This window comes from Protopterus annectens, chromosome 8.part0 (assembly GCF_019279795.1).
Source record: "Protopterus annectens isolate FY-2018-M chromosome 8.part0, PAN1.0, whole genome shotgun sequence".
In the NCBI taxonomy this organism is placed as follows: Eukaryota; Metazoa; Chordata; order Ceratodontiformes; family Protopteridae; genus Protopterus; species Protopterus annectens.
Window position 1 is genome coordinate 445,105,726 of NC_056741.1, and position 72,089 is coordinate 445,177,814.

Here is a 72,089-nt window from a genome sequence, read left to right on the forward strand (position 1 = left end):
TATATATGAAACATTTCAGAAAACAAAAAATAAGATCACAAAATGGGATTGTAGAACATAAGATTAGTAAGGTAGAAGTTAAACAAATAGAAGCTGAAGTGATGGAATACCTGTAAGCACAAACACGCTCACCCTAAGGTTCTTGCACTTTGTTAATACAAATGGTCTGGAATAGATAGTATACACCCCCACAAAGGGCTCAAATGTCCTAGACTTAGCACTCACCAACATAGAGGTCTCTGTAGTACCCCTGTGTGTTGCCCTCCCTGGTAAAGTCTGATCATAAATCAGTCTCTTTCAAAGTAGCGATCATACCTGCCCCCCCAAGAGGAAAAAAGATGAAAAATTTCTCCAAAAGCAAACTATAGCCTCAAGCAATGGCATAAATAGTTTCAAACCCCCTGCTACCACTATCAACAATGACTCTTATACAAAGATGTACACAAATTCCCATATATAAATATCTTTTCAAATGTATAGACACGGCTGTATCCGAACAGATAAAAACAAGGTCATGACAAAAAAAAAAAAAAAAGACACCCTGGAGGACATCAAGCATAAATAGGTTATACAACAAGTGGAAGAAACTAATGTCTAAGAACAAGAGGGAACTAATTCAGCAGAGGAAGCACACCCTCCGTAGCTTGGACAAGCAAATTAGATATCCTGTAAAGTCCTCGAAAGCCAATTACAAAGCTAAACTGGCATACCTAGCTATGTATAATCACAAGGCATTCTTTAGCTATGTCAGAAATCTAAAAGGGAAGGCGTAGCTTTGTGCCAAACTAGTAGTGGACGGTACCACTCACACTGACCCCGAGGACATGGCCAACTTGCTAGCAGACAGATTTGGCACAAACTTCACCACCTTTTCCCCACCAGACATACCCCAAAATATTCCTGTCACCAGTCCTCTACCTAGTATCTCCAAAGAGCAGATCATAACCGTACTCTCCATGGCCAAAAACACAGCCTCTATGGGACTGGACAACATTTCAGACTGCCTACTAAATGGTCTAAAACAGGATCTAGTGGAACCACTTGGTACTCTCTTCAACCACAGTTTTTAAGTACTGGCGTTGTCCCAGCAGAGAGGAAAACAGTAACAGTAATTCCCTTACACAAAGGGGGCCCATCAACTGACCCTGGGAACTATAGATCAATAAGCTTAACCAGCCTTATCTGCAAGGTCATGGAGACAATCATAGTGAACCTTATCAGCAAAGACATAGGTGACCGTCACACTCTTGACCCAACTCAATTTGGCTTTGTTATGGATAGATCATGCTTATTAAACTGGGAAGACTTCTTTGAGAATGTCACTGAAGCCCTGAATGAAGGCAAAACAGTACATAAAGACTATGTTGACTTAGCCAAGGCTTTTGACACAATCTCCCACTCAAGTCTCATTGAAAAACTCACCCAGCTGGGAATTAGCTCATATGTCACTAGATGGTTAGCCAACTGGCTCACAGACAGAACACATACAGTCAAAGCTGGGGATTCCACCTCTAGCAGCAGACCAGTTACCAGTGGTGTACCACCAGGATCTGTGCTAGGCCCCCTACTGTTTGGAATCTGTTTCTCAGAAGTACAAGTGAAAATAGATGTCCTGCGGCTTACCAGATTTGCTGATGACTGTAAACTGGGTGCAGTCATCGAGTCCCCCAACAATGCTGACATGCTACAAAAAGGGCTTACACAGACAAATGAGTGGTGCCAAAGCCACAGACCTAAACTAAATGCAAAAAATGCATTATCATCCCTTTCAGCAAAGGGGAAGTCCCTACAAATTGCAATACTAACTGTAACCCCCTTAGCTCAAACCCTGTGGTGAGAAATTTGAGAACACAGGTTGATAGCAACCTTAACTTTGATCACCATTTGTCCACATTTGTAAGGAAGGCCTTCTATGTTGCACATCTCTTAAGTAAGGGCATTGTATCCAGAGCTAAGGATGTTATAACTCCCCCATACTCGGTTCCCTATTATATGATCGAAGATGCATTCTTTCGAATGCATCTTGATTGAACTTGAAAGCATGAAATGGCAAAATATCAAAACAGCATATAAGTGAATTATTTCCCAGGGAAAGAAATCGCTTGGCCGCCTTCATTATTTTGCCATTTTCATCACTGTAGTGCAATTTTGTAGTTGCTATATTTAAGTAGAGGGGGTGTGGGGGGGCAAAGCCCCCTCCCCCACTTTATGTAAAGTTTTAAAATTTTTTTGTTTCTTTTTTAGAACAATGATTTTTTTCCAGTGGGAAAAAAAAAATCGCTGTTCTAACTGTTCGGGATTGTAAGCTTTCACTTACATGGGGTCGATAAATCAGCGTTTGCTTTTTTAAGCATGTGCTGATTTAATATAGACCCCCGTACTCATCTCTCATCAGACCACTAATAGATGACAATGCTCCATTCTGTATGTACCTCACCAAACACATGCAGCAGCTGGAGAGACCTCAGAGGTTTCTCACCAAGAAAATTCAGGGCCTTCAATACATGACTTACATGGACAGACTGAAGGCCCTGTCACTGTACTCTGTATCTTATAGGCTGCTGAAAGGCAACTTGTGCCTGGCCTACGGAGTAGTCTCAGACCCTGCCCTAATGCAAATGCTGCACATCTGCAAGTCAAATTGAACAAGATTCCCTCACTCTAGGGATCTTAACCTAGCCTGTGACATTAACAGGACATGCTGGAGAAACAAATATGTCTCCCACATATTGCCACTCCTCTGGAACAAACTCCCAATTCACATAAAACAGACCTCCTCAATGACCCTATTTAAGAGTAACTTAGACAACTGGATGGGAGGCTGTAAATTTACCCCGGGGGTGTCACGTATGTCTCTTTTGGATAAGGCTAGTCAGTGCTGATCATAGACTTGTGCTGAGAATATGGACCACACAACTTGGTCAATAAGGAAACAAAGGTATAACATGGCCAGGCTTATAAAGACCCTAGGGCCAATAACCTAGTAACCACCTATGAACCTATTTAGTGTAAAAAGTCTAACACAGTCTATGTCACAACATGATGGAATAGTGAGCCCCAAAAGTAAGGAGAAACAGGAGGAGTGGGAGACATCTGGAGACGAAGAAATATGGACATGGGAAAGAAAAAGAGATTTAACATGGTGCAATAATTATGCAAAGGAGAAAGCAAAACTAATCAATACAAAAATGTAGCACCAAAGATATCTGAAGAGATAACAGGCAAAGGCATCCAGTTATGCAGTGGTAGTATTGTCACCTCACAGCAAGAGGTTCTCTGTTTTGATTCTTGGCTGGGGTACCTTCTGTGTGGAGGTGCATGCCCTCCCTGCATTTGTGTGGATTTCCTCTGGGTACTCCGGTTTCCTCACACGTTACAAAGACATGCATCTGAAGCATTTCTCCCTGGGCCTCCGCTGAAAATTGGCTTCTTTCCAAGTCAGACTTTCTCAGTAAACAAATGTTAAATAAATAAATAAAATATGGAAAATTTACAAAACAGAAAATAAGAAAACAAAGTAGGAAAGCAGAAAAAAGAAGATCAGTAATGGAGAAGTCAAAGAAATAGAAAATAAAGTTCGGGATTACTTGTAAACTGAAAGATTTAGTGTAGAAAATCCAACTGTGTTAACATCACACTACAGTAGAACAGTGAGTCCCCGTATTAAGGAGAAATCAGTGAAATGGGAAGCAGCTGATCAGTTGACATATGAAGATACTTTGGAGCCTTCAGTAAGAAACCAGTACAAAAGTTCAGTTGGAGTTGCACAGCAAGGGAAGGAGAAGTAAATTGTGGCAACTGTGATGCAGTCAATGATTTGGAGTGATAGGCCACTGAGTTCCCATATCAAAAGCAACAGATGACACAGGATAAAGCTGAAGAGAATATGTCACAGGAAGATGTTCTGGAACGTTCTGTAGAATGCCCGCAAGAAACAGAGAATAAAGGATGTACCCTCAGTTTAGAAGAAAAGGATCTAAGAAAAGAGTAGTTTGATTTAATAGAGATGGATAGACATATTAAGATAATTGAAAGAAATAGATTACTGAAACTCAATAAGACCTAAAATGTTAGGAGTCTGATAAAACAAATGAATACAATAATCAAGGTAATTAACAGAAATTCATGTGGTATAACAGAAGTAAATAGAATATATTGCTGTGCACCTAAATTAAGATCAGATAAAGTCTTGCCATAAAAATACAGAACAATAAGGGATAGGAGGGGAAGAAATCAAATGCCATCATGGAAGTATCAAATAGATAAAACTATAAAGCAATTGAGATAAGAAGTGCTAGTGTTAGAAGAGTATAGAAGAGAGAACAGATCAACAAAAATACTTAGAAAGATAGAGGCAATAAAAGCAGTGTGCAGTATTAGAACAGATCAGGATCTAAAGTACACAATTGCAAATAATAAACTAAAGATATCAGGCACAGGCAGAAAAATTTAGAAGATATGCAGATGAATATAAATGAAAAGCACAAAATAAGCAATTTATTGAAGACCCAAAAAATTTTTATAGAGAATTTGGAAACAATGTAAAAGGAATTGAAACGCCACCAAAAAAAAAAGAAGAAATAGACACATTTTAGAGAAATGTCTATGAAGAACCTGTGGAACTGAAGATGATGAATGGATAGAAGTAAAAAAAAAAAAAAAAAAAAAGAGTAAGAAGTTCAAATGTACAGGATATGAAATGGAATGAAGTAACGGACAGAGAAATTGAAACTAAAATAAGAAAAGCTCCTGAATGGAGAACCCCAAGCCAAGATGCCGTACCTAACTTCTAGCTAAAAGTGTTAACATCTTTACATGAAGATTCAGCCCTGAGTAAGAACTACTTCTATGTACCTCAAACAGACAACAGCCTGGTTAAAACAGGAACAATTATATTCCTTCTTAAAAGTGAGCCTGCAAGTCTGTCCTAAAACTATAGACCATTAACTTGCCGTCCAATGATTTATAAACCATATACTGAAATTGATGCTAACAGAGTTTATAGTCATTTAAAAGAAAACTTAATCATAGCCATAGAACAAAAGGGTAACAAAAGAATGTCATATTGAACAAAGGATGATCATTTGTTGTTAAATAAAGTCATAATGGAGAACTGTAAAAAGTGGAAGAATCTAAGTATGGCATGGATAGATTACAAAAAAGCATTTGACAGCATCCCACATTCTTGGATAAAGGAGTGCTTACAGATGTATAAGATATACCCTACATTTATCAATTACATTACACTGACCATCAAACAGTGGCAAACCACTTTTAAGCTAAGCCATGATAAAGGACAAATTATCCAAGGGATAAAAATTCAAAGAGGAATATCCCAGGCTGACTCTTTGTCATGCTGCTTTTTTGTTTTTCCCTTAACCCATTAAGCTGTCTATTTAACAGATTAGGTCATGGTTACAATTTGGCTTCCAGACAGCAACAAAGTATAAAATGTCTCATCTCCTTTTTGTGGATAATTTAAAATGGTATAGTTCATCAGATGAGAAGAAAGTACAACTGGAAGTGGTCAAACCTTTCTCAGATATACACATGTCATTTGACCTTGGGCTTCCAAGATGGCTGCACATTGAGGAACATCTTAATTCCAGATCTCCCAATGTGAAAACATAAACTTATCAGAGAAAGCCAGTGGACCTATACTTCTGAATAAATTTCAGTAATTGGCTAGCAAGTGCACTGGCTGGATGCCAGGAAGAAGAAATACAGGGAACCTGAAGGAAAATCAGCTTCAAAAGGTGAGGAAAAACACTGACTGGGAAAAGTACTGCAGCTGTTCAGCAAAAAGGAGTGCAAGCTTCAGACATGACTTCCAGTAACCTAGAGGAAATTATAAGACAACTGCACAATGGCCTGATTAAAATAAAACAATGATGGAGTATGTCAACTCAAACAACAAAAGGCTTGAAAAATGGAAGAAGATTTGAACAGATACTCAGGTGAGATGATAAAACTGCAAAACTCAGAGGTCAAAATGAAAAAAAAAAAGGCTGGCTGAATATGAGACTGCACAAGAAGAGATGTTTCATAAAATAATAGAATTAGAGGACAGAACATGTAGAGAAAACCTGAGATTTTCTGCTCTACCACTGAAGCTGGAAGGAACACACTATTTATTTTTCTGAAAGCACAAATAAGCAACTGGACTGCTATTCCACAACAGTAATTGTTAATTGAAAGGGCACATCATAGGTATGCCCCAAACCTGGCAATGAGAAAGCAACCTAGACCTTTAATAGTAAAGATGCAATCTTACCAGCAGAAGGAGTTGCTTCTGACAAAACTGTGGTAGAAGGACAAAGTACTAAAAGTGAGAGAGAGCAGAGTGTTTGTGGAGAATGACTACTCATTGTACATCAGACAGCAGAGGAATAAATGTATTCCATTATTCAAGGAATGTTGAGAAGCAGGAGTGATATTCAAACTGCTGTACACAGCCATCTTCAAAATATTTTTCCTGGGGGGACAAAATAATTTTTTATGAAGTACATGCTAAGGAGGAAATACAGAACTTTGTCCAACAAAAATAAGTTGTTAGAAAGAGATTCTGCTTCTTGTTCTTCTGCTAATACAGAACACAGAGAGACTGTGTCAGTGAAACCTTTTCCAGTGTTTCAATGGAAAATGCTTGAGAGAAGGAAAAAATACAAGAGTCAACTAGAAGAACTGAGAGTACATTTTAAATGAAGCAGGGGTAGGATTTGGGAGCTGGAGATGAACAGGAATTAAATGAGTAAGTTGGAAATTGACAAATGTGGGGTTTCAAAGCAATAATTATATTTGTGAAACATGTCAGAACAAGCAAATCTGGAAATATTGGACGTTTTTGTCTTTGTTAAACGTATAGGAGAGTCTAAAGCATATGCCCTGCTTCATATCATTAATGTTCAGAAAAATACTTAAGAAAGGGAAAGAGGAGGGAGAAAGTTAACTGTAAGTAAAACAATGACTGTTCTTAATGGTGCTATTTTAATAGCACATACTTTTCTTTGCATGCTATAAAGTAAAGTTTTATTAGTTATTTTAAGTGTAACGGGGAAACTAATGTAAATAGGTGCTCCTGTTTTTTCCCTTTTTTTTCTTTCTCCCTTCTGGTTCTCGTGTCTCTAGGAGACAATCTGACAAAGAGAAATCACTAGGAGATCATTTTCTCAGAAAGCATTCAAGCATTTTCCCAGCTGAGAGCTATAAAGATAAGACAAAACCAGGCAGCACTTAGTAGAAGCACAGGCTGCACTATGTGTCTTAGCATGAATAACATTTCCTTTAGGTTAAATCAAGTCTATGAGTGTGGCTGTCAGTTTGGAACATTTGTTCCTATTAGCAGGGTAAATATTTAGTATTTTGAAGATGTACTTAGTTTTGTGTATTAAGTTAATATGTTTTAGGGGGTATTGGGGGGGTGTGTTTTAGGGCTTTCAATAAATCAAAAAGTTCCGTAAGATGTGACATAGGGTCAAATGGATATGACAAGAAACAACTGCATAAATAATCAACCTGCCAAACAGTTTATGCATGTAACACAAAAGCTGGAACTAGGCATTTAACAAAAAAGCTGCTATAAATAAAAGGTGGGAATAATAACTTTTTAAGACAATTATGCTTTCTGTAATGTCTTTAAAAGTCAATGGTCTCCCAGACAAATGCAAAAAAGAAAGGGTAGTGAACTATATTAAAATGTAGAGTGCAAATAGTTATGCTACAGTAGACACACTTGGAAAGAACTGAACATGTGAATTTGATAAATAAAGGTTTTCAAGATAGTTATTCAGTGGAACACCTGGGGCAAAGGAAAACAGGACTACATGTATTAATTGCAAAAGGAGCTCCAATACTGATAGAAGAGGATAAAAAAGATAATAATAGTAGATTTGTAGTACTAAGGGGCAACCGACAAGGCAGGAGGATCACACTGGCATATATTTATATATCATCTAAAACTGTTATAATGGACCTTGAGAAAATTCTGGGAGAAAGGAAAATATAACAAAGGAGGGTAGATTTTTGAAGAAATTTATGAAAATATTTGCATGGTGATGTGAATTCAGTACTAGGAGTTCAGAGTGAATTTACATATTATTCCCCAAGATACAAAAACTGAGCTAGTCTAGACATAATTTACATTTCCCAGGAACTTGTGCATTTAATTGTGAAGGTCTTGATATGCACTCAATAAGTATTTCAGATCATGTGCCAATAATAACTAAAATAAAAATACAGGGTAATGAAATAAAATGAGGCTCTGGCGCTTTCCCACCTATCTGTTGAAAAAAGAGGAATTTAAGGAATGGGTAGTGGAAATTATTCAGGAGCTATTAGAGAAGATGGAACTTTCTTTTGAAAATATAGCTAGGAAGTGGGATATAATTAAAGTGAATTTTAAAAATAGGGTGTTAATAAAAGAAAGAATAAGGTTAAGAAGTAACAAGACTTATTTAGTGAGACTGACAAATGTTAAAGTATTGCAAAATAGAGGGAATCCCCCAGAGCAAGAAGTGGAGCAGGGCAACTACAGAATACTAAACAGAAAATAAGGGATTACCTTGATAATATGCATGAGTTTAGAAAGACTGCTGTTGAGCAACTGTTTTTGATAATAACTCTAGAGCACAAAAATGTTTAGCATAATGACTAAGGCAACAGAAAGTAGAAAGGGCTGTTGCAAAGCTTAAGGAGCCTATAACAAAGAAGATAATGAGATCCCGTAGAAGTATAAAAATATTTTGGAAATACTATGAAAGCCTGTCTAAAGCAGAGAAATATGGAAATCAAGAAAAGGTACAAATGGAAGTGCTTATGGAAGAATTAAATACACCAAGGTTAGAGGTAGATAAGGCTCAATTACTAACAGCGAATATAGGAGGAGATATGATAAAAATGGTGATGTATAACCAATCTGCATGAGAATCCCCAGGAATAGATGGTATTCCTGTGGAAGTTTGGAAGCTATCAGGGAAAAACTGATAAAGCTATGAAAGGTTTTGTTTAACAGAATTTTAAGAGGAGGAGAAGTACCAACATCCTGGAAGAAAGCGGTGGTAGCTGTAATAGCCAAAGAGGGTAAAGATCCATCAGATCCAGTTTCATATAGGACCCTTGAATTCTAAACCATGATTATGCTATAATGGCTAAAAGAATGGCAAAACTGATGTCAAAATTGATAGATATGGATCAATGTGGTTTTGTGGAGAGGAGTCCAACATTTGACAACATTAACAGAACACTGATGATCCAGCGGGAGCAGAATGTAATAAAATACCAATGTTGTTGGTGGGTCCTGATGCAGGGAAAGCATTTGACCAAGTAAGCTGGGACATTATGAGCAGAGCAATGGAAGTATTTGCATTCTCTGCTAAAATTATTAAAGGTGTCCTCTTTACCCTTTATTTGCATTATATTTAGAACCATTGGCAAAGAAAATAAGCGACTCAGAAATTCAGGGATATAATTTGTATGGTAGCCAAGAAAAGCTGTCTGTATTATGTAGATGATATTATTTTATATCCGATAAAAAACAGAAAATGACATTACAGTGCTGTGGAAAATGTTGAGACAGTTTCAGATCTTTTCATGATACAAAATTAATGAAGCTAAAACAAAGGCAATAGCTGTAAATTATGTACTCACACACAAATTGGTTCAGCAATATCTACATTTATGGAGACATGATAAAATTAAGTATTTAGGAGTATGGATTAAAATGGTTCTGGAATGGCAGCTAAGGATATGTGGGAAGAGACTAAACAAAAGATAATACAAAAACTGATAAATTGGAAGCTCTGTTATGTGGATATGGATAGTAAGATACAAGCAGTTAAAATGTTTTAGTCCCTTTAGTCTTATACACAGGTCAGGCATATTTTTATCAACCAGAGGAGAAGTTGTGGATAGCAATTAATAAAGAGCTGAAGAACTTTATCTGGGAGGGAAAGATGGCAAAAATCAAGTGGGATAAGCTGATTCTTTCAATAGAACAAGGCAGATTGGGATTGCTTCAGAGCTACAAATTTAAGTTCCTATACATAGCACAAGTAGAAACCTATAGTTCAAGGTGGAAAGGGAGGATGATGATGATGAGATGGGGAAAGCTCAAGAAACAAGGAGAGACTGGGATTTTGGATGCAGACCTTTAAGGAGAATAACAATAATCATACATAATATTATATGCATAAAGTAGTAGTAAGTATTCTAAGAACTAAGCCAACACGTTAATGGAGAAAGGATATTCTGCTGATAGGGGTGACTGCAGTTAGGGATACAGACACTAGGCAAGAGGGGGCTGGAATTTATTGGAGAAAACTGGCAAAGGAATCAAGGTATTGGGAGCAAACAACTAGAAAGGGAAAGGCAATAGAATGAGAAGATGCCAAGAATTTATTTGGACTGCAGGTTAGAGATTGCCTTCTATATCAAGGATTGCTATCAGAGTATTGGCAAAGAGAAAGAAATATGGGCCCTAAATGAAAGACCAGCACTGGTAGACTTTTTAGTAGAATCCAGAACAGAAACTGCTGTTAACAAGGAATAATAGTAGAACATACAAAATATTGCATGATAACTATAAGAATCAGTCAGAGGAGGTTAGAATGGCTTGGGAAGAGAGATTGGACAAGCAATTCACAAAAAATGGGGGATATATATTTGTCTCCCAAATATACAACAAAAATCTAGAAGATTTAGAATTATTACTTGGAAATGTTTACACAGATATTTTTATACCCCAGGTAGACTCCAGGGAATTTTTCCTCAGGTGGACAGCAACTGTTGGAGGTGTGAAGGGGAAGAAAGAGGTAATTGGGAACATATTTTCTGGGAGTGTAATGAGTTGGCAGACTTTAAATATTCCCTGTAGACTACTCTATCAGAGATACTGGGTGAGTAAATTGATGTAACTAGGAAAATTATTTTTCTGAGTTGTGATACAGCATCGGAATTGCCTAGACATAGTTAAGGCCTTGCTGAGTCTCATTATGGTGACTGCCAAAAAAGCAATTACTAAAAAATGGAAATCAAAGTGTAAACCAATTGTACTAGAAGTAGTGAATATAGTAACAGAGATAAAACAACTGGAATTGGGATCCTTAGAAAAGGGATGGAGCAGATTACATAGGAAAAAATGGAAACTGTGGGAACAATACATACAGGGGAGGAATGAGGTTTAAAAGAAGTTAGGATTTGAACGAGCTTTGTAATGTTTGACTGACAGTGATGGGATAGATTATAACTGATGTATAATGTTTGCAAGTAAAATTATGTCAATACAGTCTGTGATGTAAAATACTTGCAACTGGAACTATGTCAATATGGTTTGCTTTCATTTATATAAATCTACGATTGCCTATGTCATAACTGATAATTTAATAAAGATGTTTCTTGCTAAAAGAAGTTACACACACACACACACACACACACACACACACACACACACACACACACACACACACACACACACACACACACACAAACACAGTCTTCCAGTCCCAAGCATTTACTGTTTAAATTAGTACATTTTTGCTTTTACTTTCAGCATCTTCTCTATACTAATCACAGCTCTCACTATAACTGCCCAACACCCGTTTGTGTGCTTATAGTGATAATTATTTAAAATATTCCAGAGCTACTTAGATTAATCTTTTTGTTAGATACTGATATTTTAAGTTTATTACTCACCTTAAACTAATAGCTTTTCAGCACTTCTCCCTGTGGAGGCCAGGCCCACTCTGTTCACTATGCTCACTCCGCTCCCCACCCTGCAGAAAAACAAAGACCCCTCAACTCTACTGCAATACAAGCAACTACGTAACGAGGCAAAACGTCTAATAACCAGTGATAAAAATGCTCACTACCTCCACCTACAAAGCCAACATAAAAATAATCCCCAAAAATCCTGGTCCTCCATCAACCAACTATTACAACCAGGCTCTCAAAGCAACCCATATAAAACCCCTGCCGAATTTGCCACCTTCATCAATTCCTACTTCACTGATACCATATCTAACCTTACCACCACCTTTCCTGTAGCTAACACCACCAAGACAGCTGATGACCAAATCATCACAGAAAACGATCCTACCCTCGACTGCAACCTAAAATTCTTCTCCATACCCACTGCCACAATAAAAAAAAAAAAAAAAAAACGTTTACTTAAGCTAAAACCCTGTACTCTGGCCCCTGACAATCTACTCCCACACTTCCTGCAGCTAGTTGCAAACTCTATAGCTTATCCCATCAGCATACTCATTAACAGATCGATTAAAGAATCCCTTGTCCCAAACATCTGGAAAAAAGCATTCATCCTCCCCCTGCACAAAGGTGACACCAACAAAGACACCACAAACTTTTGACCCATAGCAATTCTCTCACCCCTTTCTAAAATACTGGAAAAATACATCCATGCCCAACTCCTCAACCATCTGCTTGAAAACCAAATTCTATCACCCACTCAGCATGGTTTCAGACAAGGACACAGCACGACTACTGTCCTTGTCTCCTTTCCTGGGTACGGGATTCTGGCAAAATAATCGCTTCTCTTTTCCTTGACCTCTCCAAAGCTTTTGATACCATTTCCCACACCATCCTCCTCTCTAAACTATCCACCCTCCACATTTCCCCACCTACCCTATAATGATTTAATAGCTATCTCTCCAATAGGCAGCAATCCACCAAATGGCAACAGTCTTACTCTCCCTTCCTCAATACTTCCACAGGGGTACCCCAAGGCTCCATTCTTGGTCCTCTGTTATTCAACATCTTTATTAACAACTTTTACTCCACTCTCCCACGGTGCTCAGTAATTCAGAATGCTGATGACTCTACAATAATATGCACTGCAATTTCCAGCTCTGAACTCCAGCAAATCAACCAGAATGCCCTCACCTCTACTGAATCTTGGATGCTTAACAATCATCTTGCCCTAAATCTGAAAAAACTAAGCTAGTACTTTTTACCCTTAAGAAAACCACTCCCCTAGATAAAAAAGTCCTCTCTATAGAAGTCCAGGACAATACCACTATATAAGTTGTCCTACACACTAAACTACTAGGCATTATTATAGATGAAAACCTTAACGTTGACCTACACATAAACAATAACATCAAAAAAACACACCAAAAACTTGTTGTGCTCTACAGGCACCAACACTTTCTTAGCCTGTCTAGTAGACAAACCCTTGCAACAACCTTTTTATTACCCTCTCTCCTTTATGGTGCCCCTTTCCTCACTAATATCCAAATTTCTACAAAATCCAAACTTGATATGTGTTACAACAGAACAGCTAAATTTGCCACCAGGGCCAAATTCTCATTCCCACCACTGTAACTCACTGAAACAATTAGGTTGGCTGAAACTCCCCCACCATCTCTCAATCACCCAACTAACTACAGCTCACAAACTAATCTAGATATTCACAGACTGTCCTGCTCTCTCAACTCTACTTGCCAAATACCAACCTAGCAGGCAACTAAGATCTGAAAATCGTCTTCTTCTAAAAGTAGAAAAGGCCACCTTATCTGCTGGTCAACTCTTCTACTTCTTCACCATTGCCAAACTATGGAACTCACTTCCACCTTCCATAAGAAACACAGGCAGCACTGCCACCTTCAAACAAATACTGAAAAAATAATCTCAACTCTTCCTGGCTATGTACCTGCTCTATAAACTAACCTCTTCCTTCTCCTTATAACTAAACTCCTATGTTTTTGCTACTACTGACTGATGATATTTTCTCCATATTTATTATTTTTTCATCACTTGCTGATACTGGTACAATAATGCTGATAAATATATCTCTGTTTATACCTCTCTGATGGAATTTATCTGGCAACCAACTAGATTCCTGCGTTTATGTATATATTCTGTATATATTACTGTAATCACTATGTGTAACACTGTTTCCACTTCTGTACCAATTAATGTTTAATTTTTTTCTGTATCTATGTTCTTGTCGGAGCTTTTCTCCCCAGGCCCCAACTGAAAATGGGCTCTTTTAGGCCCAGTGGACTTTCCTGGTAAACAAATGCAATAAAGAAAGAAAGAAAGGAAAGAATGTCATTTGGTTTTGATAAATGTGCAGAGGCAAATTTAAAGCAGGAAAGCTGCAGTCCCAAGAAAATATCAGTCTGGGACAGGAATGTGCTATAAAGGAAATTGAGCAGGAGGGAGTGTATAAATATTGGGGACCTGATGAAGGATCAACAATAAAACATGAACAACTGTGATCAAAACTCAATAAGGAGTATGTTAGAAGACTAAAATGAATACTCAAAACAGCCCTGACATCTAGGAACAAAAGTCCAAGCTATAAACCAATTTGCTCTTCCTGTTCTAACTTACATTTTTGGAGTGGTTGACTGTCCCCAAAAGGTATTTGATCAGTTGGACAGGAAAACAAGAAAAAAGCTTAATGGTTACCAAATTATATATAAAATCACAGTATACCAAGATTATATACTGCTCATTCTAAAGGAGGTATGGGCCTTCTTGAAATTAATTACATGTATAGATCATACATATCTGCTGACCTCACAAGATCCAAACATAGTGAAAGTTTTGAACCATAAATAGAACAAATCTAAGATGACTTCCTTGCTTAGTTTAACAGAAGCATATCCGTGTTAAGTGGTAATGGAAACCAAACTACAAGTAGTTAAACATCAGGCAGCAGCTGAATGTGCCAAAAGACAAAAATATATAAGGAGAAGGATCAGATGAGAAGGCAAGAAATGTGGAAAAGGCATAAATATAGTTGCAAGTACAGAAATCTCATTGAACAACCTCATGGCAATCAGGATCTAATGCACAAATGGCTAAGGAGAGACAAATTTTAAGCAGAAGATGATTGGTTAATATTAGTGGCCTGGATAGTGGAGTATGTGCATGTTGGTTTGCAAATTCCATTGAGCATGTAGCAGAAACAGACAAATTTAGGTTCTGTAAAACAGAACTGGAAACAGTCACACATCTTATTACTGGGTATGATACACTAATGGCAGAGGGCCTGAATACTGAAAGACATAGTAATGTGACAAGACTGTTCTACTGGGAGACTTCCAAGATGGCTGGACATTGAGTAACAGCTTAACTCTGGTGTCCCAGTGTGAAAACAGAAACTCAAGAGAGAAGACTTTTTTGTTTATGGGTGAATTTCACTAACTGGCTAGTAAGTGCACTGGCTGGATTCCAAGAAAAAAGAAATGCAGAGCACCTGGAAAAAATCAGATAGAAAAAGTGAGAAAGAAACATCGACTGGAGAAATTTCTGCAGTTGTTCAGGAAAAAGCAATGCAACCTCCAGACATGACTTCCAGTAACCTAGAGAAACATATAAGACAAATGCACATAGACCTGGTTAAAATAAACAAAACACTAATGGAGAATATCAATACAAACAACAAAAGGCTGGAAAAATAGAACAAGCTTTAAACAGATACTCAGGTGAGGTGATAAAGCTGCAAAAATCAGAGGTTGAAATAAAGAAAGGCTGCCTGAATATGAGACTCCTCAGGAACAGATGTTTCAACAAATAATAGACTTAGAGGACAGAGCATGTAGGGAAAACCTGAGATTTTTAACTATACCAGAGAAGCTGGAAGGAACACACTGAATTAATTTTATGAAAGTACAAATAAGCAAATGGACTGGTATTCCACAGCAGTTGTTGTTAGCTGAAAGGGCACATCATGTGTATGCTACAAACTTGGCTATGAGAAAGCAACCTAGACCTTTAATAGTAAAGATGCAATCCTACCAGCAGAAGGAGTTGATTCTGACAAAACTGTGGCAGAAGGATAAAATACTAAAAGTGAGAGACAGCAGAGTGTTTCTGGAGAATGATTACTCATTGTACACCAGGCAGAAGGAGTAAATTCATTCCACTATTCAGGGAATGTCAAGACAAAGGTGTGAGATTCAAACTGCTGTAACCAGCTGTCTTCAAGGTATTCTTCCCTGGAGGAACAAAATAATTTTTTGATGAAGTGCATGTTAAGGAGGAAATGCAACGGTTTGCCCAACAAAAAGTAAGCTGTGAAACAGAAGGAGATTCTGCTTCTTGTTCTTCTGATAATAAAGACCACAGCGAGACTGTACCTGTGAATTTCCACTCTTTCAACAGAAAATGTTGGAGAGAAGGAAGGTTGAGCATGAGCGTTGACTAAAAGAATCAAGAGTATCTTGTAAATGAAGCAGAGACAGGGTTTGGGAGATGGAGATGAACAGTTATAAAACCAGTAACTTAATGTGGGATTGCAATGCAATAATTATATTTGTGAAATATGACAGAACAAGAAAATGTGGAAATATTGGACTTATTCAGAAGTTTTTGGATCTGTGGGGGGCTCTAAAGCATATGCCCTACTTCATGTCATTAATGTTCAGAAAATGCCTTGGGGAGGGGAAGAGAGGGAAGAAAGCTAACTGTAACAAAAACATTTTTTCTTAATAATGCTATTTTTGTGGCATATGTTTTTGCATGTTATAAAGTTAAACATTATAAGTTATTTTTAAGTGTAATGGAGACTGTAAATATGTGCAGCTGTTCTTTTTTTCCTTTCCTTTCCCCTTCTCTCTTTCATCTTGTTCAGTTTTAAGAAATGTAGCACAGCAATGTAAAAAAAAATGTTTAAAGGAGCATGACAAAAGAAAAATTAATGTGCTTTTTCTCATTCTTGCATGGGGAAATAACTAGATTAAGGACCTTAGACTGATTTAGTAACAAGTTTTAAGAGAAAGCAATAAATTAAAAATAATATTGACTATTATGAGGTGTTTTCTAGCAAATGAATGTATACTTAGTAGCAACTCTGTATATGCTCCTCATGTCTCCATGGAAACAGTCTGATAAAGATAAGTTGACTGTCTGGTTCTCATGTTTCTATGGAGACAATCTGATAATGAGAAATTGGTTGTTTGGTTCTCATGTCTCCATGGAGATAATCCGATAAAGAGAAATTGGTTACAGTCTGGTGGAAAGGGACTGGCTGGGGAAAAAAGGAAAGGAGAAACTGGCTAGGAGATAATGTTCTCTGAAAGCATTCAGGGGTTTTCCTAGCTGGGAGAGCTGTATAGATAAGACAAAACCACTTAGCACTTAGTATAAGCACAGGTTGCACCATGTGTCTTAACATGGATAATCTTTCTTTTAGGTTAACTCAAGTCTATCAGTGTTGCCATCAGTTTAGGACATTTGTTCCTATTAGGAGGGTAAAATATCAAATCTGAAGAAGATGTATGTAGTTTTGTGTATTAGTATTAAATTAATAGGTTTTAGGGGGGGTATTAGGAGTTTTTTTAGCTGGGACTTTATGACCAAGGCAATGGAAGCATTTGCATTTCCTAAAAAAAATAAGGTTGATTAGGAGGATATATGAGGGATCGGAGTCAAACAATTAAAGTGGGTGGGGTTTTCTCTGATAATTTCTGCTTGAGCAGAGGAACCAGGCATGAGTGTCCTCTTTCCCCTTTGTTATTTGCATTATATTTAGAACCATTGGCAAATAAAATAAGGGACTCAGAAATTCAAAGGTATAATTGGTCTGGTAGTCAACAAAAGCTGGCTCTGTTTGTAGATAATATTATTTTAGACCTAACAAAACCAGAAAGAGATATCAGAGTGCTGTGGAACATTTTCAGACAGTTTCAAATCTTTTTGGGATACAAAATTAATGAAACTAAAACAAAGGCAATAGTAGTAAATTATGTACCCACATACAGTATGAATTAATTTAGCAATATCCATGCTAATGGGGACATGATAAAATAAAGTATTCAGGAGTATGAATTAAAATGATTTTGGTGTGGCAGCTAAGGATATGCAGGAAGAGACTAAATAAAAGATAATGTAAAAACTGAGGAAATGGAGCATATGTTATATGAATATAGGTAGTAACATACAAGCAATTCAAATGTTTTTAGTCCCATTGGTCTTATACACACATCAGGCATATTTTTATCAACCAGAGGAGAAGTTGTGGATAGCAATTAATAGGTTCATAGGTTGATACTAGGCTATCTGCCCTAGGGCATTTATAAGCCTAGCCAGAGTGTGTTTGGCTTTCGCCACCCTTTTAGACTAGTTGACTGTGCCTCTGTATAGTAGGTCACAGAAGATAGCCCTTTTAAGGTTAGTTTACTGTGCCTCTGTCTAGTAGGGACACAGAAGAGATCCCAGGGTAAACCTATGATCTCCCATCCACTCGTCAAGATTTTTCTTGAAGAGGGTCATTGAGGGGCTCTGCCCAACATGGATTGGGATTTTGTTCCAGAGTGAGGGGAGCCTCTGGGATATGAATCTGTTCCTCCAGCATGTCCTATTTATTTCTGTGCTGAGGTTTAAGTCCCTGGAGCGTGTAGCTCTAAGGGATTTGGATTTTCGGAGGTGGAGCATGTCCATTAATTCTGGGTTGGACATGGCTTTATACGTCAGGCACAGATCGCCTCTGAGTAGGCGGTAAGCAACTGAGTAGAGCTGGAGTTTCTTTAGCCTAACTGCGTAGGGCATCTGTTTGAGTCCCTTGATCCTCTTGGTGAGGTACTTTTGGGGTCTTTCCAGTTGCTGCAGGTGTCGGGTAAGGTACATCCCAAATGGGGCATTGTATTCAATTATGGGCCTGATGAGTGATGAGTAGAGGGGCACAATGACCTCTCTTGATCTAGATGTGAATCCTTTCGTGATAAGGTGGGCTATTATAGAAGGTCTTTCTAACCACTTTGGCAACGTGATTGTCAAAGGAGAGATTGCTATCTACTTGGGTCCCCAAATCCCTAATTACTTCTTCCGTACTTAATGGATTACCACCTGTGTGGTAATTTGTGGGCACTTTGTTTTTCCCAAAGGGAATGACTATGCACTTTTTGGCATTTAGCTTTAGGCCATGGCTCTGGCACCAGTTATCCGTCTCTGTGAGACCCTTTTGGAGGATGCTTGTGCCAGTCGGCGAGTCGATTACTGCACCCAGTTTGCAGTCATCTGCAAACTTGGTCAGCCATAGTCCTCCCATGTTAGCCTGTACCTCAGAGAAATATATACCGAACAAGAGAGGTCCCAGGACTGAGCCTTGTGGGATGCCACTTGTAACTGGTTTAGAGTTTGACATGGCACTTGCAATTCTGACCATATGGGTTCTATCCCTGAACCAGTTTGCAACCCATCTTGTGACATAGGGGTTGATATTTAAGCTGGTGAGCTTATTTATGATGCCCGAGTGGGGTATTGTGTCGAAGGCTTTTGTGAGGTCCAGGTAGGCTGTGTGGACTACCTTCCCTCCATCTATGGCCTTGGTGACTGTTTCAAAGAAGTTGACCAGGTGCAAGAGGCAAGATCTGCCCAATAAAGAGCTGAAGGACTTTATCTGGGAGGGGAAGATGGCAAGAGTCAAGTGGCATAAGCTGATTTGTCCAATAGAACAGGGCAAATTGGGATTACCTGATTTGAAGGGATATTTCAGAGCTTCACAGTTAAGGCTTAAGGCACCTAAAAATAGCACAAGCAGAAAACTATAATTCATAGTGGAAAGGGATGATGATGAAATGGGAGGAAGCTCAAGAAACAAGGAGAGACTGGGATTTTGGATGCAGGCCTTTAAGGAGAATAACAATAATCATACAGAACATTATATATGTAAAGTAGCAGAGAAAGTATTCTAAGAATTAAGCCAACATGGGAATGGAGAAAGGAGATTCTACCAACAGGGATGACTGACAACAGGCAAGAGGGGGTTGGAGTTTATTGGAGAAAACTTACAAAGGAACCAAGGCATTGGCAGCAAATAACTAGAGAGGGAAAGATGATAGAATGGGAAGACGGCAAGAATTTATTTGGACTGCAGGCTCAGTGTATAGGCAAGGAGAAAGAAATAGGGGGGTCCTGAGTGAAAGACCAGCACTGGTAGAGTTTTTAGTGGAATCTATAACAGAAGCTGCCATTAAAAAAGGAATAGTTAGTAGAGCATATAAAATATTGCATGATAACTATAAGAATCAATCAGTGGAGGTTAGAAAGGATTGGGAAGAGAGAGATTGGATAATCAATTCACAATGAGAGGATATATGTATGTCTACCAAATATACAACAAAATCTAGAAGATTTTAAGAATTTTGCTTGGAAATGTTTACATAAATGTTTTTACACCCCAAGTAGATCCCAGAGGATTTTTCCTCAGGTAGACAGCAAATATTGGTGGAGTGACGGGGAAGAAAAAGGTAATTGTGATGTTTTTTCTGAGAGTGAGGTGAGTTGGTGAACTTTAAGGATTCCCTGCAGTATGCACTGTCAGAGATGCTGGGTGGGCAAATTGGTGTGATGAGGAAGATGATTTTTCTGAGCTATGATACAGAATCGGAATTGCCTAGACATGGCAAGCTTGCTGTGTCTAATTATGGTGGCTGCTAAAATGCAATTACTAGAAAATGGAAATCAAAATCTAAACCAACTATACCAGAACTAATGAACATAGTAAAACAGAAAAAACAACTGGAATTGAGATCTTTAGAAAAGGGTAGGAGCAAACTACATAGGAAAAATGGGAATTGTGGGAACAATACATACAATGGAGGGCAGCAGTTTAAAAGAAAGCAGGACTAAAATGAGCTATGTAATATCTGATTGAAAATTATTTGGTAGATTATAAGTGATATATATAATGTTTGCAACTAGGAGTGTGTCAGCATGCTTTGTGATGTATGATGCTTGCAACTAGGATTGTGTCAGTGTGGTATGTTTTCATTTATATAAATGTATGATTGCCTATGTCATCAGCGATGATTTAATAAAGATGTTTCTTGTTTAAAAAGGGGCAGGAATTGAATAATGTATGTAATTTTGCTTAGGTTATATGATCTTCTTCTTCTTTCGGCTTTTTCCCGGTTAGGGGTTGCCACAGCAGATCACCTGCTTAGGTTATATGATATATAGCAATATATGTGAAGTTTAATGTTTGTAAACATGAATTCATCAATACAGTTTGATTACTTATATAGAAATGTAAAGTTGCCTATGTCACAAGTGATAATTCGATAAAGGTGTTTAAAAAAAAGACTGTTCCATTGAGGATTGTGCAAACATTATAATACTGAAGTATCTGAAAAGCATTAGAAACATGAGCCACAAAGCATTATACAGAATCCTGAAGTTTATATCACATGGGATCACTCGTTACTAACAGATATGAGAAAACCAGACATAGTAGTCCATGAAAAGAAGACAAAAGTAGCATTGATCATTGAAATTGTTACACCCAGTGATTACTGTGTCTTACGTACAGAGAGACACAAAGTCATAAAATACCAGGATCTGCAGGCAGAAATGAGGGCAATGTGTAAAAAGGATAGCCATACAGATCCAGTAGTAGTAGTAGAAGCAATGGGTCTCATAAAAAACAAATTCACGCTCTTATTTAGATGTGCTACTGATACATACAATATAACTCCATATGAACTGCAGAAGGAGTCAGTACTGAGGACGTTCTGTGTGCTGCAAAGAGCACTTTTGGCTAACATCAAAGATTAAAACCATACTAATTTCACAAACTTTAATCATACTTTGACTTACAAATGGGGTCCATTCCCATCATGGTATTAGAAGCCCAAATGACTTGAAAAAATTAAATCAACAGACGTATAAAATAATGAGTAGATTGTATGCCTATGAACTTCAAGCCACGTGCTGCATTTTATGTCATCTGGATGTTGGAATAGGGCATCCATATCGTAATTCATGCTTCAGTGACACAGATACATATATGAGGTGTGTGTGTGTGTGTGCGTGTGTGTGCGTCTTTAGTTCTACACACCATTTACATTAGCATATCATTATTGTTTGGTATTTATTTAAACAATATCGGTGCTTGGCTATATTTTGTAGCATGGTTAACCTGTGTATCTTAAGGGCAGGTACACAGAGGTTTGTGGGATACAGGTAGTTCCACTGAGCCATGGTAACATGGATCATTGTGTACCCATGGTGCAGTACCCCTGGAATAAATCAAATTTCCATTCTGACATATGCAAATGTCTAAGTTCTGTAAACATGTTTTTTTGAGAATTTTAAGCACCTTAATAAGGATGCCCATGTGTACTTCTTGAAACATGTATTTACATACTAGGGCATCTGTGTAATAAGATGCCCATCAGTAGCTTCTTAATGCTTAGATCAATAAGTGTTAGACGGTTAGTAGTTTTCTTCTTCTGGTAATACTGCTGTGTGCATATGGTATATACAAAGGTGCTTTCTAAGTCACACACCGACACTTATGCAAGTTTTAATGCTGATTTCCATTTGCACAGACACTAATGTTGCTTGTAATGTACAGTAACATTATGGCCAGTGTGCAATGTTTAGTCATTGTTGCTAAATCACATTAACAGATTTTCTTTGGATACCCCCTCCCCCCATGTTAGCCCTACAAAGAGAACACAGTGTCTCTGAATCTCATGTTTAAATGATACAAATGCATTACTGTTACACAAAAGATCAAAGTATGATGAAGAACATACTCAAAGCTGTTCCAAATCTTTTCCTCAAGTACAGACTGACGCTAGCATTATACTGTTCTGCCCTTTTGCTCAAGATATTTATTTTTTTTATTACTGTTGTGTGCTGGTCAACAAACAGCAACTTGCAGACAGCTAGCTGATGGCAACCTGTGATAAGGACATGAATGACAGATGATTTCCCAAACTGAAAGGTTAATAGAGATTTACAGATGTTCCCTGGAGCTACAATTTGAGTATGTTTTTATTTCCAAATGCTCATATTGTGCTGCACACCTCTCATTGTCAAACATAGCATGCTATATCATTTATTTGGCTGTCAGAATAAAACATGCCTATTCTGTAATGTAGTGCTTTGTACCATCGCTGCTTTCATTTATTTATTTATTTTATTTTACATTTGTTGGCCAGGAGAGTCCAGCTGGATATATGTCTATTTTCAGTGGAGGCCCAGGGAGAAAAGCTCCAGTGCAGTACAGAACATAACACAAGTTGGTGTGATTAACATTAGGTACTTTCTGCAATATACAGTATACAATATACGGAGAAAACATTTAGTACATTCCTTACGGAAATATAGTAGTTATAAGATGATAAGTTTACACAACGTTTACATAAGGTATATTAGTGCAACAATTGCAGGTTACATTTGTTAGTGTATTTACAGTAGCCACAGGTATACAGGAAGTTCGAATTTCAAGCAGGCTTAACTCTAGATATAGTAATACACCTAGGAATAGTTGCTATTGATTTCCAATCCTGGGGTGGTGCAGGTGCATAGTCTATGATTTAGGAAGTGTGTTTTGAGTAGCTTTTTGAATTGGGTTGTGGAGTTGTTATTTACTATGTGGGCTGGAAGGGAGTTCCAGATTTTAGAGATATAGTGGCTATAAACTGATCTGCCTGCCTCATTTTTAAAGTTAGATACCTTGAGGAGTTGTTGGGTACTTGATCTCAGGGATCTGGTAGTGGTGTAAGGTTGGAGTAGTTTGTGAAGAGCAGGGGTATTGCCTGGATTGTGTAGTACTTTGTGAGCGAATGTTAGTTGGTTGACTTGTAGGGTCAGGGGGAATACTAACCAGTTCAGTTTTTTTGAGACTTTCACAGTGGTGGGTTCTAGAAGGTGCTTCTGTGGCAAATCTGGTTATTTTATTATAACAGCTATCTATTTTTTTGAGCTCTGCTTTATGAAGATTGGTAAGTACGGGGGAAGCATAAAGGAGGGTGGATAGGAGGTGTGTCCTGGCTGTAGTGACCTTAGAGTGTGTGGTGAGAAATTGTTTGTTGCGATAGAGTAGACCCATTTTTCTGTGTACTTTCTGGATTGTTTGTGAAATGTGAATGTCGAATTTAAGGTTATTGTCAATTTCTAGTCCTAGTAGTTTGGCATGACTGCTGGGTGTGATGGTGGTGTTATTGTTTGAGGAGATTTTAAAGTTGATGAGGGGGGTTCAGATCTACGGGGATTGAACTGTAGTTTTGTTTTGGCTGGGTTTAGAATGAGGTTTTGTTTGGTGATCCATGTTTCTGCCAGGGTAAAGCATTCTTCTGTGATGGAGAGGAGGTGGTCTGGGGAGTTAGCTGCACAGATTATTGTGGTATCATCGGTATATTGGACTACTGAGGCTTTAGGTATGTTGAATGGTAGTTGATTAGTAAATAAGATAAAAAGTAGAGGACCAAGGATGGAGCCTTGGGGTACCCCTAGGGAGATAGGCAGTAGGGGAGAGATTTGGTTTTTCTATTTTACAGCTTGTTGCCTACCACCTGGGTAGCTCTTAAACCAAGAAATAGTAGAGATGCTGAGATTTAGTGTAGTTAGTGTGTGAAGTAGTTTTTCATGATTGACCATGTCAAAGGCTTTGGACAGGTCTAATAGAGTAGCAGTTACTAGTAGTCTGTTGTTTCTATGGGTATTGATGATATTAATAAATGATGTGAGAGTGGTGGTGGTACTATGGTGGGGCCTGAAGCCATGTTGCTGAGTGGATATTAATTGGTTCTCTAAGAGGTAGTTTATTAGTTGCATGTGGACAACTTTCTCTAAGAGTTTTGAAAGAGGGATACTATAGCTATGGGTCTATAGTTACTAAGTTCTAGTGAGGTACCCCCTTTGTGCATTGGAGTTATGTGGGATATTTTCAAAGCTGGGGTACTTTGCATTCAGAGATTGATCTTTTTATTAGTATAGAGACAGGGTAGGCTATTGTTTCTGCAGCTAGATGCAGATATTTGGAAGGTATTTTGTCTGCAGCTATGGAGGTTGGTTTGAGTTTGCGGATTAAGTTTTGTATGGTTTTGGTTGGCACTGGGTTGAAGGTAAAGTGGGGTAATTGAGATTTGGTTTGGGTAAAGATGGTGTCACTACTGGGGGGTGTGAAGTTAGTGTTCAGTTGCATGTTGGCCAGGTTTTGTATAGTTTCTGTGAAGAATTTGTTGAGCTGTGTAGGGATGTTGTCTTGGTCGTTCACTATTTTGGGGATGGGGTGATTGTTTTTCCTGGTTTCAGTACAGTGTTGACAGTAGTCCAGAACTTTTTTGGGTTGTTTTTAAGTTTGTTCTATAAGTTTTGGTAATGGGAGGTTTTATCTAGTTTAATATGTTGTTTGACTTTTGTTCCGTAAATGCTGGTATGTTTGTTTATTTGTTTGGGTTTTGTTTTTACGGTAGTTCGACCATGCTTTGTTCCTCTCTCTAAGTAGTGTTTTGGTATTAAAAGTTAGCCATGGTGCTTGTTTTGTTCTGATTCTTTGTGTTCTGGGGGGGGGGGGGCATGGTGGTTGAGTATGTCAATGAAGGTGGTATTAAAGTATATTACTGCTTTGTCTAGGTCTAAGGTTTTCAGGGGAGTCCAGTTGCAAAGTTTTAGGTCATTGATAATTTGGCAGAAGTTTTTTTCTATTCCTGCATTCCCTGACAGTTTCTTGGTTTAGTTGGGGAGTATTGCCTCTAATTATGAAAGTAGCTTGGTGGTCGCTGAGGGTGTCAGGAAGGCATCCGGTGTGAGATATATGGGAGGGATGAGATACTAGTATCCAGTCTAGTATGGATTGATGTTTTGTTTTCTTGTCTGTTCTAGTTGGGGAGGTTATAAGTTGGGTCTGTCCATGTAGGTTGATATGGGAGATAGGGTTTTGACTGGAGCAGTTGTTCCAGTCAATATTAAGGTCACCTAATATTATGTTTTCTTGGGAAGGGTGTTGTTTATCCATTCTAGGGGGTTTTCTGTGGTTGTAATATTGTTCCCTGGGGGGATATAGCATCCTATTATGTTAATATGTTTATGTGGGTTTATTGTCAGTTTGGTGAGTATAAGTTTGGTGTTGCTGAGGTCTGGGGTTGTTGTGTCTAATTTTTTTAAGATAAGGTGTGTTTTATTTAGTATCACTATCCCTCCGCCCCTTTTTACTACCCTGTCATTTCTGATTATATTGTAGCCTGGTTGTGTAATTTCGTTGTTATGAATATGTGGCTTAAGCCAGGTCTCTGTTAGTATAATGAGTTCTGGATGGTAAAAGGAGATTAAGGCATGGAGGTCATGGACCTTATTTACTATGCTTCTAATGTTTAAGTTTATGATGAGGAGGGAGTTTGTGGACCTTTGGGGTAGGGTAGAATTTAGGTCTGGGCTTGTATTCTGGGTTAAGATGTATATCACCGCAGCATATTAGTGCTGTTTTCAGGTGTGCATACAGTTTGACCAGTTTGTTGATAAGTTTTATGTATGTGAGAGTGCTGTGGTGTTGTCTATTTGCTGTATATAGTTTATGTCTGAGGTGGTGGATAGAGATGGTGTGATAGTTATATGTGGATAACTGTGTAAATGGTTTGGTGCATGTAGTGTTGGAGGATGTTCCTTTGTAGGGGATTACCAGTGTGTAGGTAAGATGTGTTTGGTAGCTGGTAATGATTTTTAGTAGAGTGAGGGTGGTAATGCTAATGGTATATAGTAGGAGTACTGTGTGTGAAGGTTTAGTTAGAGATGTCATGTTGTAAGTGTCAAGGTTAGTATAGGATGTTGTAAGAGATTAGTGCAGGGAGAGAAGTGGAGAGTTGATTGAGAGTGTGTGTGGTTTAATTGGATGCTGTGTGGAATTGGCTTGGAAGGTGTGTTGGAGGTGGGAGGGGTTTTGTGTGGGTGTGGTGTATAGGTATAAAGGTAATTGATATGGGGTGGGTGGGAATGGGAATAGGGTAGAGGAGCGGAGTGAGCCCAAGCATAGTGAGGGCAAACCTAAAAACCAAGAAAGCCAATCAGTCACAGAGGAAAAATGTGTGGTTTTCCTCAGGTAGGTCAGACCCTTTCTATTATACAACTGAATTTCTTATTTAAAAATTGCCAGAGTGCCTGCGAAAAACTTCTGATATTACCAATATATGTTAGTGCTTGCAGGCCACTATATTATGTGGCTTAGGAGAAAGTAAGGACAATTTGCAAATAAGGTTTTTATGAATTTGGGCTCGGAATAGGTAGTTTAGTTATCCAATGTTTTGCTGCCCTCTAGTGGTTGTTAGTGGGTATTATAGGGAAAAGATAAATGTAAATCCCGATTTGAGTTGTGTTTCATATTTTGGCGGTAGTTCTTTTGTCCAAGTGGTTTTGCAAGCCAGTAACTAAAACACATAAAATAACCTACACTTTTAAATTCCTTTTTGGTTTCTTACCAGACCAGCGGTGGGTTATTCCTTGATTTGTTCGGGTTGGGAGGTTTCAAAAAGGTATGGGTTCTTCCAGTAGGAGAGCACACATTTTTATGTGCCTTTATTAAGCTGTAAGAGAGGAGAGTTCCATTAGAAGAAGCCTTTGGCCAGCAGTATAGATAAAAGACAGTAAAAAAACTCAGTGAGGTTGCTCAGTGCCACTACACTTTCTACTTTCCACCTCTACAACTGAGGATTAATCTATACAGGATGTTGTCCTGTGCAGGCATGGGGCTGCAAGACTGCTGTTATTATGTAACCTAAACCCAATGGTATGTACTCTGCCTGTAGGAATATAGCGCAGTACACTTAGATCTGTGCCAACTCAGTCGCTATTAAATGAGGGACAGTACTGTAGAAAGGCTAACATAATCTTGCTGTATTACTCTTATGTCTGTATTGTACTGCGTAAAGTGTGAGAGCAGTGGTTTAACCTTGTCTCCTAAGTATTTAACTAGTGACAAGCAAGGCAGCTTGTATTTAACTTACAATACTGTGAATAACGTGGTGCCTATAAACCACGTCAAGACTAGCTACACTTTTACCCTGTTTGTAGTAGTAGCCTCCATAGGATAGTTAGTTTCTTGACAAGATATTTTTTAACAGCATGTATCCTATACACCTCGACCAAGGCATTAAACTAGAGACAACAACGTATATACTATACGCAGCACCTGGAGCTAATCAATAGTGTTCTTTCCATTACATCTGTCGATACATTACAGCGTAGGTACTATACTCTTCATTAAGAACATAAGCTAATGATACTAATTAAATAAACCTTAGGCAGCAGCAAGAATAAATTAAAACGTCTTATTCCTTGTATCTGTAGCTCAATAGAGCTAGGTAAAAACTACATTAGACCACATAAAAACTAGCAGGAAATCTAGTGGTAGCAACATATATAATGCAGGCAGCAACAAGAACAAAGTAATGCTGTCCGTTTCTTTGTTTCAATAGTTAGACTAAATGCAAATGCAGCAATATTTCCTAATGTTTAACTACTGTTAGCAGCATATTACACATTTTAATACAGCAGATAGTAAAACATAGCTAGGTAGAGGTAGTAATACATTAGAGAAGCACATACGCATTTACAAAAGTGAGCTCTACTCTTAAAAAGCTGTATGTGTTAAGCAAGAACATTGCCAGAAATTAATTTTAGTTAAATTGATAGTTTTAGGATATTATTAAAAATACACTTTTCGCTTTAGTTAAATTGATAGTTGTAAAATATTTTTAAAAAATAACTATTCAGTTCCTTACCGGCTTGCACAGACCCCAGGGATGCTAGGACCATAGGCGGCCTTAGGCATAGGCCAACTAGGTGGCCGCCTAGAGCGCTGCTCTAGTAGGGGCACTTTTCCAGTATTTATTTGGTGTAGATAGACCAGGATGGGGGTACCAGATGGTATGGTGGGTGGCGCTGTGGAACCTTTTTGCCTAGAGCACCAGTTGACCTAAGACCGCTCCTGGCTAGGACTATATTTAAATATGGCGCCACAAGTGTGTGCCCATACATATAAGTTCCTATGAGAGTGGAGGAGGAAAAGCACGTGTGATTGGGAGAGCTGATCCAGATGGAGGCTGGGATGAGGGCACCCTGTAATCCCAAGAAAGCCAATCAGTCACAGAGGAAGAATTTGTGGTTTTCCTCAGGTAGGTCAGACCCTTTATATTATACAACTGAATTTCCTATTTAAAAATTGCCAGAGTGCCTGCAAAAGACTTCTGATATTTCCAATATATGTTAGTGTTTGCAGGCCACTAATTATGTGGCGTAGGAGAAAGTAAGGACAATTTGCAAAGGATAAGGGTTTTATGAATTTGGTCTCGGAATAGGTAGTTTAGTTATCCAAGGTTTTGATGCCCTCTAGTGGTTGTTAACAGTGGTTATTATAGGGAAAAGATAAATATAAATCCCGATTTGAGTTTTGTTTCATATTTTGGCAGTAGTTCTTTTGTCCAAGCGGTTTTGCAAGCCAGTAACTTAAACACATAAAGTGACCTACACTTTTAAATTCCTTTTTGGTTTCTTGCCAGACTGCAGGTGGGTTATTCCTTGATTTGTTCGGGTTGGGAGTGTTCAAAAAGGTATGGGCTCTTCCAGTAGGAGAGCACCCGTTTTTATGTGCCTTTATTAATACTTTTAAATTCCTTTTTGGTTTCTTGCCAGATCGGCAGTGGGTTATTCCTTGATTTGTTCGGGTTGGGAGGGTTCAAAAAGGTATGGATTCTTCCAGTATGAGAGCGCCCGTTTTTATGGGCCTTTATTAAGACTTCTAAATTCCTTTTTGGTTTCTTGCCAGACCGGCGGTGGGTTATTCCTTGATTTGTTTGGGTTGGGAGGGTTGAAAAAGGTATGGGTTCTTCCAGAAGGAGAGCACCCGTTTTTATTTGCCTTTATTAAAACTTTTAAATTCCTTTTTGGTTTCTTGCCGGACCAGCAGTGGGTTATTCCTTGATTTGTTTGGGTTGGGAGGGTTCAAAAAGATATGGGTTCTTCCAGTAGGAGAGCACCCATTTTTATGTGCCTTTATTAAGCGGCTTGCACAGACCCCAGGGACGCTAGGACTATATTTAATGCTTGATTTCTGTATTTTGATTCTGTAGCTTTATCATGTTGTTTGTTTGTGGAGGTTTTCTCGTCAGGCCTCTACTGTAAACGGGCTCACCCTGGCCCAGTAGACCTCCCAGTAAACAAATACAAATAAATAAATAAATACATAATAGATAATAATACAGTTTTACAGGACAAAAAGATACACCTGCATCCTGCTCATATATTGTGCAATTATTAAAACACTCACAAACATTTAAACATAAGAATTATATACTGTGCAAGATTATGCATAAAAGCGATTAAGCACAAACAAGTTAGACATTCTATACAGTTCAAGAATACACATCTGACATATGTATCACATGCATATAAGGAGATGTGTATATCGAGAGGGAGTTTATGAACAGAAATTAGTTTCTTGCATGGGAATACATTAGTCTAAGTATAGGTCTTTGGAGTAGTAATTTTTTGTGAAAAATTACCTCTAACAGGACAGAAAAATTACTCTAGGAAGATAATAATCGTGTGAAATATACAGCTGAATGAGAGTAGGAGGAAACTGTTGTAATGAGAAATTAGAAGTGAGAACAACAATACAGTCAGGATTGTTCTGGAGATGAGAAGAGATGAAGTATATTGGTATTACAGTAGTCAGCCTGGTGAGATGCAGTAGCAGATCCATTTTTAGCTCAGGTTGCATTTTAATTTGTTTTGAAAGAATTTCCATTTTAGGCTGTGTAATTATGTTTGAATATAGTGTGTCCCCTGCAGAACTGTATGATTGCATTATGGTGAGCAGAGATTTGTCTTTTGCTCTTAATTGTCTTTCAAGGAAAGAGCATTTTATGATTTTTTTTTTTATGGTTGTATAATTGTCTGGCTTATGCAAGGTTTTGTGTACAATACCAAGTTGCGATAAAGATAGGTAGTGGGTAACTAGGTCTATATTATAACATCAAAGTTCAAAAACTTAGAATGTTATAATATCGAATCCTTTAGAGTGAAAGCTGACAATAGCAAACCCTCGGAACATCGAAATTTTACCTATGGTAAGATTTCGGTGGTCCGTTCTATGGCTTCACTATTTACAGCACTGTGGTGTGATGGTTACGGACCAAGTTTAGGGAAATGAGCGAACGGAGGTTACGGATTGGATTCAGCTAAGTGTGGTACGATGGTTACGGACCGGGTTAAGGTAAGTGAGCAAACGGACTGGGGTAAGGTGAGTGTGCGGTAGTTAGGGACTTTAGGGTTAGGGCACGGGTGAGGTGATTGTGTGGTAGTGACAGACTTTAGGGTTAGGGGCAGGTTAAGTGAGTTAGGGTTAGGGCGCGGGTCAGGTAAATGTGCGATTGTGTGGACGTGAGGGTTAGGGTGGGGTATATGAGTTAGGTTAGGGAGCAGGTAAGGTGAGTGTGCGATAGTTAAGGACCTTAAGGTTAGGGTTGGGTTAAGATAAGTGGGTAGCTAGTGGTGTATGTCTGGTTTAGTGTAGATTTTCGTGAAGTGTATATGTGTGTGGATTATTTATTTTAGTGTGCTTGAGTTGTGTGTATGTTTGTCAGAAGAGCAAATTTTTTCCCTGGGAAAAAATTTGCTATTCTGACTGTTCGGTTTTCTGGTGTTTCGATTGAATGGAGTCGATATTATAACATTCGATGTTTTTAGACTTCGATGTTATAATATAGACCTGGGTAGTTCTAGTCAATTAAGTCCCCTATGTGCTAGATACTGATGTGGCCAGTAGTGATGGTTAGCAGCAATCTGGCATCTTTCTTATAACATTTTTCTAGCTTTGCCATCAATGTGGCTTGCAGGTTTCTAAAAATGGGGGAAACATTCAGTAGAGATGACAGTAAGTAAGCAGATGCTATACATTTTATGACTTCATCAGTAAAGAATGGTTTTACTCTGTTTAAAGACCGTTGTTTATGGTGTGTTTTCTTAACTGGTGTAATGTGTTGATCATATTTCAGCTGATTATCAGTGATGACTGCTAGGAGTTTAGCCTGGTGAACTTGTTCGATCTTAATATTACCAGAGATTATGGTAAAATATGTTTTTTGGTTTGAGAGGGGTTCAAATGGGTTTGAGAGTAAATAATGATTTTGTTTTATTGGGATTTATCAGGAGTTGAAATTTGTTTAGACAAGATTTAATAGAGGAGAATGTAAATGTATGCTGGATTATGTGTTGAAGTTTTGTCAGTATTTTGCTGAACAGATCAGAATAGAGTTGTTAGCATATTACACTATAGTGACTTGTTTGTTGACAATATGAAGAACATTAATAAAGAGGTTAAAGAGCAGGGAACTTAAAATAGAACCTTACAGCAAAGCTGGATCATGGTCAAATGGGGCCCTAGGCAGAGTAATGGATCATCCCCCCCCCCCCAGCATCCCCACCTTCTCCCAAGCACCCTCACCCAGCAGCCATTCCAGTGTCCCATTACTTGATTCTCTCTCTTCAGTTACCATAAAACACTGTTCAGACCTGTTAGTGTGCATACTATTTCCTTCCTTACTTCTACAATGATTACAGATTTAATTTAAAACTTTTATTTCAAATTTTATCGTACAAACACTAATGATAGCCATTTGCCTAACAAAACAATACAGTCTCACAATGAAACCTGACTTGGCATGAGCAACAGTAAACTTGTCTGCCCACAAAACTCACATTCATTGAAACTGCGGTGTAACCCACATTTACAGAAAATGCATCTGGCCAGTGGCAAATTAAATGTACCTGTACCCTTGGGCTGTTTTCAAACCTTGGGTCCCCTGCTCACGTTTTAGGAACATGCATAAATGCATGTGTTCTTTGATTCACCTTCCTGATTATAATAAATTGTTCTTTAATACAGCACCACTTGTTAGAGTCTGTTTTAAATGTGTAATTTTGAACATTTTTCCTGTAAGCAGTGAAACAAAACATATGAACAAATAATGACAAGGCTACCCATTTCAGAACATTTCAACCATTAAAAGCCACTCAAACTACTGTCATTATAATCCACCAATAACAGTCAATATGCACAATCCCTGCAGAAATAAAAGTCATCTGAATAATTACACATTAAAAAGATCTGTCAACTAATGAAGAGATTGCTGCTGGCAAACAACTTTGCATTTCCTACAGAGGAAGACCAGCGAGAAACTGAACTCTTTTTAATAAAATAAAACACAGAATAAAACACAATATGAAGTGCTCTAGCGCCTCGGCTATAACAAGCCTTCTATAGAGTATAGAGAAGTGTATATTTTATTCTGTGTTTTATTTTATTAAAAAGAGTTCAGTTTCTAGCTGGTCTTCCTCTGTGTGGTATACATCTACAGCTTTTTTTGGTGGTTCAATAAACTTTGCATTTCAGTTCATCTACAAAATCATTGCCTGCTGCCCTTAAAGAATAAATTGCCTAGGTTACATTGAAAATGGTGTGCTGGTGATATACAATAGGGAATGGCTAAAAAATAAACAAGTTCATAGTAAATTGGCATCTCATTCAAAGGAGGACACACTCAGGAGAGTAGCAGCAGATTCTCAGCTGGAGTTCCTTCTGTGCGAAGTCTGCATGTCCTCTTTGTGTTCACATGAGTGTTCTCCAGTTGCTCCAGTCTCCTCCCATATTCCAAAGACTTGCATTAGGTAGACTGGAAATTCTAAACTGGCCATAGGTGTGAGCCAGCATGTATGACCTAGAAGGGTAACAGTGTCAGGGCTGACTACCCAACACTGTGAATATTGGCTCTGGATGAATGTCACTGTTGATCTGACACCCTGACTCCATGTGCAAAAACAGGAAAAAAGGATTGTGGATGGATGGATGGATAAATAATATTGTAGATATGAATAAAACCTGGTTTCAGAAAAATTGTAAAGTAAGCATTTCAGGAAACCATGTACAAATATAGCAATAACCCACACCTGGGTGTGGGTAATGCTAAATTTACCCACGGTTGGCGTGGTTTGGTCCCGAGGCAAGCCCGAGGACCAAACAAAGCCAACCGTGGGTAAATTTAGCATTACCCACACCCAGAAGTGGTTATTGCTATTATACATGACATTATTTAAGAAAAGAAACTATTACTTTTCTTAAATAATGGCATAGTATAGTGCCTGTTTACTGCCCTTCCGCAGATGTCTGGCATCCGCGGCAGTTCTGATGTACTGCGCGCCTGCAGTACATCAGAGCTGTGGGCAAAACGGAGAAAGCAAGATCTCTGTTGCTTTTTTATAGCTATGTTAAATGAGTTTAACATAGCGAGACAGTTTTAAAATAAGCAACGGACATCTCCGTTGCTTATTTTAAAACTGTCTCGCTATGTTAAACTCATTTAACATATAAACACTAAAAAGCAACGGAGATCTTGCTTTCTCCGTTGTTTTAAACACTGTCTCGCTATGTTAAATGGGTTTAACATGGCGAGACAGCTTTAAAATAAGCAACGGAGATCTCCGCTGCTTATTTTAAAGCTGTCTCGCTATGTTAAACCCATTTAACATAGCGAGACAGTGTTTTAAAAAATCGAGTTATACTAATGGAAAAAAGTCCGGGCGACCGGACCTTTTTCCATTAGTATAACTCGATTTACAACGGGCACGCTGGCCAATCAGCGTGCACGTTTTGGGGGGATCATGGTATAATAATCATTTTTTCCCTTTTCCTTATTTCTTTAGTATGATTTTTACATCTCCATGCTAATCTAGTGTAATAGTTTCAACAAACAAACCAGTTTCCAAAACAATATTATACATATCTTTTAACATTTGCAGCATGTTTATACATTTGCATATTTGTTGCATTTAGCATATTATTTACTGATTCTTCAAAACTACTGCTGGTATAATTATTAACTTTCAAAGAGAAGTAATGTACATTTACTTAGTGAAATGGGTAGGGCAATGTTTTGAGCTTTTGTCAATTTTGTTTGCCTCTTCCAAAGGTGGCAAGCTATTTCTGGGACTTGCTATTCTTGCAGAAAGTCTCCATTGATTTCTTAAGGCCCTCATGTGTTCTTGCAGAAAGTCTCCTGCAAGGTCCTAAAGCCCTGCTGTGTTTACAGATGTCTTCAGGCTTATTACTATTTACGAAAGATATTTTATTTTTTATTGACCCCCAAAGCCAAAGCAGCTGCCTAGGTCGCCTAGTGTTGGATCCATCTCTGCCTTGTGGGATTTCCTAGTTTTACTGGGAGGAAAGTAGAGATATGCTTTCATTCGTTTGCCTGTGCCCTGTTGTATTGGTAACTATGGAACCAGTGTAAAAAAGTATTGGCAAGTCCTATATTAGAGAGTTGGAGGAAGAGTTTTTTTATGGTACATTGTATCAAAGGTTTTAGATAAGTCTAAGAAAAGTGTAGAGATTAGATTACTTTCATTTATTTGTATGTTGACAGTAGAAGTGAAATAAAGCAGTGAAGTAAGAGTGCTGCGGTGAGACCTAAAGTCATGTTGGTTAGGGGAGAGTTGTTGATTTTCTGATAAGTAGTTGAGAAGCTGAGTAAGTATACATTTCTCCAGTAACTTAAATGTGGAGGATAGAATGGCTATTGGTCTATAATTTGACAGTTCAGTTGAGGCGCCCCTTTGTGCAGGGTTAGTATAAAACATTTTCTTCCATATGGACAGGACAATGTTTTTCAGAGATGGAACAATTTAACAGAATTGAGATGAGATAGGCTACTTTAAGGCACTCACTTGGGAGGTTGTCAGTTGCAGGTGTGATGGATTTCAGTTTTAGAAGAAGTTTTTTGATAGTTGCAATAGGAACAGGTTGGAAAAAGATGTGGTTAGGGAAATGTGGACATTGTAGAGGAGGTTTGATTTGGTCTGGGGGGTTGCTAATTATAGATCTGACTGTTTCAATGAAATGGGTGCTAAACTGATTGGCCATACTACTGTTTTGTGTTTGTGGTTGCAAGTTTGGGGTCAGCTGTGTGGCTTGCCTTGGTTAAAATAACTTGTTAATGAAGCTCCAGAATGTTTTGGAGTTGTTAAAATTTGAGTTTTGTAGAGTGGAGTAGTAGTTTTTCTTGACTTTTATAATTAGGTGTTTAGTTTGGTTTCTTTGTTGTCTAAAGTTTTGGAAGATGGCAGTGGTTTTGGTTTTTGTCCATGCCTTCTAAACTTTGCCTTTCTGTCTCACTGACTCATTTTATGCAGAGTTTCTATTGTCAGCCATGGGGCTGGGCTGGCTTTGACTCTCCTAGTGGGCTAGTGAGTCGAGTATACTTATGAAAGTATTGTTGAATGTTGTTACTACAACATGGATTGGAAGAACCCTAAGAGATTCCCAGTTATATGCTTTTAGAGTATTTATTTATTTATTCTTTGATGACTGGGTTAGTCCCATTAGGCAAGCAGCCTCTTTCAGAGGCGACCCAGTAATAAAGATTTATTTGTTGAAACAAGTTACTTTTCTTACCTGTTCAAAGAGATGTGTTTTAGTGCTGTTCTTTGAAGTTCTGACAGTAAAAATTGTTTGATGGTCATTAAGGCTGTCAGATAAGGTGCCAAAGTCAGAGATTAGGTCTGGGGAATATGCTAGAATCCAGTCTAAGGCAGATTGTCTACCTGTAGCTTTATTATATTAGTTGGAGATTAATTAGTTAAATAAAAGTATAGAGCTGTATACTGTTAGTAGGATTATCAGAGTGTATTGTTTTCCTGTCTATGTGCAGATCACCTAGTATGATAGTTTCATATGGTATTTTGGATGAGGTCCAGCATAGCATTTCATCAAGGCTGGCTATATTGTTACCTGGTGAGATATATGTGCCTATGATTGCTAAGTTCTTATGTTTGCTTATTTAGAGTAGTGTTATAAGGGTTTCGGAGTTAGAGAATGTTAGAATTGGGTGTGGGTATTGAGAAAAGTGGAGGGTATTTCTATAGAGAATGACAACTCCACATGCTTTTTATTGACCCAATCTAATCCAGCGGCACATTTTGCAGAACATAGAATTTCTATATCTTTAGTTTTAGTAAGTACTAGTATATCTGGGGACTATTGGGTTATCCACGCTTAAGTTTATAATAAACTCCTCAGTTTGATGTGGAAGAGACTGTAGCCAGGGAGAGAGTGTGGCTGTGGTTGTTATGAAGAAGCATCAGTGCTAGGGTGACTCGTGTCTGGATTTGGGTGTATATCAACACTTAGTGTTAGGGTGATGCATATATGATGTGGTATTTGTACCAAGTTTTGTTTTTGGATTAGATATTTGGGTACTGACATACAGCCTTATCTAGTTGTATTTAAACAAGTGTATGTAAGATGACTTAAATAGGTGTGGGGTTACTAGGAAATTGATGTTGGAGAAGTTATGGAAAATGTAAAGTTAGAGTAGCTTGTAATATATGGGGTTGGCATAAGTGTAGGTTTACTAGGGAATTAATGTTTGAGTGGTTACGGAAGGTGCTTAGTATGTGCAGATTGTAATATAAGGGGTTACCACCATGTTAAATTAAACTATTTGTTACCAAACACCTGACTTCTTATATGGTACCTACGTTCCATAAAATCTTATAAAACTGTTATAAGTTTTTCCTGTTCTTAATTCCAGCCTACTCTGCTTAAATTATCATGATTCCTAACTGAACTTACAAACACACTTTTCTCAAATTCTCCTCTCCCCTGCACCCTGTTCCCTGGCTCCTCTCGTGGCTGCTGCATGCTCCTGGTCTGCTTCCCCTCACTCCCGCTATTCAGCCTCTTCTCCTAAAGCTCGCTCTGCCTACAGGCCTAACACTCCTGGATTTTCCAAGATCATCCTCTGGATAGCAAGATCCACCTTGACTGCCTGTCTCCCTACAGGGATACTCATAGGTTCATAGGTTCATACTAGGCTATCTGCCCTAGGGCATTTATAAGCCTAGCCAGAATGTGTTTGGCTTTCACCACCCATTTTAAATTTATTTTGCTATGCCCTTTTTCGAGGTTAGTATACTGTGCCTCTGTCTAACAGTGACACAGAAGTGATACCCGGGGTAAACCTACGATCTCCCATCCACTCATCAAGATTCCTCTTGAAGAGAGTCAATGAGGGACTCTGCCTAACCTGGACTGGGATTTTATTCCAGAGTGAAGGGAGCCTCTGGGTTATGAATCTGTCCCTCCAGCATGTCCTATTTATTTCAGTGCTGAGGTTCAAGTCTCTCGAGCGTTAGCTCGATGGGATTTGGATTTTCTGAGGTGAAGCATGTCCATTAATTCCGGGTTGGACATGGCTTTATACGTCAGGCACAGATCGCCTCTGAACAGGCGGTATGCCACTGAGTAGAGCTGGAGTTTCTTTAACCGGGCAGCATATGGCATCTGTTTGAGCCCTTTGATCCTCTTGGTGAGGTACTTTTGGGGTCTTTCCAGTTGCTGCAGGTGTCTGGTAAGGTACATCCCAAAAGGGGCATTGTACTCAATTATGGGCCTGATGAGGGATGAGTAAAGAGGCACGGTGACCTCCCCTGATCTAGATGTGAATCCCTTCATGATTAGGTGGGCTATATAAAATGTTTTTCTAACTACTTTGGCCACGTGGTTGTCAAATGAGAGATTGCTATCAACTTGGGTCCCCAGGTCCCTAATTACTTCTTCTGTACTTAATGGATTACCACCTATGTGGTAATTTGTGGGCACTTTGTTTTTGCCAAAGGGGATGACTATACACTTTTTGGCATTTAGCTTGAGGCCATGGCTCTGGCACCAGTTGTCTATTTCTATGAGGCCCTTTTGGAGGATGCTTGTGTCGGCTGGAGAGTCGATTATGGCGCCCAGTTTGCAGTCATCTGCGAACTTGATCAGCCACAGTCCTTCCATGTTGGCCTGTACCTCCGAGAAATATATACCGAACAAGAGAGGTCCCAGGACTGAGCCTTGTGGGACACCACTTGTAACTGGTTTGAGTCTGACATGGCTCCAGCAATTCTAATCATGTGGGTTCTGTCCTTGAGCCAGTTTGCAATCCATCTAGTGACATAGGGATTTATATTTAAGCTGGTGAGCTTATTTATAATGCCAGAGTGGGGTACTGTATCGAAGGCTTTTGTGAGGTCCAGGTAGGCTGTGTGGACCACCTTCCCCTCGTCAATGGCCTTGGTGACTGTTTCAAAGAAATCAACCAGGTTTAAGAGGCAGGATCTGCCCTTAACAAAGCCGAACTGGGTAGGATCCAGTGTCTGTAGGTCCCCAATATCTTTATTTATGAGGTCCATGATGATCCTTTCCATAGCTTTGCAGACCAAGCTAGTCAGGCTTATGGGGCGATAGTTTCCAGGATCCGTTGAGGCACCACCTTTATGGAGAGGGACCACTGTTGCTGTACGCCACTCTTTGGGCACATATCCTGTATTAAGGCTGAGACTGAACAGTAGTTTTATGTTTGGGTTTAGCTCTTCTTGGAGTTCATGTAGGACGCAGCCCAGGACACCGTCTGGTCCCATTGATGCTGTGTTTTTCTGCTTTGGAGAGGGCGGCTCTTACCTGAGCATCTGAGATGTCAGGGGGGGCAGCACTCTGCTGGGATAGATATTTGCCCTTTTGGTGGGGAGGGGTGGGAGAAGTTTGCGCTGAACCTGTCAGCTAGGATGTTGGCAATGTCTGTGGGTTCAGTGTATTTTTTGTCATTTTGGACTAATTCTGAGCATATCTGGGAATTCCCACCCAGGTTCCTAACATAACTAAAGAAAGCCTTGTGATTATCCTTAGTGTCCTGTGCAATTTTTCTCTCGAAGCTGGCCTTAGACAATTTTATGAGTGCCCGTAGTTTTTTGCTAATACTGATCAGTGATGCCTTCCCTTTTTGGGATTTTGCTCTGTCATTTAGTAGCTTCCTCCTTCTATTGTACAGTTTGTTTACGGCTGGGGTCCACCAGACAGGACGTCTGCCTTTGGAGGATTGGGTCTTGGTTTTATTTGGGATCGCATGATCCATGCATTCCTGAAGGTGTTCATAGAATGCGTTTATAAAGGATTCTGTGGTCTGGGCCGTATTTTCCACAGGCCCGGGGGCTTTGAAGGATTCCACCTCAGTTTTGAGGAGTGTGTAATTTGCTTTAGAGAAGTTTTTCACTGTGGTTTTCTGGGCTGGGGGTGGGGTCGGGATGTGAATATCCAGTGAGATTAGTTTATGGTCTGATCTTACCAGTGAGGGATACACTTCTGGTCTGGAGCATAGAGTCCCCATGTTGGTGATGATCAGGTCCAGTATGTTTTCCCCTCTTGTGGGAGTGGTAACAAGTTGTTCCATAGCATTTGAGTTTATAAATTTTAAGAACCTTTGGGCTAGGGTGTTGGAGCTAGAGTAATGCTCCCAGTCTATGTTTGGGTAGTTGAAGTCGCCCAATATAATGGTGTTTGGAGAGACCTTCATATTTTCCAGTGTTCTCAGAAAGGCCGAATGGGGTTCCTGGGTTTGGGAGGGTGGTCTGTAGCAGGCTATAAACTGGAAGGCAGTTTTACCCACTGTTAGTTGCACATGGATAGTCTCTGATGCTTCGTGCTTTGCCACCAACCTGGAGGTGTGGGTATCTTTGATGAATATCGATGCTCCCCCTCCTTTTGTGGTTCGGTCCAAGTTTTGGGGCCGAAAAACATGGTATGAGGTATAACCTGGTAGTGCTGGGGTGCTCTCGGAAGCCTTGAACCAGGTTTCTTTTACTGCACAGATATCGATGTTCTCCATGCTAAGGAGAGTTTCGAGTGCGTGCATCTTGAGGTTTAGACTTCTGGCGTTGAGTAGCATTACTCTTAGTTTCTTATCCCTTGTGATACCTATGGAGGTGGGTTTGTCTTTTGTGCCTTGCCTAAAAAAGGCACTATGGGGGTAGCAAGAGCCTTTGCCAATATCCGAAAGCCCAGGGGTGACAGATGCAAGCCGTCCCTAGCGAAGCATCGTGGCTTGTCGAGCATATCATCCCAAGCTGACAGGCATTGGATCCCCTTTGAATGACACCAGTACTTAAGCCAATTGTTGAAATTGATCATCTTGTCTTCATATTGTGGCATCATTCTTGGTGAGGGTAAGATGCTACTCAAGGTCAGGGTCATACCGGCCTGGGCTACATGCTCAGAGGGCTCCTTTATGTCTCTTTTCATGTAGTCCAGGGAGGTACGTCTCAGGTCATTCACACCAGCGTGGACAATGACTGAGTCATATTTGTACTTGCCTTGGAATGACCTGAGTGCTTGTGTTATGTGGCGGATCCTAGCGCCCGACAGGCTGCTCACCGTGACCCTCTCCTTGTTCAGCCTGGTGAGCGGGACGTCAGTGTGCCTGATGATAGAGTCACCTATTACAAGTGTATCAGGTGTGTTGTTTAGTCTTAAGGGCTGTGACTGTTCGGCACACTGGCTTTGTGAGATATGTGTTGCACGTGTTTTATTTTGGGGTAGCAGTTGCTTGGGTGTCTGCTTTGGAGGTCTCTGCTGCTTAGGCAGATCTTTATTTAGAGCCTCCGAGTATGTTTTTGTGTGATTATGTGTTTGGTTTGCTGTCGTGGTAGGTCTATGTGAGACTGGAATTGTAGTGAGTGTGTGGTTTCCTTCTCCTCCTGTCTGGTTATGCCAGTACTGAGTTGAGAGAGCTTAGCCTCCAGTTTGGCTATATGGTTGCATCTCTCACATGTGTTGGAATTTGTTGGGAGGAGGAGAGGGTTGTCTGTGTACATGGGGCAGTTGTAACATTGCCTCAAGATTCCCAGATTCACCAGCTGGACCGGAGAGGAGATTGACAACTGACCTTTGGACATGCTAGAATAATATTGGGAATTCCTTAATAATTGAAAACAAGGGCCAGTGGGGAGTGAGGGTGTAATGCTTTTAATTTTTAGTGCTGACTTATATAATTGCTTTAGCGCGCAAGTGCCAGGTAACTTAAGTGCAATGTGTTACAGGTAACTTAAATGCAAAAGTGACAAATAGTAACTTTCTTTCAAGTGAAACAAGGAAATAAGTACAGTAAGCAATGCAGATATCACTAGTGATCCACAGAAGCGCTGAGAAGCCACGTATTAGGTGGAATTAGCGTTCCAGGGAAATAACAAGCAAACAAACAACAAGCATATAAACAAAGCTAGATTCAGCAGGCCTGGATCTAGTCTATGCTACAGCAAAGAAGGTGTACCAATTTCAGTAAGATACAGTTCAAATATTCAGGCACTATAAACCTTTAACCAGAAATTCCCAGCTCAGAAGGGCAGAGTCCAGCCTCTTCTCCCACAAGAGTGCAGACCACGAACCTTCTTAATGTAAAATAACTGGACTGAAGCCCAAGTGCCTAAACCAGAATTAATACACTTTAAGAATAACAGACACTGGGCTCTCAATCAGCAGTTCCCAACTTAGAAGGATGAAACTACCTGCCCTGCCACCACAGTGCATGCCACAAACCTTCCTAATGTAAAACAACTGGTCTGAAGCCCAAGTGCTTAATCCAAAAGACTTAGAATGATAGCTACACTTTAATCAAGTTACTACCAAGCAGTAATAAATACAATTGAATACTTTAGAGAATGCCTGGATTAGTGCTCAAGTTACACAAACAAAGCTAGATCCAGCAGGCCCGAATCCAGTCTATGCCACAGCAAACAAGGCACACCAACTTCAGTAAGAAGCAGTTCAGATATGCATGCACTATAAGCCTTTAACCAGAAATTCCCAGCTCAGAAGGGCAGAGTCCAGCCTCTCCTCCCACAAGAGTGCAGACCACAAACCCTCTTAATGTAAAATAACTGGCCTGAAAGCCCAAGTGCTTAAACCAGAATTAATACACTTTTAGAATAACAGACACTGAGCCCTCAATCAGCAGTTCCCAACCTAGAAGGATGTAAGCTACCTGTTCTGCCACTACAGTGCAGACCACAAACCCTCTCAGTGCAAAACAACTGGTCCGAAACCCAAGTGTTTAAACCAAAAGGCTTAGAATGAGTTACACCAAGCAGTAATAAATACAATTGAGTACTTTTAAGATGATGCAAAAGTAAAATAAAGTAGGTAGAAACACAAGTACAGTAAAAGCAGATGAAATTTTTTTTCTGAACAAGTGCTGAGATCAAAGAAACAGATTTGAGTGCTGAAACTAGAAAACTGGCTAGTTATAAGAAAAAACTAAGCTAGAAGGCTTCCTCCAACACAGAAGGGCTTGGGGCTCAGAAGCCTACAAATTGCCTATACCACTTAACAGGAAAGACAGGAAACAAGCTTATTTTTTTTCTGTTTCCCAGATGCTCTCTTTGTACACAGTAGGAGTGCCTGAAATCAGAATATGATCTCACTGCACTCAGTTGAGTGAGCAAATGAGATGGGCCCAGAAGGAGTATCCAAACACAAATTTACAAGAGGGGTGGGCAGTTTCAAGGCCACTAAGATTAACACCAAAACAAAAACAGGGAGGGTGGGTTGGACTAACTGAAGAGCAGAGTCAAAACTTCCAGTTCAGTTAATATTCCTGCAACACACAGTTAAAATCAATTTAAATACTGTATTTTTTTTTGGAAAAAAAGTGCAGATAAAGGTACTTAAATTCTCTTATACGTCCAGTTGAATACAGCAAGTTCTTAGCCGGCCAAAGCTGAGGTTTTTAAGCAGAAAATATTTCACACTGTACTACTTAAATAGGCAAGGACAGGAAATCAAAGAATGTGGCTACCCCCACACCTGTAATTACTAGCAAATAACAAAATTCAGCAAACACTGACTAACTTCCAGTTCAGTTAATATTCCTGCAACACACAGTTAAAATCAATTTAAATACTGTATTTTTTTGAAACAAAGTGCAGATAAAGGTACTTAAATTCTCTTATACGTCCAGTTGAATACAGCAAGTTCTTAGTCGGCCAAAGCTGAGGTTTTTAAGCCTCTACTCTTTCTCTCAGTAGAGAGAGCTAGAGGATAAATATAAACTATTCAGCCTCTTCTCCTAAAGCTCGCTCTGCCTACAGGCCTAACACTCCTTGATTTTCCAAGATCATCCTCTGGATAGCAAGATCCACCTTGACTGCCTGTCTCCATAAAGGGATACTCCTACTCTTTCTCTCAGTAGAGAGAGCTAGAGGATAAATATAAACTATTCAGCCTCTTCTCCTAAAGCTTGCTCTGCCTACAGGCCTAACACTCCTGGATTTTCCAAGATCATCCTCTGGATAGCAAGATCCACCTTGACTGCCTGTCTCCCTACAGGGATACTCCTACTCTTTCTCTCAGTAGAGAGAGCTAGAGGATAAATATAAAGTATGTAACATGCTACAATCATTACTCCACTTGGTCTGAGAATATTGCTCTATTTTCTATCACTTACTTGGTGCAAGTGAAGGGTTCCAACCAGAGATGCCAAGCAGCCTTGCCCTTATTACTGGGTGCTCCCCTAATATCAGCCTCACCCCTGGTGCTTGTCCCTATACCTGATCTGCCTTCCTTCTTTCACCATTCAGTCTGCCTCTCTTATACATTTAGGCTCTGTCCACTAGAGGGTAGTGCCTACCCACCTACCTAATCCTTTTTCCTCACTTCTTCCCATACACTTCAATACCACTTTTTAACATCTTTCCCTATACTAACTGCTAAATTACAGCTCTATCCATTCTATCTCTACTTTTTGTCCTCTCCTTTCTCAGTTATAGTGCACTCCAAGAGTCACACGTACCACCTTGCTTACCTTCTTCTGTTCTTACCTCCACCTCACTGATTGTTTCTCACACTGTCCTGCTGCCTACCTTCCTTAGGTGTATCCCGCTCCGTTCGCCCTTCAGGCTCACTCTGCTCCCCTACCCTACCCCCAAATTCCACCCACCCCCAGTACATCTACACTTATACCATTCTAACCACTCCCACTCCCTTCCACACTTCACTGACAACACCCACTTCCTCTCTAGCAATTACACCACTTCCTCTTAATCACAACATTCCTCCCACCCCCTCCATCCCCCTTAATCCTATCCTACTTACTTTCCAGCTACACCCCTCCCTTTTTCACCAACAACGCCGCCCTCATAAAACTCCTCTTCACACCTCCCTTCATATCCTATAATTTCACATCTACTTCACACACTTATTCTCTACACTACATATAACACCTTATCAAAACCACAACATGACTACAACATACAAATCACTCTTAATTCATCTACTATTACTTCTCATCCTTACTTACATCCACTATCTCACCCAACCCAACACCACATATTATCTTCCACCCACTCACTCTACCAGCACACTCCCCTTTTCTGACTTAAAGTTTTTTTATCTCAATAGCCCCTGGGCTCTATCCCATTAACCCCCATCTACTTTTTCACTATAAACTAAACACTTCTTACAAACTCTTTAGTCCCTTCCCAAGCTTCAATATTCACAAATATCTGAAAACCTACAACATTCAAACAAGGCAATCCAATCATCTTAGAAATTTAATTGAACATCTTACAACCATACTCCTATCTGGAGATATACACCCTAACCCAGGCCCAATCACCACTTCCTCCATATCCAAATCCATCCTACTAGCTTCTCTAAACGCTCAAAGCATAGCAAACAAAATCCCTAATCTACAAGCATGGCTTCTACATAACAAACCCAACATCTTAGCTATTTCCGAAACCTGGCTAAAACCTCATATAAAAGACACTGAAGTTCTACCTCCAAACTACTCAATAATCAGAAAAGACAGAATCCATAAAAAGGGTGGCGGGGTAGCTTTACTCTATTCTTCCGCCCTATCCATTACTCCCTATAACAAACCCATTCCAAATTTCTCCAATGCAGAATTAACATTAGCTTTATTTCAATTAAACAAACACAAACAAATTTGCATAGTTTCACTTTACATCCCCCCTGGTGACAATGTCTCTGTTTTAGAAGACATCCTATCCTGGCTTTCTATCAATATCAGTAATGAAACTATTATCATAGGTGACACACACATTAATTGGTCCTGCATTAATTCCCCCGCACACCCCATAAACATTAACCTCTATAAATACTCTCAGCTCATCAACCAGACTACCGGACCCTCTAAAGATTTCTCCACTGGCAGTACCCCAGATTGGATTTTAGTATCTCACCCCCACTACTACACCGACATTGGAACTCTCCCTGACTCCCTCAGTGACCATCTTCCCATATTCACCAAACGTCTTCCATGTCCACTACAAGCAACACATAATTACATCAGCACTCGAAACCTAAAAAGCTTCGACCCAGTAACCTTCTCAGACTCCCTAAAATCAACAAATTGGAACCCACTAAAAACTCTACCCCTGGATAATGCTGTTGCATACTTCAATACAAATTTCCTGAAACTCCTGGATAGACTAGCCCCCATAAAAACCAAACAAATTCGAAACAATACCGCCCCCTGGCTTACAAAAAATACACTAACTATCATGCGACTGAGAGACAAAGCCTGGGCACACTACCAAAGAAACAAAACTTCCTCTACCCTAAATGAATTCAAAACTCTTCGCAACAAAGTCAAAACGCTTATCACAATAGATCGTCAAAACTACTACTCCATACTTCAAAACAACCATAAAACCAACCCTCAAAAATTCTGGAAAGGTATCAATAAACTCCTAAAACCTGGCACTGCAGAAAACCCAAGCCCAGACCCAAGTGCTCCAGATATCAATCTCGCCACCCAATTCAACTCTTTCTTCTTAGACTCCATCTCTAAACTTACCACATCCTTCTCCAATAACACCACACCCTCTACACCTACATCCCACCTCCTTCCTCCCCCCTCATCTCCTACCTCTCAACTCACACCTTTTTCCCTAAAACCCATCTCTACATCTACCATAAAAAAGCTCCTGCAAAAGCTAAAACCATGTACTAATGCACCTGATAACATACCCTCATACTTCCTTAACATTGCTGCCGATGCCATTGCCTTCCCCATCAGCATCCTAATAAATCACTCTATCTAAGAAGGTCTTATTCCCACACTCTGGAAAAGAGCTTTCATCATACCCTTACATAAAGGAGGCAAGGACAATGATATCACTAACTACCGTCCCATCGCCATCCTTTCTCCTATATCAAAACTCTTAGAAAAATGCATCCATCTCCAACTCCTTCCCTATCTCCTAGATAATAACTTACTAACCCCCACACAACATGGTTTCAGACCCAGTCACAGCACCATGACTGCCCTCCTTTCCTTCCTGGAAACAGTAAATACTGCCCGAGACTCTGGCTCTGTTGTATCCACTCTCCTTCTCGACCTCTCTAAAGCCTTCGATACCATATCTCACAACCTTCTCCTTACTAAGCTATCTAACCTTAACCTATCCCCTGCCACTATCAATTGGTTCACCAACTATCTCTCTCATAGGCAACAAGCTGTCAAATGGAAAACAGCCATCTCCTCCTTTCTAAATACACCCACTGGTGTCCCCCAAGGTTCCATCTTGGGTCCTCTCCTCTTCACTATATTCATAAATGACTTCTCCCACTCAATTCCCCACGCCAGACTTGTTCAATATGCAGATGACTCTACAGCCACATCCATTCCCACTCTCTTAAAACTAACCCAAGAGGCCTTCTCTACCACAGAACAATGGATGAAAAACAATCATCTAGCACTCAATGCATCTAAAACCAAGCTTATGGTATTTACCCCCCTCTAAAAACACAACCATTAACAAAAGTCTACTCTCTATCATCAGCCAAAACAACACCCCTCTTGAACTAGTATCTGAAAGCAAACTGTTAGGGGTCCTGATAGATGACCAGCTCAAATTCAATAGCCACCTACTACTGAACATAAAAAAAAACATTATAAACTTGGCATGCTTTATCGACATAAATTCCTCTCCACATCTACTAAACATACTCTTGCTACAACATTCCTCATTCCTTCACTTCTATATGGGGCTCCTCTTCTAACAAACCTTCAATCATCCCTTAAAACAAAACTGTCCTCATGTTATAATAAAATTGCCACATTTGCCACTGGCCACAAAGCATCTACCCACCACTGTGTATCTCTCCACAAACTAAATTGGCTTGAGCTTCCTAACTATCTCACCTTTACTCAGCTCTGCTTTGCCCACAAACTCATATTCCATCCATCCCTCTGTCCCTTACTCAGCTCCACCTTTAAAATGCACATGCCACAAAGAGCCCTAAGATCTAATAACCAAAATCTGATAGAACTGTACAAACCTCTTCACTCGCCAGGAAAAAATCTGCTGTCCTTTTCCCTGGCATGCAATTGGAACTCCCTTCCCCCATCCATTCATACCACTGCTAACCTTCCAGCTTTTAAAAAAACACACACTTAACATCTTCCTGGGAATGCTCCTGCTCTCATCCCTCCTAGTCTAGCCTGCTTCCTACAGGCACCACATCATATATACAAGAAACTATAAATTAGCTAAAGCAATAACACCCTAATAATTCTTAAACTCTAGTATTCCATTCTAAATACTACATATTTTTCTACAACAATGCAATGCTAGTCTTATATAGCATAACCAAAGATTCTTTGCTTGTAATCACCTGTTCCTCTGTTTTTGTCTTGAACATACATTTCTCTATTTTGTCAAACACTGTTAAAGTTTTTACCACTGTTTTTGTCAATTTGTATTAATTTGACTGAATGTGTTAATGTGTAAACTTCTGTAATGTTTTGTATCTACTCAGGAGCTTTTCTCCCCAGGACTCCATTGAAAACGGGTACTTCGGGCCCAATGGACAATCCTGGTAAATCAACTGTAAATAAATAAATAAATAAATAAAATAAATAAATTTTTCATTGAAATCCAATTGAATTCAAATATAAATGGTACTTCCTTCTTTCTCACTTGGCTGTTAATGGCCATTCTTCCAGACAGACCACCCTCATTTCCAACACACCTGTTCCATATGCTCCCGCTTGCCTGGATGTTCCCTAACCTCTAGCTCTGCCCATCTGCCATATCTTCATTACCTCCCACCTACAACCATTTTTCCCAGATCAAACTGCAAATGAACAATAAAGACAGACAGTATTATTCACTGCTTGCTTTTATAATGCTTCTGTCTTTTCTTCACACTTCTCAAAACTTAACATAGATAGGCTAGATCCTGTGAAACACACCGTGTTATGCTGGTAATCTGAGCCAGTGCAGCTAATGTTTCAGAAATGTCTTCATTAAGACTCTAGGCTACTATGTGACAAGTAGCTCTTTAGCATTTATTTTATTTACATTTGTTGACTGAGGTGGAGTACTTTTATACTGTATTATCTGGACAACGCTGCACTATACTTTCATTATGATAATGTGTCGACAGAGTACATGGACAAACAGTGAATATAAAAAAAAAGCGTACACACCTCTGTTAAAATGCCAGGTTTTTGTGATATAAAAAAATTGAGACCACAATAAATCATTTCAAAAATGTTCCCACCTTTAATGTGAACTATAACTTGTACAATTCAATTGAAAAACAAACAAATCAGTTAGAGGAAAAATATTAAAAATTAAAAATGTACAATAGGTTGGTTCCATAAGTGTGTGCACCCTTAAATTAATATTTTGTTGAAGCACCTTTTGATTTAATTACAACATTCAGTCTTCTTGGGTAGTCTATCAGCATGGCACACCTTGACTTGGCAATATTTGCCCACTCTTCCCTGCAAAAGTGCTCCAAATCTGTCAGATTGCGAGTACATCTCTTATGCATAGCCCTCTTCAGGTCACCCTGTGAAGATTGGGTGAAGATAGGTGAAGGCTGCCAGCCTAGGCAAATAGAATTTTGGAGATAATTCTGTCATTTGTAAATATTAATGTAAACCACAGGCTTGTAGTCTTAAATGGTAAAAATAGTGTTACATGTGGAACTGGAAACTGCCCAGAGGTGAAGAATGTAAATGTAGTTTCTGTTAGCCTGTGAACCCAGGGAAGGGTGAAGAATGATGTAATGTGAACCAGGAATGTGATTTTAAAAACAGAGAGAATCAGAGAGCATTTAGCATTTTGTCTTGACCATCCAACTCACCAACACTGTCTTGCTCTATATGTAAGTTTATCTTAGACTTGTGTTTTCTCTTAGAAATATCTAGAAACTAGACAGATTAGACTGTGTTTTTCTGTGATGTCAGAACTGTACTACTGAATAATTTTAAGTATTTCTTTGTGATCTCTGAACTCTTAACTAGCACTGTGTAGTAAAAAGTATTGTCTTGTGTTGTGACTATTTGTTATTAAATATTTTTAAACCCTTTCAACTGTAACTGTTTTTGTAGAGATAATTTAAGCTCTTTAGAGTACTTGCATGCCTTTGATAAAATTGTACAAAGCCACTCCAATAGCTTTAGCCCTGGGCTATACTACCTATTGGATAATAATATTGCACAGTAATAATTGGACACTCTTTTAAAGGCCTTTGAGTAGCTGATAACTATTAGTGGGTGATGGCAGCTGGTACTACCGTATAGTCTGGGAAAAAGGGGCACAGCTGGAGAACCTGTGCCAGTCTTTCCCAGAAGTGTCTATGTGGTTGTATAAACTCTTCTCAAAGTGTGTGTGTGTGTGTGTGTGTGTGTGTGTGTGTGTGTGTGTGTGTGTGTGTGTGTGTGTGTGTGTGTGTGTGTGTGTGTGTGTCAGCTACTTAGGCAGGGACATAAAGCACTTGTTAGACAGAGACGGTGCTGGAGGTTTCAGCTTACCCACTTGAGATCTGGACCTTATAGCTGTGCCAAAAGTGAGTCTCATTTGGGGACCTGGAGAGCAAGGGAGCGATCATCCCTGGACTGATTGTGATCTCTGTGTGCTCTTAAAGGAAATTGCACTTTACTGTGTGTATTTGTTATCCTTTCCTCCTATATGAGATGCCCCTCACTGGTGTTACTTGTGAGGATTGAGGCTCCTTGATTGCTGGGCCAGGGCACAGGCATCACATATTAATTATTTGGCAGTGGTGGGATATCCACACCACATATTAATTGGTTGGCAAATACTAATTGGCTTGTAGTGGTGTGGGTAGAATGAATTCCTGTAGCTTGTGTACAGTGAGCTTTGAAGGTGTACTGTACTCTAAATGTGTTGGGAGGGTGGCTTAATGGTTAAGGTGTTTGCCTTACAAACACAAGATGCAGGGTTTGAGTCTCACAAGGGATAATTGGCTAGGCTTACAATGGCTCGCAAGGGCAGTTAGCTTAGTACTAAACTATGAACCTATGAACTATAAATCAGGCACTCAGTGAATACTCAGAGTTCAGATCACAATTATTTTATTAATTTTGTTAGTTTAGTTAGTCAGGGTGAACATGCAGCATGTCAGCAGAGGAGTATGAAAAGCTGACAAGGAGCCAGCTGGCTGAAATGTGCCAGGCTAGTGGACTGGTGCATGGAAACCTGACTAAGGCAGACCTGATTGCAGCCTTGGTTATGGCTGCATCAGAAAACAGCAACCAGGAGGGCAATCAGATTGGCAGTGGAGATATAATACCCTCAGAGAATGGACAGCTAAACCTTTCTGCAGAGGACTTAAAAATCCATTTGGAGCTAAAGAGACTTGAGTTGGAGGCTAGGTGTTTGGAGATAGAAGCAGCTGAGAGACTGAGGAGTCTACAGGCTGAGGAGACTGAAAAACTGCTATGCCTGGAAGCCAAGGAAAAGGAGCGGCAGATGAAGCATGAGAGGGGAAATGCTGACTCTTCACCAGAGTCATGGAGGTAATGGGGAAGGGAGTAACTGGACCCCAGAAGCACAAAAGGTCAGTAAATTTCTTCGGCAGTTTAAAGAGGGGGATCATTTTGATAGTTTCATTCATATGTTTGAGAGGGTATGCAAACAGTACGGTGTTGACCAAAGGCTCTGGGTATGGTTCCTGACCCCCCTTACTCCATGGTAAAGCTGTAACTGTTTTGTCAAAAATGTCTGATGTTGCATGTTTTGATTATACTACTGTTAAAAATCACTTGTTAGAATTGTTTAAGCTATCACTTGAAACGGGTCCACTACAGAATCCCGAAAGCTCATAATCCCAAAGCCCAAAATCCTGAGACCAAAATCCCGAAAATTCAAAATCCTGAAAGCCCAAAATCCTGAAACTCAAAATCCTGAAAACACAAATAATGCTAATATGTCACTATAAAGACACTAATATCTACCAACTGACCTTGACCCTAACCCTAACCCTAAGGTCCATCACTATCGCACACTCACCTGACCCGCGCCCTAACCCTAACTCACTTAAACCGCCCCCAACCCCAATATTTGTCACTATTGCATACATACCTAACCTGCGCCCTAACCCTAACTCACTTAAACCGCACACTTACCTGAACCCAACGCATGACCTAACACCACAGGGCTAACAATAGCAAAGCCACAATGACGTCAGTATGTCCATTTTGTGTTTTCAAGATTTTGAGTTTCAGGATTTTGGGCTTTCGGGATTTTGAATTTTCGGGATTTTGGTCTCAGGGTTTTGGGCTTCGGGATTATGAGCTTTCAGGATTCTGTAGTGGACCCCTTGAAACACATAGGAAAAAGTTTTGTGAGTATAGACGTAAGGCAGATGAAAGTGTGTGTGAATATGTTGCTGAACTGAGCACTTATTTCCATAGGTGGGTGAGTGGATGTCAGATCACCACTTTTGAAGGGCTGGCAGATATTTTGGTGAGGGAACAAGCCCTTAGCACTTTGCCTGAGGACATGAGGATCTGGTTAGCTGATAGGCAATGTGCCACTTCAGATGAGTTGGGGAAGAAGGGAGACCTGTACCTGGCAAGCAGGGTAGCCCTGCACAGGAAAGGGACCCCCAGTACTGCTAATGGGTCTAAAGGAACCCATGGTGGGCAGCACGGACTGCCCCAATAGAATCTGCCAGTAGCAGGGGAAGCCACTAGTCCAGGAACACGGCCAGGAGTAAGGTTAAATGTTTTGAATGCAACCAGTGGGGCCATGTGGCATTCAGGTGTCCACGGAGGCAAGGTGGGGAACAAAAGGTGAGGGAGCCAGTAAGTGGGAAAGACAAAATGCCAATAGTAGGTTGTCTTGAGAGAACAAGTTTACCAAACTACCATCCTGCAGATGTCCTGATAGGGAAGGATTTGGATGAGGCAGTACTATGTGTTTATGCAGTTACATGCAGTCAGGCTAAGAGACAGGCATGTGGGTCTGGTAGCCTTGGGGAGACCCAGACAGACTGTATACTTGCAGCCAGGACTGGTGAGGTGGTTACTTCAGGGAGGGAGCTACCCTGTAGCAGTGAGACTGAAGGTAAGCCACAGCTGCTTGGGGGTACTGATGGTCCCTTGGACAGAATGACTGCAAAGGTAGAGGTGAGTAGTAGTACCCAGGCTGACAGTGAGGCACCACTGTCAGAGGATGCCAGACTTCCTCTGGAAGGGGAGCTGGGAAGGGTTACAAGGAGAGATTTGAGACAGGCTCAGCTCTCAGACCCTACATTGCAAGGCCTGAGGCATGTAGCTAGGGAGGCACCTGATTCTCAAGGAAAGGGGGAATCTGTATACTGGGACAAAGGTTTACTGTGCAAAGGGTGGACACCTCAGAGAGGGCTAGAAGGTGAGACAGTACAGCAGTTAGTCGTGCCTATAGCCTACCATCTGGCGCTTATAGCCATAGCCCATGATATTCCCTTTGCAGGTCATATAGGCATAAAACGTACAAAGAGGTGTATTATGCAGAACTTCTATTGGCCTGGAATTTCCAGAGATGTAACAGGGTACTGCAGGACCCGTGAGCAGTGCCAAAAGGTAGGCAAGGCAGGAGACAAGGTGAGAGCTCATTTGATGCCTTTGCCTGTGATTGAGGAGCCATTTCAGAGGGTAGCTATGGATATTGTGGGTCCTCTGAGTACCCCAAGTTCTACAGGGAAAAAGTATATCCTAGTGGTAGTGGATTATGCTACACAATACCCTGAGGCAGTGACTTTGTCCTCCACCGAGGCAGAGAAGGTGGCAAATGCGTTGTTAGAGATTTTCAGCAGGGTAGGTTTCCCAAAAGAAATACTGACTGAGAGGTGCCAATTTCATGTCAGACCTGCTGCCTTTTCTGTGGAAGTCCTGTGGGGTGAAGCACATGAAGACCACACCCTACCATCCAAAGACTAATGATCTTGTTGATAGGTTAAACTCTGCAATCAAGGCCATGCTACGGGCATTTGCAGATCAGTTTAGGAGGGAGTGGGACAAATATTTGCCCCATCTGTTGTTTTCTTACACAGAGATTCCCCAGGAATCCACAGGTTTTTCACCCTTTGAGTTGCTGTATGGGCATAGGGTGAGGTCACCCCTAGATTTAATTTGAGATGAGTGGGAAGGTGGGTGTGAGTCTCACAAGGAGTCTGTCATGGCATACATCCTAAACCTCAGGACAAGGCTCAGGGAACTTACGGGCTTGGCCCAGGATAACCTGGCAGAAGCCCAACAACAGAAAAAGGTGTGGTATGACAGGAATGCTTGAGCTAGAGAGTATGCTGTGGGGCAGCAGGTAATGGTTCTCATTCCTGTCAGACACAACAAGCTACAAGCAGCTTGGGAGGGACTCCACAAGGTGGTAAGAAAGGTAAGTGATGTTAACTACATGGTGGAACTGCTAGGCAGAAGGCTGGAGCACAGATTGTACCATGTTAACATAATGAAACCTAACCATGATATTGAGGCCCTTGTGCTGAGCATTTGCAGTGGATTGCAGGAGGAGTCTGAGGGAGATCTGTTGACTGATCTCCTCAGTGAGGCTCAGGCTGACACCTCAGTGGAAGGGGTAGCGATGTCCCAGCAGCTATCTCTTACCCAGGTTCGAGAAATCCGAGCAGTGTTGCAGGAATTTGGGGACATGTTCACTGGGAAACCAGGGTGTACCCACCTGGGGCAGCACCAGGTGGATACAGGACCCCAAAGGCCTATTAAGCGGGCCCCTTGTAGAGTGCCTGAGAGACTCAAACAAACTCTGAGGGAGGAGGTACATGAGCTGTTGGAACTAGGGGTGATTCAAGAGTCCAACAGTCCCTGGGCCTCCCCAATGGTGTTGGTGCCAAAGAAGGATGGCAGCACCAGGTTCTGTGTGGACTACAGGAAATTAAATAGTCACACAGAGTCAGATGCTTACCCCATGCCTAGGACAGATGAGACCATAGAGCAGCTGGGTGGGGCTAAGTATCTTACAACTATCGATCTTACCAAGGGTTATTAGCATGTGCCTTTGACTCCCAGTGCTAGAGAGAAGTCAGCCTTTGTGACTTCTTTTGGCTTGTATGAGTTCACAAAGATGCCCTTTGGGATGAAGAATGCCCCAGCAACTTTCCAGAGGCTGGTAGATCATTTCCTAGCAGGAGCACAAAGGTTTGCCCTTGCTTACCTAGATGATATTGCCGTCTACAGCCATTCCTGGCTAGAGCACCTTCAGCATGTCAGGGAGGTGCTGGGCAGACTACAGAGGGCCAAGCAGATGTCAGGGGGTATACTGGGTACTTGAAACAAACTGAGTTCACTGAAAAAAGATCCAATGCGTCACTGAAGACTAAACCACACAAATTTATTACAAGTAAACGTAAAGCGCTTTTCGTCGCTCAATGTTTGAGCGACTTCTTCAGACATTAAAAACTTGATTAAATTACGTATTTATACACTCACGTCACTAAAGTCATTATCATTAAGTGTCAATTAACAATTTAAAATAATTTAAAGCAATAATTGTAAACACTCAACTTGCAACAGCAGTAAAGAAATATATATAAAAAAGTGTTCTGTATTTATATACACAATGAAATTTTAAATATGTATATGTTTCTATTAAAATAGATGAAATTAAATTAAATTTCTAAAACCACTTAATTATAATTAATCTTAATCAGCTCACAACATGTAACTCTATGCTCACTTATATATAGAAAAAGCCAACATAAAGTAAAAGGTTAGTTTTAAGTATAATATAAGATACTAAAGTACAGTTTGGCTAGGTCAATTGTTCATCATAGTCAGACTAAACGTTTTAGTACAAGTCTTAAAACAATGTCCTGTAAGGAAATATATATATATATAAAAGTAAAAGTAGAATAAAAGTAATGATTAAACTGAAGTCTATGTGACTTTGCATGAAGTTGTTGTTCAAAACTAAAGAAGACTCTGAAGAAGTCGCTCAAACATTGAGCGACGAAAAGCGCTTTACGTTTACTTGTAATAAATTTGTGTGGTTTAGTCTTCAGTGACGCGTTGGATCTTTTTTCAGATGTCAGAGGGTATGGCAGAAGTCTCCTACCTAGGACATAGAGTGGGGAGTGGTAAGATAAGGCCAGGACCTGCTAAAGTGGAAGCCATTCAGGCATGGCCTGTACCCGTTACTAAAAAGCAGGTGAGGGCATTTTTGTGGACAGCAGGGTACTGCAGAAAGTTTGTCCCCAGTTATAGTACCATAGCTGCTCCCCTCTCAGACCTGACAAGGAAGAACAGGCCAGATAAGGTAGTGTGGACCCCAGCATGTGAGCAGGCATTCCAGAAGCTTAAATAAGCTTTGGGAGGATCCCCTGTGTTAGCCAGTCCAGATTACAGCAAAGAATTTGTTGTGCAGGTGGATGCTTTGAACCATGAGGTGGGGGCTGTACTTAGACATATTTCTTCAGAGGGGGAAGAGTACCCAGTGGTTTATCTCAGTCGTAAGCTCCAACCCAGGGAGGAATGCTATGCAGCTGTAGAAAAGGAATGTCTAGCCATAGTGTGGGCACTGCAGAAACTTCAGCCTTATCTGTATGGAAGGAAGTCACTGTTATGACAAATCACAACCCCCTAACATGGTTAAACAGAGCCAGCCAGCAAAATGCCAAATTGTTAAGATGGAGCCTGGGGTTGCAAGCATATGATATGTCCGTGCAGCACCTCAGTGGGATTAGCAATGCCAATGCAGATGGGCTCTCAAGACAGGGAATGGGGTAAGGCACACTCGGATAGACCTAACTCCCTCAAGCAGCATTTCTCATGGGTCACTTGAAAAACTAGCTTGAGTTCTCCAGGTATGAAGGTTGGGTGAAAATAGGTGAAGGCTGCCAGCCTAACCAGATAGAATTTTGGAGATAATTCTGACATCTGTAAATATTAATGTAAACCACAGGCTCGTTGTCTTAAATGGTAAAAATAGTGTTACATGTGGAACTGGAAATAAATGTAACAACAGTGCACTCTGCTGACCAAGTAAAGCATGTTGTGACCCCTTGATGTTAAAACTCAGAGTCAGTAAGTTTAGAGTGAGGCATCCTGCCTATTGTTTTAAGGTCAGAGTTAATGGCCAGAATTTGCATGCATAGATGTCCTTTTTTGCTCTGGTTTCTGCCCAGAGGTGAAGAATGTAAATATAGTTTCTGTTAGCCTGGGAACCCAGGGAAGTGTGAAGAATGATGTAATGTGAACCAGGAATGCGATTTTAAAAACAGATAGAATCAGAGAGCATTTAGCATTTTTGTCTTGACCATCCAACTCACCAGCACTCTTGCTCTATATGTAAGTTTATCTTAGACTTGTGTTTTCTCTTAGAAATAGCTAGAAACTAGGAAAGATTAGACTAAGTGTTTTTCTGTGATGTTAGGCCTGTACTACTGAATTATTTTAAGTATTTCTCTGTGATCTCTGAACTCCTGACTAGCAATGTGTAGTAAAAAGTATTGTCTTGTGTTTTGACTATTTATTATTAAAAAATTTAAACCCTTTCAACTCTGGCTGTTTTTGTAGAGATAATTTAAGCTCTTTAGGGTACTTGCATGCCTTTGGTAAAATTGTGCAAAGCCACTTCAATAGCTTTAGACCTGGGCTATACTATCAATTGGATAATAATATTGCAGAGTAATAATTGGACACCCTTTTAAGGGCCTTTGAGTAGCTGATAACTATTAGTGGGTGGTGGCAGCTGGTACTACCGTATAGTCCGGGGAAAAGGGGCACAGTTGGAGAACCTGTGCCAGCCTTCCCCAGAAGTGTCTGTGTAGTTGTATAAACTCTCCTCAAAGTGTGTGTGTGTGTGTGTCAGCTACTTGGGCAGGGACACGAAGCACTGATTGGACAGAGAGGGTGCTGGAGGTTTCAGCTTGCCCACTAGGCTGAGATCTGGACCCTATAGCTGTGCCAGTGGGGAGTCTTATTGGGGACCTGGAGAGCAAGAGAGTGACCAGCCCCAGACTGACTGTGATCTGTGTGTGCCCTTAAGGAAAATTGCACTTTACTGTGTGTATTTGTTATCCTTTCCTCCTATATGAGACGCCCCTCACTGGTGTTAATGGTGAGGATTGAGGCTCCTTGATTGCTGGGCCAGGGCACGGGCATCACACACCCCACAGATTTTCTATTAGATTTAGGTCTGGGCTCTGGCTGAGCCATTCCAAAACTTTAATTTTCTTCTGGTGAAGCCATTCTTATGTTGATTTGGATGTATGCTTGGGGTCATTGTCATGTTGAAAGGTAAAATTCCTCTTCATCTTCAGCTTTCTTGCAGACATCAGAAGGTTTTGGGCCAAAAGTGACTGGTATTTGGAATTGTTAATAATTCCCTCCACCTTGACTAAAGTCCCAGTTCCAGCTAAAGAAAAGCAACTCCAAAGCATGATACTGCCACCACCATGCTTCACTGTGGGGATGGTGTTCTTTTGGTGATAACAAGTGTTGTTTTTTGCGCCAAACGTACCTTTTGGAATTGTGGCCAAAAAGTTCAACCTTGGTCTTATCAGACCATAACACATTTTCCCACATGCTTTTGGGAGACATGATGTATTGTTTTGCAAATTTTAGCCAGGCCAGGATGTTTTTCTGTGTAAGAAAAGGCATCCATCTTGCAGCCCTACCCCATAGTCCAGATATATGGAGAATATGTGAGATTGTTGTCACATGTAGGACACAACCAATACTTGCCAAAAAATTCATGCAGCTCCTTCAGTGTTGCTGTAGGTCTCTTGGCAGCCTCCCTGACCAGTTTTTGTTTTGTCTTTTCATCAATTTTGGAGGAACATCCAGTTCTTTGCAACGTCACTGTTGTCCAATATTTTCTCCACTTTTTGATGACTGTCTTCACTGTGTTCTATGGTATATCCAGTGCTGTAGAAATTATTTTGTACCCTTCTCCTGACTGATACCTTTCAACAATGAAATCCCTTTGATAATTTGTAAGCTCTCTGGGAACCATGGCTTTTGCTGTAGCAGGCAACTGAGTAAATGTCAGTAAAATCTTACTAGGACAGCAGAACTTTATTTGGGCTTAATCAGAGTCTCTTTAATTTATGGCAGGTGTTTACCCAAGAAGACTGAATGCTGTAATTAAATCAAAAGGTGCTTCAACAAAGTATTAGTTTAAGGGTCTGCACACATATGCAACCAGCTTATTGTACGTTTTTTATTTTTTATATTTTTACCCCTAACAGATTTGTTTGTTTTTCAATTAAATTGTACAGATTATAGGTCACATTAAAGGTGGGAAAAGTTTTGAAATGATTTATTGTGGTCTCATTTTTTATATCACAAAAACCTGGCATTTTAACAAAGGTGTATAAACTTTTTATATCCACTGTATACCTTTTCCAAGTCCACAAAAACATGTGCAGACAGTATTGAAGAACTCCCATCCCCTCCAATATCTAAAGAAGGACAAAGAGTTAAAGGGACATTATCTTAGATTTTTGCTAGATGACTTTGTTTACATTTCAGTGTTGTGTAAAGTCACATGTTCACACAGAGGCAGGGTTTTCAGAGAAGCTTGTTAGCATACCACAAGTCAAATTACAAAAACTAAAGTGGGGTGGGTTGTTACAGGAAGCGCTAAGAGTTTACAGTTTGTCCTTTTGTATTCCTCCAGCCATGGGCTATTAGATTTTTTGAATGACTTCATTTTACTCAGTCAGAGATGCTATGTAGTTACACTCAGACATGGAACATCTGCACCAGTAAAATGATATGTACTTCACTAGGTGCTTGATTTGTAAAAATGTGTCTAACAATTATTCAAGTTTAGGGAATAGTATTTTTTATTTCATGCTTGGTGCTACATGTCTTTCCCCCAACTGATAATTATTTTTCATATGGTCTGTATTAGGGGTTTTTTTGTGTGTGTACTTATGTAGGTGTACTTTTATGATCACACAGATTTTCCCTCACTTCACAAGAAAGCATTGCTTTGGGGTAGTTGTGATTTACAAAGGAACCATTTGACAACAAATATCATAATATTCTATAAAATAATTTCCATCTTTTCTCTAAAAATGTCATTTAGCTTTGAAACTGAATCTGATCACTGTCCACAAACAAAGCATTTTCCCCTTAGCTGATGCTGTATGCTGCCATTCAAAAATCACACAGTAACTATTTGTCTAATAGTAATTTCATTCTGACTTAATTTTCTTATTTTATTTCTTCCGTGCATCGTAGCAAAATGTTTTAAGCTTTCCCACCTTTACTAAATGTTTGACTGCAGTACAGAAAAAGAGGCAGTCATAAGATCACATAGAAGAGTGGCCAACATGCAACTCAGGTATACTTCCTTCTAGTAAGGAAAAGGCACTGGGGTAGAATCAGTGATTGCAAAGTCATTCTCAGTGAAACAGTCGTCCCATAGCATAAACCACTGGTAGCCACAGTCAGGTGCAAGCAGTGGTCAGAAAAGGCTGTAAGGTCAACAGAGACCAGGCTGAAGACCTGGAAGTTGACTGGAGAGAAAGTGCAACAGTTCACAGAGTTACTCAGGGCTCTAGCACCCAAGAAGAGGAGAAAATAGCTGGAGTTGAAGAAGAATGTCAGTGCCTCAAAACAGCATGTGTGAGGGCTACAGAACAGATATGTGGCTGAGCCAGGTATGGAAATAAGTTACATAAGGAAAGCTGGTGGTGGAATGCAGAAGTCCAGAAAGTTGTCAAAAGAAAGAAGGAGTACAGGAAAAAGAGGGAGATAGAAAAGATGGACCAGGCTAGGGAGGAATACTGGTTGGCTAACAAATAAGCTAAGAAAGGAGTTGCAATAGCAAAGAACAAGGCATCAGAGGCACTCTATCAGCTTCTAGAAAGTGACTCAGTAGGTGGCACAAAGAAACTGTATCAGGTTGCAAGGCAAATACAGAAAAATAAAGAAGATGGTAAGACACCCTTCATAAGGAATGCCAGCAACAACCTGCTTACCAGCCCATAGGACATCAAAGGCAGGTAGAAGGAGTACTTCCAGCAGCTTCTAAATGAAGAAAACCCCACAGTAGCTGCACTACCCTAGACACAGCCTACAATGAGAGAAGAAGAGCCCACCCTAGAAGAAGTAAGAATAGCATAAAGGAAAATTTAGTCAAGGAAAGCAGCAGGCTCAGATGAGGTCACAGCAGATATGATAAAGATGCTGGGTGAGATAGGGGGAAAATGGATCCTGACTGTACTCATAGCAGTGTGGAGGGAAAGGTGTATCCCAGACAACTGGGAAATAAGCATACTGTTGCCAGTGTTCAAAAACAAAGGGGACATTCACAACTGTGGGCAGTACAGTGGTATGAAACCCCTGTCACATTACATGAAATTTCTGGAGAGGGTAAATGATACATGAATACGCAAAGTAGTAGAAAGTGAGAGGGGAGATAAGCAGTTCAGATTCAGATCAGGATGCAGCATAACTTACCCAAAGTTTGCAATGAAACAGATAGTTGAGAAGATGCTAGAGCTGAGGAAAGAGTCCAACTGGGCATTCCTAGAGTTAGCATATGACAAGGTCCGCAGAAAGCTTATTTGGGCAGTCCTGCTGTGGTTTGAAGTCCCAGAAACATTTGTAGAAATAGTGCAAGCTATGTACAAGGACCCAATGACTCAAGTGTGAACAGTGTTCAGTGTCACAGAGAGGTTCCCAGTGGGAGTGAGTGTGCATCAGGGTTCAGCTCTGAGCCCACTGCTGTTCACACTAGTGATGGACTACATTGGCAAACAGGTTGAAGGGGACAGATCAGCAAAGCTTATCTATGCAGTTGATGTGGCATTACAGGCAGACTCTTGTCTTCAAAGGATAGGGGAATGTAATGCAAAACTGAAGGCACATGGAATGAAAATGAGTACAGATAAGACAGCTGTAATGGCAGCAAGTGGAGTTCAAAAGAAGCTGAGAACTGAGATAGAAGGGAAAACAGTGAAACAGTTTAACAGCTTCAAGTATCTGGGAGGGGTAGTTGAGGAAAAGGGAAGTCTGAATGAGGAGGTCAGATCTAGAATCAGAGGGGCTGCAGCTAACTGGCAGAGAGTGTTAGATGTAGTATATATGACAGAAGAATGCAAAAGAAGTTGAAAAATAAGGTATACAAAACAGTGATGCTACCAATACTGCTGTACGGTACAGAAAACTAGGCAGTAAAGGCAGAGCAGTTGTAGAAGCTAGAGGTGACGGAGATGAAGTCCTTGAGATGGGTGGTGGGATGCACACTATGAGACAGAAGAAGAAATGAGGACATAAGTGTAAAAGCCAAAGATCTCCAGTTGCAGTAGAGGTCCAAGAGAACACATTATGGTTGTTTGGGCAAAAGTGCAGAAAAGCAGAAGACAATCTGGTGAAGATGATCTGAGCAGACAAGAAGAATGCAAGAGCAAAAAGATGGATGGATTGTGTGAGAGAAGACCTGCAACAGTGAGGCATGAGCGGCATTGAATAGACAGAGATGGTGACAGTTGACACAACACCGTGACCCCATGTAGAAAATGGGAGAAAGGGGGTTGATGATGATGACATATATCCTTCTATTATTTCTTTGTGAATTGCTTATCCAGTCTCTCCTTCCAATCTTCTCTAACCTCCTCTGATTAATTCCTATAGTTATCTTGCAATATTTTATATGGTCTAATAATTATCCCTTTTTTAATAGGAGCTTCTGTTCTAGATTCTACTAAAAACTCTACCGGTGCTGGTCTTTCACTTAGGATCTCCTTCTTCCTTTCTTTTTGCCTATACTCTGATATCAGTCCTTAATAGGGAAGACAATCTCTAGCCTGCAGTCCAAATGAATTCTTGGCCTGTTCCTATTCTATTACTTTTCCCGCCCTAATTATTTGCTCCCGGCATCTTGGTTCCTTTGCCAGTTTTCTGCAGTAAATTCCATCCCCTCTTGTCTATTCTCTGTACCCCTAATTCCAGTAATCCCTATCAGCAGAATCTGCTTTCTCCATTCCCATGTTGGCTTAGCTCTTGGAATACTTTCTGCTACTTTATGAATATAACATTCATTATAGTTATTGTAATTCTCTTTAAGAATCTGCATCCAAAATCCCAGTCTTTCCTTATTTATTTTATTTTCCCCCATTTTATAATCATTGCTTTCCACTTTGAATTATAGTTTTCTGCTTGTTCTATGTATAGGAGCCTTAACTGAACTGAGCAGCTCTGAAATACCCCTTCAAATCAGGTAATCCAAAACCACCTTACTCTTTTGGAAAGATCAGGTTATCCCACTTAACTTGCCGTCTTCCTTTCCCAGATAAAATCCTTCAACCTTTTATTAACTGCTATCCATAACTTCTCCTCTAGTTGATAAAAATATGCCTGACCCGTGTATAAAACTAAAGGGACTAAAAACATGTTCACTGTCTGTATCTTGCTATCCATATTTATAGGTTCATAGGTTCATAGGTTCATAGGTTAGTACTAGGCTAACTGCCCTTGCGAGCCATTTTAAGCCTAGCCAATTATCCCTTGTGAGATTCAAACCCTGCACCTTGTGTTTGTAAGGCAAACACCTTAACCATTAGGCCACCCTCCCAACCCAAAAAAATCCCCACTGTCAGTCTCGAACCCAGGACCTTGGTTACATTAGTCTGTATGACCTACCACTAAGCCATGCCTATAAAACAGCGCTTCCAATTTCTCATTTTTTGTATTATATTTTGTGTAGTCTATTCCCATATATCCTTAGCTGCCATAACAGAATCCTTTTTTAATCCCTGCTCCTAAGTACTTAATTTTGTCATGTCCCTATATATATATATATATATATATATATATATATATATATGTACTGCTGAACCAATTTGTGTGTAAGTACATAGTTTACAGACATCGCTTTTGTTTTATCTTCCTTAATTTTGTATCTGAAAAAGACTTGAAAGCACTGAAATATACTTTTCTGTTTTCATCAGGTACAAAATTATATCATCTGCAAATAATGCCAACTTTTCTTGATTGCCATACCAAATATTTCCTTGAATTTCTGAGTTCCTTATTTGTTTGCTAATGGTTATAAATATATTGTAAATAAAAAGGAGAAAAAGTACACCCCTACCTGGTTCTACTGCTCAAAAAGAACTTATCACAGAGGAAACCCCTCACACACACTTCAATTTTCACCTCTGATCCCTCATATATCCTCATAATCAACTGTATTATTTTATCAGGGAATGAGAATTCTTTCATTTCCCTACTCATAAAATCTCAGCTTACTCTTTCATATCCGTTCTCTGCATCAAGACCAACCAACAACAGTGGAATTTTCTTACATTGTGCTTCCCTCTGGATCATTCATATGATCATAGGAAGTTACTAGGTTATTGGCCTTGAGGCCCTTATAAGCCTAGCCAAGAGTTTAGCTCACGTTTAGACATGTCAGCACCCAAATCCCCTGTCCAGCGGGGACACAGGTGGAATCCCAGGGATGTATTTTCTGTTTCCCATCCAGTTATCCAGGTTGCACTTAAAAAGGGGTAAAGACATACTCTGCTTGATGTGGAGAGGGAGTCTATTCCACAGATGGGGGAATCTCTGGGACACAAATCTGTCTTGCCAGCAAGTCCTGTTGATGTCACAGACCAGGTTGAGGCCACGTGTGCGAGTTACTCGAGTGGAGCTTGACTTGCGGATATGCAGCAGTCCAATGAAGGTGGGGTCTGAGATCACCTTGTATTCCAGACAGAGGTCACCCCTGAGATTACAGATTCATATGAAACTGAGTAGAGGGATAGGGCTTTTAGCCTATCTGTGTATGGTAGATTTTTGAGGCTATAGATTCTCTTGGTGAGGAACCTCTGTGGTCTCTCCAGCTGCTGCATGTGTTTTGCGAATTACATGCTGAACGGGGCATTGTACTAAATAATGGGCCTTATAAGGGAAGACTACAGGGATGTTATGACCTCCTTGTCCCTGGATGAAATACCCTTACTTATGAAGTGGGACATGTAGAAAGCTTTGTACAGAAGCAACATTGTTGTCAAAAGTCAGGTTGCGATCAACCTGGGTGCCCAGATCCCTCACTACTGATTGCATGCTTAGGACATTGTTATTAATGTGATAATTTGTGCGGGTATCACTCTCCCCAAAGGGGATGATGATGCATATTTTGGTATTCAGCTTGATGCCATGTTTCTGGCACCAGTCATTTGTTTGGGTGAGACCCTCTTGGAGGATGTCCACATCACTAGGGGAATTGATGACAGTGCCCAGCTTGCAGTCATCAGCAAACTTGGTCAGCCATAGCCCACTGATTTTGGCCTGCACATCAGAAAAGTATTTCCCAAAATAACAGAGGCCCCAAGACTGAACCCTGGGGTACGCTGCTCATTATGAGTCTACTGCTTGAGATGGCTGCCCCTATTTTGACTAGGTTGCTTCTATCAGTGAGCCAGTTAGCTACCCATCTGATAACATATGGATTGATGCCTAGTTGAGAGAGTTTATCTATTATGCCCAAGTAAGGAACAGTGTCGAAGGCATTGGCCAGGTCAAGTTAGGAGGTGTGCACTGTCTTCCCCTAATCCATGGCTTTGGTGACCCTCTCAAAAATGTTGACCAAATTTAACAGACATAACCTCACCTTGCCGAAGCCAAACTATGTGTGATTGAGTGTTTGAAGGTTGCCAATGTCCTTGTTAACGAGGTCCATGATAATCTATTCCATGGCCTTGCAGATCAGTCTAGTTAGGCTGATGGGTCTATAATTTCCTGGATCAGTGGAAGATCCACCTTTGTGTAAAGGGATGACAGTGGCTGTCCTCCACTCAGTGGGGCAAAGCTGGAACTCAAGCTTTGGTTGAATAAGGCACATAATGGTGCTGCAAGTTCCTGCCTGAGTTCATGTATCATGCAGCCTGGGATGTTATCGGGTCCCGTGGAGGCTGTATTTTTTGCCTTTGAGAGAGCAGTGATGACCTGATCCCTAGATATAAAGGGATTGGGCAGGTACTGGGAATGTCCTGATCTACTGATGGGGGGACAGAGGGGTGAAATTTTTGTTGAATCTGTCAGCCACAAAGTTTGCTATATCTATGGCATTTGTATATGTGGTGTCCTTGACTACCAGTTCTGAACAGATCTGGGTGCTACCTTTGAGATTGCAGACATATGTGAAGAAGGCCTTATGACTGTCTCTAGTAGATGTGGCCAATTTGGACTCGAAGTTTGCTTTGGAGGATTTCACTAGTGCTCTTATTTGCTTGTTTGATTGCTTCCAATTGGGCATCTGCTCCTTCTTGGTCCTGGACAGCAATTTTTTTCTTTTGTTATAGAGTTTATTTATTGCAGATGTCCACCAGACAGGTTTACTTTTCCTTGTAGAGGATGATTTAGTCCTGATTCCATGCATCTACATAAATGTTCATTTAGTAATTTGGTATAGTTTTGGAAACTGGTGCCAGTTCCTAGAGAGGGGGAGAGGGCTGTGAAGCTGCTTATACCATCCCTTAGGAGGCTGTAATCAGCTTTGGAAAAGTTTTTTTTGTTTGACCCTAGCTAGAGGGGGGTTGGGGGAGATGGTGATTTCGAACGTGACCACTTTATGGTCTGATCTTACAATGGAGAATGATACTGCAGGTATGCTGCAGTGGTTACCCATGTTGGTTAATACCAAGTCAAAGATATTATCAGCTCTTGTGGGAGTATTGACTTGCTGTTCCAAAGAATTTGCATTGACAAAATCATGGAATCTCTGGGCATTTGTGTTCTGGCATGAGTAGTTCTTCCAGTCTATGTTTGGGTAGTTAAAGTCACTCAGGATCAGGGTAAAGGATTGAATCTTGATAGATTTGAAGAGGTCTAGATAGGCAGTTTGGGCATCTTGGGTCAGATTTGGGGGCCAGCAACTAGCTATGATTTGTATAGGGGTCTTATCAATGGTTAACTGCACCTGGAGTGTCTCCTGTGTGTCATACTGTTTGACCAGCCTGGAGGTGTATATATCTTTAATATATATTGAAACTCCACCTCCTTTCACTTTACTTTCCACAGTTTGTGGTCTGAATGTATGATAGGATGAGTAACCAGGTATGGCTGGAGTGCTCTCCGCAGCTTTGAACCAGGTTTCTGTGACTGCACAGATGTCAGCATTTTCCAGGGTTAAGAATGCTTGCAATGAGTGCAGTTTCATGTTTAGACTCCTAGCATTTAGCAGCATGACCTTTAATTTGGGTTTTGTTGAAATTTTTGTTAGTAGTTTTAATCTCATCACTTTTCCCTGAAAAAGGCACAATGGGGGAGGCGAGTGCCTTTGCCAGAAGCCTGAAGCCCAAGTGAGACAGAGGAAGGCCATCTCTGACAAAGCATAGTGGTCTGTCAGTCATATCTTCCCAGGCTGTCAGGCACTGGATCCCCCTGGAATGACACCAGAAACTAAGCCAATTGTTAAAGTCAATCATTTTCTGTTTGTATTGAGGCATCATTCTGGGTGACGGTAGAATGTTGCTTAAGGCTAGGGACATACCTGCCTGGGACACATATTCAGTGTGTTCAATCATGTCTCTCTTCATATAGTCCAGGGAGGTATGTCTCAAGTCATTCACACCAACATGGTCTATGACAAAGTCATAACAGCACCTGTTGTTGAGAGACTTGAGTGCGTGTGTGATATGGTGGATTCTGGCCCCTGACAGACAACTAACCGTGACTTTCACCTTATCCAGCCTGGTGAGAGGCACATCTGTTTGTCTCACAATGGAGTCTCCTATGACTAATATGTTTCATTTATGGTTAAGCTTTGGTGGTTGTGAGACACAGGTGTGTGAACTATGTGTGGTATGTGGTGTGGGGGGCTGTGAAGATCGAGTGTGTTTTTGCCTCAGACGTTTTTGCCTCAGAGGTCTCCTTTGTTTGGGTATGTTTTTGTTAAGGACCTCCACATATGTGGGTGTGTGTTATGCAGATGTGGGTGGTGCCTGAGGTATAGTGATTGTGTTGACAATCTTCTCAGTGCCAGATATACTAGCTGGTGAGGGAGAGAGCATGGACTCTAGGTTCCTAATGTAATTACATCTCTCGCAAATTGTGTTCCTAGGTGGTAGTAGTAGGTGGTTGTTGGTGTATATAAGGCAGTTGCTACACTGTCTCAGGATGCCCATATCAACCAAACTGGCAGGAGAAACTGTAGGAAATTGTCCTTCCATATTTTTCAGAATCTGAGAGAGAAGGTCAAGGAGAGCTATGGGGTTAGCCTAAAGCCCAAGTGCTTAAACCAAAACTAAGAGGCTTACGATAACACAATTTAAACAGGCTATAAACAAGCAGTAACAAATGCAACAGAAAAGATACAATTGAACACTTTAGAGAACTAGCTGCAGCAAGCAGCAGAAAAGCAAGATGAAGTAATGGAACAAAAAGAGGAAACACAAATACAGCAAAATAAGCTGAATAAAGTGTTTTTTTTTAGTATAGTGGAAAGGGAGGAAGAGAAGAAAATTCAAGGTTAAGGAACTAAAGGGTTTGACCTTCCCAAATGATTTTTGTATTAGGTAGAATGAGCTAATGAATGGGACTGGGAAGAGTGTTCTTTATGAAATTTACAGTAGGGGCGGGCAACAGCAAAAGCCACAAACTATAAGAACACAACAGCAATTGGGTGGGAGAAAAAACAAAAATGCAACCACAGATCAACAAATTTATAAATGGAGACACAGAAAAGTAAATAAATCAGTCAAACAAATAAATAAAAACAGTGCAGTAAACTAGGGCAGAACTGTTACACAGATAAATAAAAACAATGCAGTACTGATAAGCAAATAAATACAACCAGTGCAGTGCTGATAAGAAACACTGAACAATTACATAAAGTGCAAAAATATACTTATGTAGCTCTGTAATTCAGATTGTTTAAGAAGCACTCTCCATCAGGCACAAATGCTAGAGCAGGATGAGCCTAAGATGATTTATATGTGTATATGATGCTATAAATATTTTGTCTCCACTTCATAATTCAACAGTTAACCTTCCTATCCTTAACAACATTACATCTAGTATTTTCTCTGTTTATTTACACAAAACAACCACTCTAGACCAATGTTGACTTCTGAAGTTCCCTGTTGTATTTCCACTCCAGTTTTAATGTTTGTAGTCTTTCTTCGCTTGTCAGGAATCTTACATCCTCTAACAGAATAACATCCACATCACATTTAGCACACCATTCTTTTTAGCTGGAGTGCTTATTTGACTTGCTTGCTGTTCTTTGCCAGACTATTTCTGCTCTCTGCATTTGATTTTTACCACCCACCCACTCAACTGTTGTTGTACTCTTAAGCATTGTGGCTTTTGAGTTGCCTGCCCCTACAATCAATCTGATTTTGGACATTCCTCCCAGTCTCATCTCATCAGCTCATTCTACTGAGTATGGAGAGATCTGTTGATAATGCCCACCCCCTTAGTCTCTTAAACATGAATTATCTTCTGTTTCCTCCCTCCACACTTACAAAAAAAATTGCACTTTATTCAGCTGCTTTTACTGTGTCTTGTCCTTCTCCCTACTTTATTACTTTATTTTGTTTTTTGCTTCTTGTTCTTAAAAGTGTTCAGTTGCATTTATTCTGCTGCATTTATTACTGCTTGTTAGCAGCCTGATTAAATTGTAACTGCTATTCTACGCCTCTTAGTTTTGATTTAAGCCCTTAGACTTAAAACTAATTACCTTACATAAGGAAGGTTTGCAATCTACACTCTTGTGGCAGGAGAGATAGCTTACTTACATCCTTCTAAGTTGGGAATTGCTGGTTGAAGGCTTATTGTGTCTATTATTCTAAAAGTGACTTAGTTCTGGTTTAAGCACTTGGGCTTCAGGCCAGTTAATTTACATTAAGAAGGTTTGTGGTCTGCACTCTTGTAGGAGGAGAGGGTAGCCTCCAATCTTCTAAGCTGGGAATTGCTGGTTGAAGGCTTATTGTGCCTGTTATTCTAAGTGTCTTTGTTCTGCTTTAAGCTCAATTAACCAAAGCTGCTCTGCATTTGGCATCATTTGCCAGAGGTCCAGATTGTTTCTGCTTGAATCCAAGCCATCCAAAGCTAAGGACAAAAATTAAGCTTATTTTGAGTTTGATCTGCACTTTTCGTGTGCATTTTACTGTTTTACTGCATTAATCTGTGCCTCCTTGATGGTTTTTACTGTTTGTGCCTGCTTATTACCTGCACTTGTTTTGCACTGAAATATTACTTAGGTAGCATAGACTAGATCCAGACTTGCTGAATCTAGTCTATTTTTCATACACTTGAACTCAAATCCAGTTATCTTACATTAAGAAGGGCTCCTCTGCACACTTGTGGCACAAGAGTGTGGATATAGCCTTGTCTGAGTTGGGATTGCTAGAGGAAGGATCATTGTGTGATTTCCTATTGGCAGACTAGTTTAAAACTGTTTAATTTTACCTGTACCTCGTATTTGTGTGTTGTTTAGCTCAATTAACTGGAGCTGCTCTGTGTTTGGCATCCTTTGTCAGAGGTCCAGAGTGTTACTGCTTGAATCCAAGCTATCCAAAGCTAAGAACAAGAAATTAAACTTATTTTGAGTTTAACCTGCACGTTTCCATCTGCATTTTACTGTCTTACTGCATTAATTTTTGCATTTTTGACTGCTTTTACTGATTGTGCCTGCGTATTACCTGCACTTGTTTTGCACTGAAATATTGCTTAGTTAGCATAGATTAGATCCAGACTTGCTGAATCTAGCCTATTTTTCATACACTTTAAATAAAATCCAGCCATCTTACATTAGGAAGGGCTTCCCTACACCCTTGTGGCAGAACAGTTTGGATATAGCCTTGTCTGAGCTGGGGATTGCTGGAGGAAGGATCATTGTGTGATTTTCTATTGGCAGACTAGTTTAAAACTGTTTAATTTCCCCTGTGTGTAAGCCTCACATTTCCATGTAGCTGTGCACTGTACAATGGGAGTTAGCAGTGCCTTGTATAGACACAAATGCCTAGAAACTATTTTTCCCTAGACACCAGTCAGTGAAACCCTCCCTGGTTCCTACTGCTCTGCAGGCAACACAGCTGTGCACTTATGCGCTGCAAGCAACTCAGCTGAGCACTCAACAGTGTCGCCCCACTTTTCATCCCCAAACTTCTATAGAATAAGTCCCCTTGTTAATCCCAGAGCAATAGCTGATCTAATTTGCCCTTTCACAAATTAGTACCTAAGAATTACCTGCTACTATGGGCAGTCGGTTTCCCAACATTTGTCCAGCCCGTCTGATTGACATGGGCATCCTGAAGCAATGTAGCAATGGCGTTATGGATACTGACAACCACTTGCTCCTAAAGTAAACAAATACAGTATGTTTGAAATGTAACTATGCCTTGAAACTAGAATCAGTCATCTCATGTAACAATAAATAAGACATCAAACAGGTTGTCAAGCACACACACCTCTCCATTCACATAAGATAAGGTCAAGACACATAAACTCATGTATGTGGAGGTACTCACTAAGAGCTTACCAAAAGACCAGAGACCTCCCAAGTGCAAACAACCTTCATGTACTGGTAGAATCCACCACATAACACACATATCAGTGTCTCAACAATTAAGCCCCTAAAGCAAAGCACCTCAAAACCTAATGTCCTAGTCATAGGCAACTCAATAGTGAGACACACAGATGTCCCCCTCACTAGGTTGGACAAGGAGAAAAGGAGAAGGTCATGGTCAGCTGCCTGTCAGATGTCAGGATCCATCAAATCATGCACACACTCAAGTCACTTATCAAAAGTTACTCTTATGACTCTGTCATAGTACATGTAGTGAATGACTTGAGATGTACCTTTTGGGATTATATGAAGAGAGACATGACTAAACACTCAGATTATGTGTCCCAGGTATTTATGTCTCTAGCCCTAAGTAGCATTCTACCGTCACCTAGGATGATGCCACACTTCAGACAAAAAATTATTGATTTCAATAATTGTCTTAGCCTCTGGTGTCACTCCAGGGGGGGATCCAGTATTTGACATCCCAGGAAGATATGGTCAACATAACAGACCACTCTGCTTTGCCAGTGACAGGCTTTACCTGTCTTCTCAAGGCTTTTGGATACTGACAAAGAAGCTTGCCTCCCCCATATTGCTTTTTTTAGACAATGTCAAAACAACAAACCTTCCGACGTAAAGAAATCCACTAGAGACAAACTAAAGGTCATGCTGCTAAATGCTAGGAGCCTAAATATTAAACT